Below are 61,223 nucleotides of genomic sequence, written 5' to 3'. Positions count from 1 at the left end.
CCTATTCTTAATAGCTTTTTTTCTGTCCAGAGGTATCTCCATTGCTCTCTCCTTGTCCTGAGGCAATGCTGTAAATCTTTGATGCAAGGCAACATGACAACATGATACCAGCCACATGATACAAATAATGCACAAGCGGTATCAGAGGTTAGATGTTAAGAACCAGAAACACCACCATGCCCCTTTTATCTTTGGTGTATGGCCTTTTGAACCATGATCTTGATAGCAGTTGCTCTCAGCTGGAGAAAGAGTGCAGGGCTTTACTTTACTATCTACGTCTCTGAGCATGACTGTAATCGATTTGAGGTGCGTGATGAATCCCATGTGTGTACTATATATATATAATATTGTGTATTTAACCCGTCCCGGCTCGCGATGGGATGCACATGTGCGGAGAGACGCATAGTTGCTAGTTGGATAACTGCGGTGCCGTGCCCCCTCTCTTCACAGTGGTGGTGGACATTCCTCACGGGGCTGCAAAGCCGGAACAGAGCCAAGGAGAAGAGAGGGGATTTTCAGACAGTCAGTTGACATCCCCAGGAAGCTGTGGGCAAAAACAACACAGCGGGGAGGAAACGAGCCAGAGGATCACTAATGGATGTCGTCTCTCTGTTGTGGTGTTTTTCTGTGGCTTGTTACCATCCCTGAGTTATCTGGCCACAAGAGAGCCAAGAGCTTTTCTAAGGACCGCAACCTCAACCCCACCGCCTGAAGCCAGACTCAAAGCCAGTATGGTGTCTCTGGGGAGCAATATTGTGAAAAATAACTCTATTTCTAGGAGCCCAAATGACAAGGGAGGGAAAAGATGGTGTTAACACGCATCAATCGCACGGTGAGAAAGAAGAGACAGAGTTAAGATTTACTCACCTGGGCATACTCCCTCTCTACAGCTGCCTTCTTTTGGCTAAAGGTCCTAAAAAAAAAAGAGAAAAGAGTGGAATCTGAATGATAGCAGAACTTAAAGTCACAATGAAATGAAAAATGACTGTTTCATCTTGTTAGCTAATTCTCAATAGCATAACGTACACTCGTACACTACTTTTACATCCTGGAAAATGGTGTATATTTTGTAGTTACTTCATGGTGCACCAGTAGGCGGATATAAAAATTCCAACCAATAACACCATCACATTTTTTGAACAATCCCCACTCCGCCCTCCCTATCATTATAAAACCTACAACTTTAACAGTGACAACATGGTACAGTGGTGCATTTTGATTGTCCAAACTCTGTTTCCTTGTTTTCATAATGCAAATTCGTTGTGGTCAAACCCAGCTACAGTCCTACCCAGCAGTATGCCCCCCCCCCCCTTCCCCCCGATATCCTGTTTCAACCGGAAATACGTCCAATTATGGAAGTCACCATCGAAATGCCATTTCCTTGTGTCTTTAAAAGCATGATCCCAGAAGTCGGATATACTACCCACACTGGTGGATAAAAGCCCATTAATGCTGCTTGTGACAGGTTGACTTGATACAAATTAAAAACACAGATTTGTCATAGTACCGAGTTTCCATCCATTCCTTCATTCAGTCAGGTTTATCTGGGTCTGCATCCTTTTCCCCAGGTCATTTACAGTGGTAGAAGGGAGCTTCATAGCACACAGCTTGTTCTCTTTCACGTCTAGCCAGTCCTAAAACCAAACGATCAACGAGCTCTCTATGACTTCTCTTTTTTTCCCTGCCAGCAAGAAAAATCCAGAATTCTTTCTAAACTGTTTTTATTTTTCCCTGCCATTTCTCCCCTCCTCACCCCCGGGCTGCCTGCTTCTTCCTGTGGTGTTCTAAGTGATGGATATTTCTCATGATAAGGTCTGGCAGAAGTCCTTACTGAAACAAAAGTCTTGAGTCATGCAGTTTTTAGAGGAAAAATCCACCCTGAAATACTCCAGCACCATTACATCTCATCAATCCGTGATGTTCAATGTAATCCAGGAGTTACTTTGTGATGAGGAGTTGTAATTCAATTTTTTGGTGTACCCACTTTCCCTCAACCTGCCTCGTCTACTTCTACTTCAGTTAGTGATTTCCTACATTTCCCAGGAGGACTCATACTCTTTACTCAAAACGCAACATGCCTTGTGGCTGCATTACATTCTGGTCTATTGAGGCGACAGTCGGTAGAGAAATCAGCCTCTTCTACGATGGATTTCTCCCTGTATGTAAACCTGACGTTTACCGTTGACATTTTAAATAGCTTTAGACATTGTAGCTGCAATGGAAATATCAACGTGACATCACATCGTCTATGCTTGGACAGTTATCCGCGGGAATAAGAAAATACACCACCGAACAACTAACTGCACCCAGGAATGCACGGTACATCGCCAATAGCTGATTTCCTTTAATTGCTCTCACAATGGTACCATCAAAGATAATGACTCCTGTTAATTTTCTTTCCACTGGCTTAGCAACTCAAAAGACCTGAACTGACCGGTCACCCTGTGTGGGAATTTCACACTGCAAGTTTCATTCATTCACAGATTTAAATATCTAAGAAAAGACAGGTCAGTGCGCTGGGACAAACCTCAATGCGGCATGATGATCCTAAAGTCATTAAAACATGTCAGGACTAGTCTGCCATGCTCCAGCATTCGCTCCACCCTGACTAAAAAGATCTGGCTTACTTCCTGGGAGCTTCCCTCTCTTCCTTTAGCCTGCTCCCTTTTTCTCTCTGCATTTCCAAGGCCTCTTTTCTGCTGTCCCCCCCACTCTCGCTTCCTGTCATTTTCCCAAACTGTCCCAGAGCTTTAACAAACAACCAGATGCAGTTTTCATTTTGCTGAATCATTACTCCACCAAGATCACGGAATAGCCCGTGCAAATTCTCTGCGACTTGGGTTTCACTGTGTTTCTGTCTTTCTGTCATGATACTGAGCCTCCCACGGCGACCGATTCAGGGCAGCCAGAACATCTGGAGGCTCTCCATGACCTTTACTTCCAGCTGTTTGAAGGTTCAGAGCTCTGCCACCAACCACAGACAGGAAGTGGGGAGCCAATAGGCTGTCAACTCAACCCAACACTAAGGCTGAAAACACAACCACAGCCTCTGGCTTTTCTACCTTTAGGTGCCTACACATTTGAAACGTAGTGTTAGGGCTGTCTGTTTTTGCTCCGTGTTCAGAGCTGGGTTCACCCGATATGGGCTGTAGAAAGTTAATACTTAAACTCTACTTAAACTTAAAAAACTCCCCAGAGTTTTATTCTTGGCAGAGTAGAAAAGCCTCTGAAACAGCATTCAGGCCATGGGGCACTAAAACTATCCATTAAGTAAGAAGAAGAAGAAGAAGAAGAAGAAGAAGAAGAACCAGAATCAGAACAAGAAGAAGAAATATTCATGAATACTTGTGCGAAATCCAATTACAATTTATCATTAGAATTAGTTCAGGCTAAGGACCATAGACAACAAGTGTAGTATTGATCAATTCTGCAATAAATATAGACAGATAGGTTGTTTCTAGACCCAGGCCAACATCTCTCAAACATCAGCAACCCTCGTTCTCTACAACTTGACTTCTAGCTTCTCACCTCAGGTCCTCCAGGAGGTCACATTCTGTCTGGTGTTTGATGTGTAATCTGCTCATCTGCTCTGCATGAGTGTGTTTCAGCTCCTGGGTAACCCGGACCTGGTTTTAGGGAGGGGGAAAAAACATCAAGTCAGACAGATGAATCTGAAAGTTACAACCAAGCTATGAATATTTTAACACTTTACAGTGCAGAACACACTTGAGTCGGAAAAATGTTGTTCAGTAAATACCCAGAGATTGAGAGGATTACTAGGAAAGAGTTATTAATGACAACAACTACTCAGCTCCACTCTTTATCAAGCCAGTAGTTCTCTCCAGGTAAAAGTCTGGACTCTGGACTCTTAATTGGTCGTGAGTTAAATAATGAAGCCCAGTGGTCTCAGTTCTGATAACTAGGAGTTGCCAACAGGGAAATCAATTGTCAATATTTAAAATATGGTCAAGATGAAAATGCAATAATCAAAGTTAAAATGAATAAGTAAAAGTGGTCAGTTGTTTTAAACTTCACTAACTCCAGCATTTCAAAATTTTCTAGCCATTTCACAAGTAAGCTTCAATGTGCACTTGTTCATCAAAACTCAATTTGGGCATAGCTAAGTACATAAAATCTATCTCTGTACAATTTTACTATTCCAAAGAAAAACTGTTGTCCATGGAAACTACTCTGGGATGCTGGGGGTGTTGAGCTAGAAGCACTATTATAAGGAGATGCCAAACGGTGTCACAAGAGGGGACGCTTTTGATAGTCAACAACTTAATGTGACCAGTGGAATCATCTGAAATTTCATCTTCCGCTGGACATTCACTGTGCATTCGCACTGTGAGCGACATGATCAACAAGTCACCAGAAGTCCATTAATTTCCTATAGAGGCTGAACTTCTGCAGTCATCGCCCACAACGCCAATCAGTCTCCTGCACTTCCTTGTTTCCCTACAGATGTGATTTAGATTCATGAACAATAGTTCCGCCTGGCAAGTGCAAAATAGACGAGGGGTTGATTCCAGCCATTCAAAGCTTCTCACTTTGAAACACTACAGGAATAAACGTCTCAAAAACGATGCTTGGAGACCGGCTGCATCCATCATTGGGGCTGAGGCTAAGCTCTGAAGCCATTTTGTTAATTTTTCTCAATTTATGAAAGGCAATACCAAAAAAACAAAAAAAAACCCAGATGATTTCCATGTTCAAAACATTAGAGCTGCAGACCGCCACATAGATGCAAACAGAGCCTCTGGCCCCGCCCACAATCAGCCAGAATAGACCAACCCATCAACCAAGTCGCTCGCAGTGTGAACAAGCAGTTACACTAGTTGTTGATTAATCAAATGTCAGGGTGGTGATAAGTGTTTCACAACCACTGCAATTACCTGGATAGTAGTGAGCAAGTTTTTCTACTTGTCAGCCTTGGCAATATAATATTTATTGAGGATGTTAGGATTTTACACAATGTAATTCCCATTTCTGTCTTAATTTGTGGCTCTGTTTCATGTGTCACTTCCAGTCCAACTGTTTCATTCCAATTCTGGTACAGGAAACCTTTTGCATAAATGCAAAGAATATAGGGATAGGTAGCAACAACTCATTGGTTACTACTCTCAAATGTTGAAGGACCAACTTGCTACACAGCATATCCAATCCATCTTTCTGGTGCTGTATAGTTAACAACACTAGCTTGTACCAGAGATCTAGATAATATTATTGGCCAATCAAGATTTTAGTACATAGTGGAACATTAAGGAGCAACAGGTAGATGATAAGGTGATTTATTATCTTCCCTATGAGACCCCATGACTGCCATTCAAAGATGAATCACCAATTCCTCCATGTGCTAGAATTTTCAGAATCAAAGTCAATCCTACATGCTAAAACCCCATTGACATGTATATCAGACACCTCAAATTTAACTATTCCCACAGTAAAATATCGTACAAAACGCTTAACACCAATGTAAACATCAAGCTCTAGTAGGATATGATATGATGTCCTGCCTGTATGCCTTTTTTTTTTGTTACAGCAAATGAAACAAGCCGGTTGATTACATATACAAACTACATATTTACAGTTATTGGAAATTCACAACTTCACACTTTTCCAAAAAAAAAAAATCAGGTTAGAGTTGTCTGTGTTGTGTGCATTTTGGGAAGTGTGTAAGTCAAAGGAGAGTCAATACTTTCTTGGGCGACTACAGCAGTAGTAGGCAAACATAAGTAATCAATTGATTTTACTGTCTTTTACGGCTTTTTTACTTTTGACCAATGCTAACTTTCTCTTCAGTCTAAGTCGTTGTTAGTAATCATGCCTGTTTTGTGGGCTGACACCTCAGGTTAAGCGTTGCTCTTGTAATAATCACCTTTCTATTTTCCACAGCTCTATAGACACGTACAGTAAAGATGGAACAATCATTAAATAAAGAGGATTCCCAAGAAAAGGCACTCAAGAAAGTATAAAATATAATTCAAAAATAATATTGCCTTTTCCTTTACAGCTATCATAATAAGACTACATTTAAAGAAGTAGAGTAGCCTACTATAGCACTCTTCAAAATGGGACATTCAAATTACCAGACAGGTTATTACAATGGCATGAAAATATGATTCATAAAAATGTCAGTATCTTTAACAGTTCACATAGCTTCTGCAAAAAATAAGTTATAACCCTAAATCTACATTTATTTTGACTGTGGCTAACGGCATTTTCTGTGCAAAACTTACTGGGGTACAAATGGTCGATTTTCTGTGGAGATGAGCCATGTTTTTGAAATATGATCCCACGTAAACATTTTTTCGCACAGTACCAGACTTGGCTCAAACTTTCTGTCTTTATTTATCTAAATACTGAAACTATAGCTTGCTCCTTTGCTTGGTAGGTAACGTTAAGTTAAGCTACGGATGACCTTTGGTGACAACGTTTGCTACTTTCTTTTCCCCCAGGCTCGATCATGTTCCGTTCTCTTGTATGGAGAAAACGTTATACCAAACTACTTTGAAAAAGCTAGCGATATAATGCTGCCTTGCTGATCGGCAAATGTATTTCTCGCGGAAAATGACTTAAGACTTTTTACAAATCATTAGGATCCGCTCTTAAATTCGGCATCGATCTAAAACACCAAGCGCCATTAAATTTAATAACGTTTCAACTTTCAGAACTGGTTCGCCAGCAATTCCACTATCTCCTTCCACCAAGATAAGTTACATCGTGTAACGTTATGGCAGTAAGCGAGCAGTGTGAACCAATTCTAAAAGTTAAAATTTTATTGATGTAAAGTGCTGCTTTGTGGGTCACTTGTACGCCGAAGCTAACAAAAGACCCCCGTAATTCGTAGAAGGTGTTAAATCATGTTCCACGAGGCATGAAATGTTGTCGATAAGCAAGACAACGTTAAACTACCACACTTTTTTAATAGAATTTGGCATGACGTTCTCTCCATTCGAGAGGGAACGGCACGTATCGGGGCTATTCTCCCCCAAAAATTGTGTCACACGGGACTTCTTACAAATGTTTCTTCCTTCGGAGCGATTCCATGAAACAGAAGCAGAAAAATAAAACTATAAACACTTCAGAATAGCACACATTTGCCGAGTGAAAAGGGAAAATTAAAGTTTAATCCAGTCGGTCGGCAACAAAGCGTACATTTTCAACCATTAAATATGCACCATTTCGTCGAGACCGTTTGCAGACAAGTAGCCTGGTGGGGCTACAACGGGACAACTCACCTTTCTCGGTGGGGGTTGCATTCTTATTTCTTGACATAAAAACTATACGAAAGACGAAAGTTTATCCGGAAAACTTTGTGCAAAGGTTTCGAAGAAATGATAATTACAGAGGGAAATTTGAGCCTGGGTCAAGCGGCCATGACGAGTCCAGTGAGTAGTAAGTTAGAGTCCCGTTGAAAACACTGTGGCCCCAGGGAACAGAAAAACACCAATGTCAAGCTCGCCACAGTAAAACAAAGCTTTCCCGGTTATCTTCAAAATAAAATCCCAAGGCAGCCTGCATAAAAAAGAACACTTCCGTTCACAATATTCAAAATAAAAGCCTTGTGACGAACAAAAATTGGGAAAATAATCAATCGCCTCACCATCTGTTGCTACTTAATGGGCCACTATGTATTTAAATCTTGATTGGCCAATAATATTACATACACAACATATATTAATATACATTAGATTACATTACATGGCATTCGATTAGATTGCATTACATTAGATCTTTTTACTTTATCATCGTTTTACTGAATAAAATAAGTAAAAATGAGTAAAATAAAAGCAGTAGGAATACTTCCACCTAGAGAAGTCAACTCATCTACAATTTCTCATCCAAGGTAGCTCAGTGTGAGATGACAACAACTAACGCTAATTATGATGGAAATTAATTGATAGGGTGATAACAAAACCTTTTGTTATCACCCTGTCATTTTTTTTATTTAATTGGAAAATGTAATAGAATTACTGAATGTAATAGTAATTAATTATACTAGTCTTTACTAGACAGTAAAATTGTCACTGGTCACATATAAACACTGTCTGTTTATATAAACACTTTCAGAGTCAAATTAAGGAAGTAGTACACACATTACCATCCAACACTGAACAGTATAAGAACTTTTAATGATCCCACATTATCTCAGCAGTGGAGAAAAGATATAGACAGAGATATAAGACAAATATAGAGAACTGAAGACAATACAAGAATTACAGCAAAAGACTATATTGAGAATAACACAGCAAATAAACAAGGAAACATACAGCATCTTTGTTGACAGAGTAACAGGTTTGTAGTGGACAGGCAAGTGTGCATCACTAGCTATTCACAGTAACAAATATGCAGAATTTGGTCTGTGACTAGAATCAGCTCACAATGTATTGGCTTTAAAGGAAAACTCCACCATCAGATACACTTATACTGTTAGATATCATCAATCTATAATGTGCAATGCATTCCATTTTATGATAGTGTTGTAATTTACCTTTTTTGTTGTACCCACTTTCCCTCAACCTCAATTAGTGATTTCCTACATTTCCCAGAATACCTTTTGACAACCCCCAGAGAACTCTGGACTTGTGGCATCCAGCTGGTCGCCATTGTAATGGCATTATGCGTAAATATGTTCATGTGTGAGTGTGAATGCCCACTTTTGTAGATCGGATGGTGGGACATTTTTATTTTTTTCACTAGTCAGTGAATCATCCTCTTAACCATAGACCATCTTTGATAACGATTGGTGACTTGATCCCTCTAGTGGACATGTGGATGATTGGGGGATTAGATGAGGCATCTCTCTGACTTCCTAGATACTGTATCTGTCTATGTGCTTCTCAGTGTTTCTATATTTAGTTATCAGATCATCCACATGCATAATGTCAGTCACACTAACTGAACCGAATGTACTAATGTCCCTCTAGGCCTGTCAAAACAGTGTAGGCCAAACTTTTCTATATCAAGGACGCAGACCAAAGAGCCAGATCTGATATGATTTTTGTCTCTACTGTTGGACAGAGCGAACCCCTGAATCAGAATAGTCATTCTCATGCATTATCTCATTGTGTATACAATTCTGGTGAATAAAATAACCATGAAGTTTAAGGTGCCACCTATATCATTTTAATATCAATAAATTATTACCATGTTCATTTTGACACATTTTACTGTACTGTAAACAAGGACATTGGCAGCCTCTAAGAGATCCTACATTGCATTTTACATTGTGTGCCAAAATGTCAATCTGCTGCATTGCTTTACAGCACAATGAGACACTGTTTTATGGCACAAAACAGGAAGAGGGCGCTGTTGCAACAGGAAGCAAGGGGGTTTATGGGAAATGTGGTCTTAATTTTAAGAAACACTATCACTAACAATACCACTGGTGTGAGATAGAGGCCACCAATCCTCTCCAGCATGGTCTCATTTACAGGGGCGGACTAAGTGATTTGGTGGCCCAAGGCAAAGGCAGGCATGGGGCCCCCTGAATTCCAACCTTCACCTTTTTCATTCATCCTTTTTCATCCATCCTTTCTCATCCATCCTTTTTCATCCGTGCTTTCTATAAGTGATATGCACGTAAACAACCACTGTTGCTATCTGTCACGATAGCATCTGCAAATCTGATGTGAGAGGGCCTGGCAACATAAGACAATAAGTGACAGAAAGTTTAAACAATGACAGGAAAGTATCTGACAGTCAAGTCATTATACTATTCTGGGCATTTTGTGGAAAGATTTAGTTTTTCAATCTTCAACATAGTGCCAAAAATATATTACAATTACAAACTTTCCTGAATTCTGTCATCAGTTCCACTAACTGATCATCATGTACAGCATTAAAACAAATGTACACTTTCATATACACAACTCTAATGTGGTTCTCTGCCTTATTGTAATCCTAACCCAGTGTTACAAATACGTTCCATCATTTGCTGCAGAACACTGTAATAACTCTGGGTTAGGAGGTTCTTCCTGTTACAGGAATACACCAAGTTTTTGGGAGATTGTTGTTGGTAAACTTAGGTGTTAAGTGATGAGAACATAGACACCAAAATCATCCCTGTGCCCTGCTTTATCATTGGCTCTGGTGCTCCCATCTAACAATTTAGCATACACTATGTTGAGTGATAGTAGACTCCATGCTAAAACTTTAGCATACACTATGTTGACCGATAGTAGGCTCCATGCTAACACTTTAGCATACACTATGTTGACCGATAGTAGGCTCCATGCTAGCATACACTATGTTAGTAGGGTCCATGCTAACACTTTAGCATACACTATGTTGAGTGATAGTAGACTCCATGCTAACACTTTAGCATACACTATCTTAGTAGGCTCCATGCTAACACTTTAGCTTACACTGTTAGTAGGCTCCATGCTAACACTTTAGCTTACACTATGTTGAGCGATAGTAGACTCCATGCTAACACTTTAGCATACATTACGTTGAGCGATAGTCCATGCTAACACTTTAGCATACACTGTTAGTAGGCTCCATGCTAACACTTTAGCTTACACTGTTACTAGGCTCCATGCTAACACTTTAACTTACGCTATGTTGAGCGATAGTAGACTCCATGCTAACACTTTAGCATACATTACGTTGAGCGATAGTCCATGCTAACACTTTAGCATACACTGTTAGTAGGCTCCATGCTAACACTTTAGCTTACACTGTTACTAGGCTCCATGCTAACACTTTAGCTTACACTATGTTGAGCGATAGTAGACTCCATGCTAACACTTAAGCATACACTATGTTGAGCGATAGTAGGCTCCATGCTTCATGGGTTTCCTCTCTCCCAGTCCAAAGACATGCAGGTCAGGTGAGTTGACTCTAAATTGCCCATAGGTGTGAGTGTGTTTGTGTGTAGTATGGTATATGATGTATATGTAGTATGTATGATGTAGTATGGTAGTGATGTAGTATGTAGGCTATATGCCATGTATATGAAATGGCTAAGCCCTTTGAGACATGCTTGTGATAAAGGGCTATATAAACATGACATGACTTGACATGGGTCAATTTCATGCTGACAGAGAACCAAAAATAAACAACTTAACACAACTATTACATCTCTTTGAAGTGTTTTACATCACAGAATATTACTTTTAGATGTTTATGCAGTTTTTACTTGTCTGACTGTAATGTGTTCACATGAGAAGAGAGGAGCTTTGCCATAGACTCAATCTCCTCCTCGTCCTCTCACATTGCTTCAACCCAAATCACAAAGCAGTTAATTTCCCCGTCATGCCCTTTAAACAGTCTGTAAACGCTGCTCTGAGCTTTCCGGCTCTAAACAGCGGTGGCATTATAAGTCCAGCCACATTTCATTGTCCGTGTTCCTCTCGTCAAGCCCATTACCAACTTCCTCCCACCCTGCCTGTTATTGTGTTGGCATCCTGGCCTGGTTCACTCTGAAAGACAGATCGGACATCAGATGCAGCGCAGGCAGGTAGTGCTTCAACTTAATACTGTAATCCTCCATCGGTTATAACTACATCGGTCATAAACTACATCATACAACTCTTACTGCTGACCTTTGAATCCCGAACTGACCTCGTTGTCATTCAGTCACCTGGCTGTACTTCTCTGTAAGCATATCTGCAGATCTAATCAGATTTACTGCCTGTGATGCTCATTTCCAGGCTATAAGAGGAATTAACACCTGGTGATAGATAAGTATGCTTGTAATTCATGCCTTTCACTTCTTATATTTATGGGTTAATGGCCCTATTGTCAAGATAAGATAAGGGAAGATTATCTGGCCAGCAACACAACCTGTAACATTCAAATTCATACTCTGGTGCCATCATAAAATCTAGATATTTACTGACAGTGGTGTGTGGTGTATGATGTATATGCACGTCTACACCCCTAGGAGTGTATCTTGTGCAGAAAACAGCTTCTGTTTAATTTAGTTTGCATGTTCAGTGATCTTATGTGTGTACAAAAATATCCTTACACCAACCTGCTCACTAACCCATCAGGATACCTATGTAATATATTCATCTACTGATGATATTTCAATGGCTCACTATGCTATGCGCTAAGTGATGTATTTCATTATTATATGATATATATGATGTATACTCTGGATTATAAATGTTGAACATAAAATGAAACAAATCCAAATCCAATCCAAATGAAAGAAATCTTGGCTGGCAGAAACAAAAGAATATAAAAAGTAACTTTTAGTAGTAGTAGTTGATCTATGCACCTGGATGAAGGCAGCCGTTGTGCATTGCTGCTTGCTTGCCATCTGTCAAGTACCATGCTACTGCCTCAAGTCTCTACCAGTCTGTTAAAAGTTATTTATTCACAAAGTCTGATTATCTACTAGAATATTACATTTACCACAGTGTTAATCTTTGTTTTTTGTTCTGTTTTGGAAGGTATAACCAGTTGTACACAAAGTTTGAAGTTATCCATTTGTCTTAAACCACTAAAATGCTAACTGACTAGCTATGGCTAACAACAGCAGGTCACATATTAAGTATATACTTATGCACACATAAATATAGACCTATATATTATTCATATACTATTCTTTTTGTGTATTTGTATTCGAATACAAGAATTTGTAGCAAAAAGAGCAATAGCAAGAGAATTTGTAACATTTTCAATACCAACTGCATGAATGAGATAAAAGCATACATAATGTTACTGGGTGCTAACACATCATTTTGTCTTCATAATTCCTGGCCTGTTAGGATTTTGTATTATATGTATTATGTACGTTATGCTACACTGGCTTATTTTTTCTTTGTTCTTTAGTGAGGGATGTTTTAATTACTTTCTTACAAGATAATCGACAAGACCTTTAATTTCAATACAAAACAAGCTATAAAAAGTTTGGTGTGAACCACTCTGAACTTCAGAGTATGAAATTTTCCCCAAATGCACAAAACCTTTACTCAATTATCAGTGAAAAAAGCCGCTATTACTAAATAGAAACCATGTCTTCGTTTATGTTCATTAACCTATCTGTCTAAAAATTAGCAATGTTATTTCAGGGAAGTGGGCTTCTAGCTCCTTCACATCACCGGCAATGGTGATGTATAATCCATAACCATAACCTTGTGAAAAACTTCCTTTCCACGCGATTCAGTCTGCTCCACTCTTATTGGTCCTGCTCAGTCACATGACGGGCCATCGCCTCTAACCAGCGTCAAGAGCAACACAGTAAAAAAATAGGACTTCCGTTTACAATTTTCAAAATAAAACCAAACGATTCTGTGTAGCAAAGTTTTTTTTAATGACACAAAGTCCTCCAAAATGAGGAAAAAAGTATGTATGTAAGGGGGAATCTTTAATAAACAAATAAAAATGTTTTCCCTAAAATGCTATTTTCACAGTGCTGGGAAGAATGGAGTAAGATGAGATTTGTTGTTGTTTTTACACTTTGTGCTACTACAGCATTATAAAAGTGTATTTATGTAATATAATAGACATGTATTTATTTCAAACAACAATAGCTATGTACACTTATGGTTATTGCTCATCCATGGGGATTAAAACATAGTAGATTTAGACGTATGACATGTTAAAAAAAAATTGCCTTTTTATTGGTTCAATTTACCCAAGGGTAGGGGTAAATTTAGTATATGGAGGGGGTAAATTGAATCATGTGGGGGGTAAAATGTTACACAACATAAAACCTTTATTTTTTGCCCTTTTCAGTCTTTTCACTGCACTAACCAGCATGCAGGGACACAATCTGTCTCCACTCTGTCTCTTCTGAAAATCACATTCTAACAACATAACTATTAACACAAAGTTTGGACAGTGTGTGTGTGTGTGTGTGTGTGTGTGTGGTCACAGGGTCAACCATAGACTGAAAAAAAGGAAAGGGGTCAAGGAAAGGGCTCAACTTATCCCGTTCTCCCCTATTTTCCTAGCCATATAGCGGCATAAATAAGATGCCAATGTCATATAAAGTATATAGGCCCGCGAAACAGACTCAGTCACATAAACATATACCAGACAAATTGGAAGGACTTCTACTGTCTTGAGAAAAGTCGATTTTAACCCATAGCTGTGTGACACAACTCCATGAACTTCAAGACTTTTAATTTTGAAAGCCACGCCGTCTCACTTCCTGTCTCGCTCTACCTGACTGGCGGGTTTGATTCAGGCTTTGCAGAAGACTCTCGCATGCTTGACCTCGGGGAGGATTTTTGCAATAGCATTCACGCGTCGTTTACACACTGACTTTCACCGCACATATTTTATTTAAGGCGGAGACATGCGAGTTGGTTCACACAGCGCTTGTTTTTGTTTGCATGGCGTCTTGCTAATGTTAGCTAACTAGCTTCCAGCAATGTCAACGTGGCGCAGACTGCATGTGAAGGTGCGGACGGCTCATGGATTATTTACGTCCAGACGAGTGACACAGCATCACACATGGCTTTGTGGACACGGAAGTCAAAGCCTGAGCACCGGCAGACCTCTCCAGAATGACTTCTTCAAAGGTGGGGTGGACAACAACTTCAATGCCCCTAGCCCTGATACGTGCGGTTTGCTCTTGCATATGGAGAATGTCACGTCAAACTCTATTCACAAATGGAAATGTAATGCTGCCTTGCTTATCGTCAAAAATACATATCTGGTAGAACGTGGCTGGGGACCTTTTATTAATTATTAAGAGCAATACAATTCGGCAGGCTTATCATCCTTCAAGCATTACTTATTTAAATAACATTTCAACTTTTGGTTTTGGTTCCCACTGCTCACTACCGCCCACCACGCTTTGTTTTGGTGGAAGAAGAATGCGGGAATAACAGGCGCGCCAATGATAAAAGTTGAATTTTTATCAAAACAACTACTGCCAAGTGGATTGTTGTTTATGCCGAATTGAAGAGCACTTGCTATTTATTCAGAAAAAGTATTGAGTCTTACCTTATGAAGTATGTACCATTGCTGATATGCAAGGCCACATCAAATTACCAGAATTTTGAATGGAGTTTGGCTTAGTTTTCTCTCCATACGAGAGAATGGCATCTATCGGGGCTAGGGCTTCTGCTCTATTCCAGAGAGTAGAGTAATTTGTTTATTACAGTGTCTGTACTAATGCAGGGGGTCCCATGCGATTTCATGTGAAGGACCGACCAGACAAATGCACTTTGTAAAGATTTTTGTCTTCTGTCTGTAATAGGTGGAGAATGTGAAGCTTCTGACCCGTTGAAACCCTCTGAAGGACCCCTTGGGTACCTGGACCCCAGTTTGGCAACCACAGTCTACAGTGGTTCTCAACGTGGGGTCCGGGGACCACCAGGGGTCCGTGAGAGGGTTCCAGGGGGTCCCCAGCCAATTGATGAAGTGTTAAACTTCACCATTATTTGATTTACAAGAAATGAACACATTTAGAGAATGTAGAAGAATGACTGTTTTGATCATAGTTTCTCTGTTCTATCTCAACCTACAATACAGATAGTGATGGAATTCTGGACAAAATCATATCGAACAATAAAAATATTCTCAGATTTGGGTCCAATGAGACAAAATCTCATCAAATGGGGGTCCGTGGCCCTAATGTGGACTAAATTAGGGATCCTTGATATGAAAAAGGTTGAGAATCACCGGTCTAATAGACAGACACATAACTCAACTGTAACAAGCAACCATTTAGCCTCACATCTCACAAACCTTTCACACAACATACATAATGGGAGAATAAACTTTCTGCTTTTGTGCTTTAGACCTGGAGTCCCAGCTGGCAGCCATGAGGAAGAAGGCGGTGGACGCCCTGCCAGGGGGCGACTGGAGCCCCCTGGAGAAGAACCCTAACCTTCCTCCAACGAGGGCGGACATAGTGATCGTAGGAGGGGGTGTGGTGGGCTGGTCCATCGCCTATTGGCTGAAGAAGAAGGAGAGGGTGCGAGGAGGGGTGCGGGTGGTCGTGGTGGAGAAGGACCCGACGGTGAGGGGGGGGGGGGTGCAACTTCAAGCCTCATAGTCTTGAGTCAAGCTTGGGCTGTGTGGTTTTATATTTCACTTATTACAGCTGGGCAGACTGCAGCTTCAGTCCTTGTTTTACCAGACACTTCCAACCATTCCTGTAACCCCTGTTAAAATTCATTACTGATTTGGGGAGAATAGATTTCACAAAGGAAAAGATAATCCATGATCCAAGTGGGGAAATTGGGTTGTTGCACCAGTAATTACAGCAAAGAAAAACAGAATTAGAGAACTAATAATAGAGCAAGTGGGGGTATTTAATTATTAGAGTATGCAAAATAATAGCAGTAGAGCATACTGAGACAGAAAAAGTAGAATATAAAATTAGACCAAAAATATGAAATGTATGCAGAATGAAATAAGTGAAAAAGAAGACATATGTAATAGCCTATATATAACAAATTAGAAGAATGTGAAGAAAAACCAAATATGTGAATTCACAGCAGTATACATGATATGCAAAACATCTGCAAAAGGCCATACATATGTACAGGAACTGTCTAGTTATGTGGATATGCGTTGTGTGATATGACAAGCCGTGAAAGTAAACGCCTTAATGATGAATAATACACAGCCACAGGGAATTATGCATGTTTAATGCTAACCAGTGTGTTCTTCTATCCCAGTGTTAGCTGTGTAAACCTAATGCAAGTCTGATTCAAAACCATAGACTCCTCAGAAATCCTTGCATTCGATTTGATATATAGCTGTATTTATTACACAAGTTTGCTGAATACTGAATTCTGATTGGCTGATGAAGGCATTCTGAGATCAGCTGTTTCTGAATAACAGACCACAGACCTCTGTTTGACTAATCATATCACTGACTAATCATATCAAAGTCAGGTTGATTTTGTTCATGTTTAATAAATTTAATTGGCGCCACCTTGTGCCAAAAAAGACATTACTCCTCGGTTATTGTAGACAGTCCTAGTTTTTTGGTAGAAGCTTGTAAATTACTTTATTTTGTGGTAAAATCTATTTAAATCAATATTTTGTGCCTTTGGTAAGTAGTGGTTTAATAAGTAGACGACCAGCCTGCTGTACTGTACATTACCCCTTACATAACTGTGTATATAACTGCCTCCCGCTGTGTGTTATTTCTCCCCAGTACTCCCGGGCCTCCACAGTTCTGTCCGCGGGGGGGATCCGGCAGCAGTTCTCCCTGCCGGAGAACATCCACCTCTCCCTGGCCTCCGCGGACTTCATGAGGAGCATCAATGTAGGTCACTCGGAAGTAAATCACTCGTGTCGAGCCGCTGCCAGGTCAGCGCACACTGTGAATGAGTGAACAAACCTTTAAATCTAGCAAATGTCACAGTGACCCATCGGGGGTAAGAGCTTATGTCATGGTGATGTGTGAGGAAGAGCAGCTTGTATATACCAACCGGGGTTTCTACTGATATGAGTTTCTGAAGGCCGATACCGATAGTTTTGGACTGAGGCTGCTGATAGCCAATATTCAATATCTTGGAATTTGACTGTTTTCGTGTTGAAAATATCTAAGTAATTCCAAGTATTGAGCGTTTCCCCCAGAATTGTATTCTTGTCAGGGTGGAAAAGCCTCTGAAACAGCATGTAGACCATCATGGGACACTAAAACTCTGTTGAAACCCAGGATAATAATAATTTTACAATAAATATGTAATCAAACAAACTGCATATTATCCATCATATCAGAGGTGGACCACACTGACTGAACTCTATCCGATTTTTATGAATAGGTAAACATTGGCCCCATATATTGGTCTAACCTTAATATCAACTGCATCCATCCCCAACACTAGAGGCTTATCTGTCCTATCCAGGTCTCTATTAAGTCTCAAAAGGTTATAGCTGTGTGTTTGCTCAAACAAATGTGATGCAGCCCTCTCGTAGATGTTTTATGGACTTTCCCCCGTAGCGTAGAAAATGATTATCTGTGGAGGTTTATGAGTCCAAAGTGATGAACACCTTGTCCTCCCAGGAACACCTTGGTGTGCTGGATGAAGACCCGGTGGACCTGCAGTTCAACCACTCAGGATACCTCTTCCTGGCTAGCGAGAAGGTGGCCCACATCATGGAGGAGAACTACAGCACCCAGAGGTATCAGTCCTCTGAACTTTTGATATGATTATGGTGACTGTCGCTGCGGTCCACAGGCGTTGGAAAGTTGGAAATTCCGACTTAGTACTAGGGGAAATGCAGTGGAATGGCCCTTTAAGTCAGAATTCCCAGGGCAAGATTTCTCAACTCCATCTGATGGGGTTGAACTTAGAAATTTGAAATGTAAAGTTGCTCTTACAGTTGCTAAGGGGCAAAATGAAATCTCGTGAGCGTCCGTGTTTCTTCCCCGTTTTTTCCGAACTCGACCTCTGGAATTACAACCTACCAGCCGGGAATTTCCAACTTCCGACTTTGAATGGAATGCAGCACGTGTCTCATACTTCTGCTCAACCTGAAATGATTGTTGTTGCATGACGCTAGGTACGCCGGAGCCAAAGTATCACTTCTATCTCCCACCCAGCTGAAGGAGAAGTTTCCGTGGATCAACACGGACGGTGTGGTGCTTGCTTCATATGGTGAGCGCGAATAATACACAGCTTCATATTTAATAACAGAGAAGTGGGTGCATCCATCAAGCTCTTGAACACTCGAAGATCTCTTTCATATTACAGCACCAATATATGTAAATTAAGCATCAATTTTTGTTTTTACTTGTCTTCCCTTCCTCTGCCGGTCTCACCCAGGGTTGGAGAATGAGGGTTGGTTTGATCCCTGGACTCTGCTGAACGCCTTTAGAAGGAAAGCCATCTCTATGGGCGTCATTCAGTGCTTTGGAGAAGTTACAGGTTCGTTTTGGCCTCCTAACACCAAAACATACTGATGGGCAGTATCAAATCCTGAGCATTGGGGATCTTCCCTATTCTATAAACATTTTTCAGATCACTAGTTTTGATGATCACTCAGAAGTCCCAATCTTCCAAAAACTTGGTGTATTCCCTTTTAAGCCTGTGCCTTTTGTATTGATTATGTGTGTGTGAACAGGGAATGATCTTGTGTTGTTAATCTAGTTGGAACAGCCAGTTGTCTGCTGGCTAGTATTAATGCTGATGTCTCTTCTACAGGTTTTAAGCATACAACAAACTTAATGAGAACTGTTGATGGTGACTCTGTGGATTTCAAGAGGATCAATTATGTCAATGTAAGTGTGACTGTATGTCCTATGTAGCTGTGATGGTTTGCCTACATTTTTGACATCATTTGAAATGATTGTGCATTGATAGTGTTAAACCGTGTCTCTTTATTTTGGTTTTTAAAGGATAACGCTTGTGTTTTTTAATACATTTCTTACCGTCAACAAATCCTATGAAAATAACAAAATCAGCAATGCGTTTGTTTTGCCAACAAGTCTCGTCCATGTAGCCGGTGTCCAATGCAGCCATAGAACTCCATTGTATTAAAAAAAACGATTAAAAACACATTGCTCTGCAGCATATTTCATCATCACGATGCACCGGGCCAGCCGACTTTTTCCTCAGACAACTTAATAAGCCGGCTATAAACACTTTGCGATCTCAGGAAAGTAGTTCCGTAGCACCGAAAATAGTCCCCAGTGAAATTAATTTGTTCCCATTTGAATTTGATTTGGTAATAACTACAACAGCCTGACTTTTTGTGGTAACAGTTAGCGATTTTTTAAATTGAAACTATGTCTTTGTGAGCTGTATTTCAAGGTTTTTAGCTTACAATTGGAGCCAGTGACTTCCGGGGTGACGGCTAAAAAGGGAACGTGGGAAGTCGTAAAGTAATGGGAGTAGAGCAAACGCGTTATTTTCATAGGATTTGTTGACGGTAAGAAATGCATTAAAAAACACCAGCGTTATCCTTTAATTGGCCTTAAATTCAATTCCAGGAAGCATTAAAAGGAATTTGGCTTTCTGAACCTTGCCAATACTCTACACTACTACCATTTTCTTTACACAGTCATCATTTGCCAGCTCACAAGAGCAGCTTGATACTGTCACCTTGAGAAATGTAATATTTTTATGTACTCTGTATGAGTCAAATAGTTGGACGGCAATTTTTAAATGCTGGGATCAGAGAAATTTTCTTGGCTTAATGTTTGGTTTTGTCTGCCAATGACTGTGAACCCCTTTGCTATATTTGCACACCTGAACCCGTACCAGACGAACCGCATCACAGTCTACATGAATGGTGGATGCGTTGTGTTGAGCAGGTTCAGATGCCCAACAGTCTGGAGTACCAGCCGGTGGAGTGTGCCATTGTAGTGAATGCAGCAGGAGCCTTTTCTGGAAAACTGGCAAAGATGTTGGGCATTGGCGTTGGTCCCAAAGACACCTTAGCTGGAATCCCCTTCCCTGTGGAGCCTCGGAAAAGGTACATCGTTGAACCAAGGGGAACATTTCCCCTATCAAGCTTTCAGGTGCTGTCCGTTCAATTTCATGGAAAAGGCTGGCAGGATTTGCCTTTACTAAAACCTTTACTAAAACCTGCCTCCCCCTGCCTTAACAAGCTGCTAACCCATCTAAAAGGACTTAATTAGTCTGGGTTTCAGTGGAGAGTTTTAGTGTCCCATGATGGTCTAAATGCTGCTTCAGAGGCTTTTCCACCCTGACAAGAATAAAAGTCAGTTGTAAACACTGAATAGTTGTAGTGTTTGGATTTTCTTGGCATGAAATTGGTAAAATTTTAAGTTTGAATGTTGACATTAATCAAATGAGTTGAATGTGACTGCTTCGATAACAGGAAAGTGCAATTTACAAGAGATTGTACATAAGAACTTGAAGACTTTGTCACTGAGGCCCATCACAGCCGTTGTAAAACTGATTTCTCCTTAAACCTTCTCCAGGTATGTGTATGTAGTCAACTGTCCTGATGGTCCGGGCCTGGACACCCCCTTCCTCATCGACCACTCTGGGGTTTACTTCAGAAGAGAGGGGTTAGGAGGGAACTACATCGCAGGGGCGTCGCCAGAAGAGGTTAGTAGTAGTACTAAGCGCTGTCCCCGCCTATTTTTATAATGGGAATGAATGATATAATGGAAATGTGTTTCTATCTGCCTGGCCTCAGGAGGAGGAGCCAGATTCCAGTAATCTAGAGGTGGACTACCAGTTTTTTGAGGAGAAGGTTTGGCCCCACTTGGCCCAGCGTGTTCCTGCTTTTGAGAGCCTCAAGGTAGGGTGGGATCCTTTTGGATAAAGCAGAGCTGCCAGCCCATTATGTTGTATCATAAGTCCAGTATATCAGGTTCTCAGTGTTTCTTTGTTTGGTAAATCATTGTAAAGATATGATATCCCTTTTCAATCACTGACTCCCACTCGGGTTCAACCGATATGGGTTTTTGAAAGCTGATACTGATATTTTTTGGAGTGAAACTGCCAAAAGTTAATATTTTGTGCCGATATTCAACATCTTCAACAACCATTTTTATGCAAAAAATCCCTCAGAATTGTTTTCTTGTCAGAATGGAAAAGCCTCTGAAACGGCATTTAGACCATGAAACACTAAAACTCTTCATTGAAACCCATGATGTTGATGATATCAAATATAACAAACATAAAGTAGATACATTCATGCAGGATTCATGTGGACCTCGGTCAAAATATCTCCTAATCAATTCAGGTTTAAAGCTCCCATAGACAACCAGTGTAGTATTGATCAATTCCATTAGAAATATGTAATCAATCAAACTGCATCATATCCATGATTCGTAGTTGGATGACACTGACTGGCTCATGTCTGGTTCTTAATTTAAGGCCAATATTGTCCCCCATATGTGGCTCTAACCCTACTTCAGACCTGAACTCTTTTACGTATCCTCAACCTGAAGGAAATTCCGCCCCCTTCCTCTCGTCCCTCCTCTCAGGTCACCAGCGCCTGGGCGGGCTTCTACGACTACAACACCTTCGACCAGAACGGCATCATGGGTATTCACCCACTGGTCAACAACATGTACTTTGCCACGGGCTTCAGCGGCCACGGCCTGCAGCACTCCCCCGCCGTGGGCCGAGCCATGGCGGAGCTGATCCTGGACGGGAACTTCCAAACGTTGGACCTGAGCGCCTTCAGCTTCAGGCGCATCCTGGCCCAGGAGCCCATGCTGGAGAGGAACATAGTCTAGAAGAAAGGTAGTCTTGATACGTGTCGTTTATGCTCAACTCTATGCAAGATGTCCGTTTAGCGTGACTTTTCTAATCGGCAAATGTTCATACCGTGTAGAACATCCCTTGAGAGATGAGACTAGGGTCAAAATGCCTTAGAATCGTTTTAATATGCAATCAAACAAACTGCATCATATCCGTCATATCGGAGGTGGGCGGAATGAACTGGCAAATAATCGTCCTTTTCCGCATTGTTATGATCCACTGGTGAATTTGGCTTTAAAACGACAATATAGGGACTGTTTGAGGCGGTAGTGAGCATGTTTTCTTTTAGCTGATTCACAAATTCGAAGGGGACAAAGGAGCAACAAGCAAATCTGGTACAAAAGTAGAGATTTTATTTTCAGTTCAAGCCGCTTGGTGGATCACTTGTGTGCCGAATTAAGCGTTGGACCGGAACGATTCAGAAATGGTCTTGAGTGATGTTCTACAATTCAAGTATGTTTCCCAATAAGTAAGGCATCAGTAACTTGACAGGGTCTTGAATGGAGTTTGGCATGACGATGTTCTCTCCATACAAGAGAGAACGGCACGTTATCGGGGCTAGAAGACGAGGAGGAACGGATAGCAGGAGTAGAGACGGCTGTCTGGAGAAATCTGTTGGAGGAAAACTTTAAGAAGTGGGAAGAGCCTGTCCACTTGGGAGTGAAGGACAGTTTGACAAGTGGGACAGGATGGAGAAGGGCTGGTGACCCTTGTCGGGAAACTTTGTGTCAAAACTCCTGGGAAATACCGACTTTGGCTTTAAACTTTCCATTGGACAACTGTGAATGTCTCGTACCATTATGCAATACGTTTGCTGCATAAAGGAAGAGTGTGTATGTATATATATATGTATACAGATACTTTTTATATGAAATAACACATATTTCCTGTGTTAATGCAAGAGGGAAATTCCACTTTTTGTATTAATGGGATTTACGGAATCCATGTGTGATGTAATCCTGAATCCAGATTAGAGATCTTCATGCAGAATCAGCAGTTGATCTTTGTTGTGCATCACATCGATGAAGCTCATCAGATTTTATGATTTATCAACGTTTTTGTGGAAAATTGAACTTGAGTTGTGTCATCATTACCTCTCTCTCTCTGTTTCTCTGTCCCTCTCCCTCTGGGGAAAGGGTGCTGTATATGAGTTGTGCACCAGATGGAGCCATTACAGTGGGGAGCTTTTTGCATCCAGTGACTGCCCCCCACCACCACCACTTGACAGCTTGAAGGCAAGATGAATGAGGTGTAATTTGCTCCTTGGAAACGATGGGAAAATATAAAGAAGGGCAAAACTTTAGAAATCATTCATGTGAATAAATAACACAGCTGACATGTCCTTATTTTGCCCTTAAAGATCATGGTAACCATTTTGCTCTAATATGCATCACAGTCCAGATCAACGGCAGTTATAAAGCGATTTGAAGATTTAGTTTATTAGCTGATTGACGAATACTGTTTTTTGGCCTTTAACATGAATTAAATTTGCATCAAGAAAATTATCTAAAATATTTAAAGAAAAGGCCATGAATGGTTTTGTTCCTTCTAAATCCATAACTCTCTTCATGAGTATATCATTCACAAAGCGATCACAAGTGCTACAATATCTGGCGGGTCTAAACTTTAAAATCATTATCAAATCATTTTTGAAATAAGCCCAAGGAGAGACGGGGTGCTTGATCCTTGAGAAATCATTCAAGTCAAATTGGCATATGGGGAACGAGACCATCTCATTTAAGCCAAAGGTCCACAAAGACCCTGATAGCCTTCCAGTCCTCATGCCTTTCAGGAGTGCAGGATGTGCGCTGGATTAATGAGATCCTCCACGATAAAGCGGTGTGAGGTCTGTTGCTCATGGGCTTATTTGAACAGTTTAGCCATGACACGCACAGGCTTGTTGGATCACTCCTCCCATGTTCCTTTGTTTCTCACTTTCACCACTTCAAGGGCCTTGCTTTCTACAGACTCCTGCCTTTCTATATAGCCCTGTTACTGCGGATGACCTGAACCGCTGATGCTCATTGGTCAGTCAAGGGGCAGGAAACCGCACGGCGGAATGTTTTGCGCTTTCAACGGGCTCCGATCATGGAGAAAAGTTGAGAGCAACTGTAAAGCGTCCAGACCAGCTCAATCTGTTCTTCTCAAATGACAAAATACTTATTTGGGATACTCTTCAATTGAAAACCATTTTCGCATAGTTGGCCACTGTTTAACCAAATCATCATATAAACTGTCTTTGTGTGGTTTCCTATTGCAACTAAAGAAGGGTTTTTGAACACACACACCCCCCCTCCACCTCCTCCCCCTCCCCCTCCTCCTCCTCCTCCTCCTCCTCCTCCTCCTCCTCCTCCTCCTCCTCCAGATCAGGCTTAGTAATATCAGCCACATCCACATCCTGGACTGTTAACTTCCTGCAGCAAAATGCTGCGCTTCACACGCAGCGTGCCTACAAACAGCAAAGACGTGACAGTGACACATGCACAGTCACAGGCCAATACATGCCCAGAGCTTTGTATGACAAGTGGAGGGCCTCCCCGTATCTTACAGATAGTCATTAAAGCAAAGAAAATAGAGATATAAAAGTAAAATAATGCAGTGAATGCAAGACCCGACGTGATACAAATACAAAAATCAAACTATAAAACTTAGGTACTCGACACTAAGGTACATTATGATTCTATTATCTGTAGACAATAAAAAAAAGCAATATCTGGAGTCATCAACCAACACTTTGTGGAGCGACTCATTCAATGCATAGGAGACGGAGTTTGCACCCAGAGTGATTATCTGGGGTAGTTGATGCAGTTCCCCTTTCAGAGATTTAACCACAAAATGAAACTCATTTGGGTATAAAAACTGAAGCAAACCTTCCTTGAATCCACAAAATTAACATATACTACATATACTGCAGTCTCCTGAAATTGGCAGTAGCATCACAGTTTAGATTATAGGTTCTCTGGATTCCTGCTTACATCAGTATATAAAATACATGAGTAAAATATAGTACATAATCACACAATAAGGTACTATGATTACTGCTACTAATACTACTACTACTACTAATGCTATTACTATTATTACGACTACTACTATCACTACTATTAATACTACTAATACTACTAATACTGCTGCTACTGCTACTACTACTACTATTACTACTGCGACTAATAGTACTACTACTGCCACCACTAATAATACAGTGGGTGTGATGTGATGTGAAATGACGACAGCAGAAAGTGAGCAAACCACCGAGTGAACATTTCAAAAGTAATCTACAAAGATCTGCACCAATTGCTGCCAGATGATTATTTATTTTCCCCCAGAACAACATACTGGATATTTGTACGTTTGGATACATTTGACCAAGATAGGCTTTATTGTTCATTGTAAATACCAAAATTGCAGAGTATATGAATATGTTTTATGTTTTTTTGGACAGCGTGAAGTTTTAGATTCTCTTAGATTGCTGCCTCTAGTGAGCAAGGGTGGTATAACAAAGTAAACACACAACACTGGAATGACTTCTAATGATAAAAACAGAAAATAGACTCAGGAACTAAGATGTACATGGACACATTTACTCCTAAAAGTATCCTCCCCCTTGACTTCTGCAGTAAGGTGCGAGTTTGTCTTTACCAACATTACCCAAGGAGTCTGCTGTGTGCTTTGTGCAGCCCTTCACATATCTAGCTATCACAGGCTGTTATCTTCCAGCCTTACAGCTACAGCTCAACAGATACAATCTAGAACTCATATTACACGTATTTACTGATGTAGATTGCAGGTTTCTGATTGGAGGCTACTGATAATGTGCTATGGCAGAAGTTGTCTGCAGGATTCTTTCAGTGCCTCTGTGGCTGAATCAACACAGCAGGCACACTGGCTGCATCTTGAATCATTCCCTGTTCCCATGAGTTACATCCAGCTAATGGCATCTGTATCCGATGCAGAGGGCCATCTTTTCAGGCGCCTGCTCCATTCAAAACCTCCCTTAACGGATATGAAAATATGTTCCACCGATATGAAAAAAGGTCCTTTCACAACCAGTCTTTGCCGGCGGAATATGGCAAAGGCGCTCTGTCCCTGCAGCTCTTCATTTTGATGCAAATGTTAAGCAGCCTTGCAGGTTCGACAGAGGGGGGGAAGGGGGCCGGGGGAAATGCAATTGAAGGATTTCTTTGTGAGGCCCAACGCAAATCCCAAATGTTCTCAGGGCTGAAAACAAAAACAGCATGGGTGCTGCGCTGGCCACGGCGGCCCCCCCCTCCATAGATGCACCTTCTGCCTGCACAATAGTGTTGAGGGCCAAACTGTGCGACCACTGAATCCGGAATATTCCACCCTGAAGAGGGCCCTCCTCATACTGTTCAGGGACCACTCTGCTCTGTAGCTAACATTGGCGAGAACCACAGCCAGCATGAATCTGGTAGTTACGTTGGAGACCAGGAGTTTTTGGTGGGGTGTTGAAGGGTGTCCAACGCTGCTGGAAAACTGACGCCCACTGGGAGCTTTCTGGCTGGCTCCTCTGTCTGTATGAGGCCAGTGTACATGGTGGCATGTGGCTGGGATTAGGAAATTTCACTGTGGATTAAAATCTTTCCAACGCCTTCATGGCCACTTGCAAGAAGAAAGGAGTCTGAAGTTCCAGCAGCGATCCAGTCTGCAGTTTGGGCCCATGGTCTCACTTAGCAGGTAAGATTTTTATTTACTCCTTTCTGCACAACTAGGGGTGTGATGCTTTTCTCATTAGACTCTGTGTTTTGGTGTTTGTGTCTAGCCTTTTGAGATATCTTTGAGGTATACTCATTTTCATTAGGGTGCAGCTGATTGTAATGCACAAATATAAATGCATTTTTGTTTTTACTTATGGACTTGTGTCGAACAGCCGCTTAGGGAGAAGTTGCTAAAGCTATTTAAAGATTTAGAGATTATAAATTGCATGGATGTTACTTTCTCTAGTTTCCCCACTGTGCTTTGTAGTAGTGCATACAGTGGCGGCTTTGCCAATTACATAAGAGAGAAATACAAAGAGCTAAAGAGAGCACAACTCAAAGAGACATTTACTCAAGAGTCCCACTGCAAGACCATTTCTCTAGACCCCTTCCAAGGCAGTATATAGGAAATATTACATATAATAGAAAACAAACATTCATTAAATTTTAATCTTTGATGAACTGAAAAAAAAGAGTACAGTCTCTCCAGAAGTATTGGCGGCCTTTATTAAAATGAGCCAAAAAGGCTGTAAAAAACACAAATAATGAGCTTTATAACAACAATAATACTTTTCTGTGCTCAGAAAATGTTGCTTTTCATAACATGTTAGTCCAAGACAGTTAAAAGAAAAACAGATTATTTCCCATGTGTGATAATATTTACTCCGAAAATATGTCTGTTTCAATTTTTAGTACCCATGGTTACAAAACAAACAAGTTTGTTGTTTCTTAAATTTCACCTCCTTTCCCCCAAAGAGCTCCTGTAGCCAACCTTCAGTCTAATCCAGAGCTGTTATGTAAGGCTGCATGCAAAAATCTGATCAATCTGTGTAACTGAACCTTGTGACGTCATATAGAACATTTGCTAAAGCTTTGGATAACACTTTAAATAGTGTTAATAACAATGCATTGATTCTATACCTAGGCCTATACTAATAAATGTATTTCTAATGTAATGATGAATGAGGAAAAAGTATAGACCAGCAGTCATTCACATGTAAAAACATATTTGAGAAATGGCCGTCACTATAGCTAGAAATACCAATTTCACATGAACGTCCCAATACTTCTGCCAGTTTCTGTACCAAAGTTCTAGTTTCTCTGTAAACAAGCCTACATTTGCAACATTTTAGCACTGCACTGCAGGATGTGGTTTAAATCCAATAATCAAATAGTAATCCAATCTGTTAGTCAAAATGATCAAAATGCATAGCAACTTTTACAGTCAAAGGCTCAGCTACACTAGTATGAGGTGAGATCCTGATCTGAACTAGATGGAAACCACTTCGTAATGATCTTGCACTTGTTTCTTCCGCTCCAGGATGTTCCAGCTGATCCAGAGTCACATCCAGCCAGCTGGGCACCGAAGCCGCAAAACCCGCTTGGTCACCAAAGACGGCCGCTGCAACATCGAATTTGGCAACATAGAGTACAGCAACCAATTTGCCTTCCTGGCGGACGTCTGGACCACCTTTGTGGAGATCCGCTGGCGCTTCGTCCTGCTCCTCTTTGTGGCCTCGTTCACGGGAAGCTGGTTCATTTTCAGCCTGCTGTGGTACTGGATCGCCAAGAGCAATGGGGATCTGACAGGACAGAACCGTACAGACGGACACGTCCAGTGTATCGACAACGTCAACGGACTCACGACGGCATTCCTGTACTCTTTGGAGACCCAGACCACCATCGGGTATGGCGGCAGGGCGCTGACTGGGCACTGTGCTGGCACGGTGGCTCTTATCGTCGTCCAGTCTCTCATTGGTGTCTTCATCAATTGTTTCATGTGTGGGGTCATCTTGGCCAAGATCTCCTTACCCAAGAAAAGGGCAAAGACTGTCACCTTCAGCGATACAGCCGTCATCTGCTTGAAGAAAGGCAGTCTCTGTCTCCTGATCAGAGTGGCCAACCTTCGTAAGACCTTACTGATAGGGAGCCAGATCTATGGCAAGCTGCTTCGGACGACAACCACACCAGACGGAGAGACCATCATTCTGGACCAGGTGGACATTGACTTCATGGTCGACGCTGGCAAGGACAACTTGTTTTTTGTATGCCCACTGACCCTCTACCATGTGATTAACAGGTCAAGCCCGTTCTATGAGCTGTCAGCAGACACCCTTCCCCAGCAGGACTTTGAGCTGGTGGTCTTCTTGGACGGGACGGCTGAGTCCACCAGCTCCTCCTGTCAGGTCCGAACTTCCTACATCCCACAGGAGATCCACTGGGGATACAGCTTCCTGCCCATCATCTCCCGCACCAAGATGGGCAAATACCGCGTGGATTTCTCGAACTTTTCCAGAAGCGTCCGGGTCACCACGCCCCACTGTGTCCACTGCTTTGAGACAGACGTGGACCAGCGAAACCACAACAACCAAAACCGGCAAAACCGCAATTACAACCAGAAGCTGGGGATCGACAACCCTGGGTTCCAGGTGATTGACATTCACGACTCCGTGGATGTCACTAAAATGTGAGAAAGTAGCACAAAGGAGCTCAAAGTGTCCTCTGCTAGAAAAGCAATGCATAGTTAATCAGGATGTGGGAGATAGTTTGACGAGGGATGTGGGTTCGTCTTCCTGTTGTACAGACTGTAACTGTCAGTCAGACTGTCAGTATATATGTTGACATGGTGGTGTAGAACCTCCTCTGAAAATTGGTGAAGAAATTTTTAGTTGGTACTATGTTACTATGGTAAGATATGTATTATTGTGTCAATACTTTGTTTTCCTGCCCAGTGTTTCATGTGAACATTCGCATTGTCATCAACCCTTTTGCCTTGGACAGACAAAAAATTCTGGACAAAACTTGGTATTCTCAGATACCAATGGGAGTTAAGCTGTTGCTCAACAGCTCATTACAATCAAAGCACCTTTGGGTCTTAAGACTTTGGCTAGGTAATGGGTGTGAGAGGGAAGAAGAGGGATTGAAGTTGAGATGCGTCGACAAGTAGAAAATGAAAGGGGGCAAAATATTGGATGGCACAGTGTGTACTCCTTGAGAAGATTAGAGCCTGAGCCCATTATAATGAAAAACTGTGTGTTATAAGGGCTGGGGGGAAAAGTAGGACAGACCATAGAGTTTTCTCACTATTCCTACTGAAAATACTAAATGTATGCTGTTTTGTCATGTTGACAGATCTTTTATGCCTTGAAAATTAGGAAACTGTGAACATAGCTGCTAACTGACTTATTATTATTACCTATTATGACCAGTCTACATTTTGTAGATCATATTGTGTACAGTATTAATTGTTCTCAGGGAAGCAACATCCTTAGTTAGAATAAATCCTTTTTTCACAAAACATTGACTTAACCTTCATTCTTTGTGGGGTTTTGATATATGGAAGTATTTTCCATATTGAATATGCTATCAGTATGTGTTGGCAGTTCTTGAGTAGCATGACATTACACTCCTCAGCTCAGTACGGTCAGCAAGACTTCCACTTCAAATAGTACTGAAGGTTAAAGAATGCATTCATTTGTTGTCCATAATGCATTTTCAGTGTAGTTTGTGTGGTCAAAAGTAATTGCAGGGCCAAATTAAAGAAGAGGTCCATTCCAAAGACATTACCTTAAATTCATCATTCAATATCTCTAAAATATAGATGATCCAGCCTGTTAAAAGGTTATCATTTGTCAACCAATGAGTGCCGCTGTTTATGATCTTTTAACCATCATTTGTTCTCATTCTTTTTCAATCGTTTCGAAAGTGTGTCAAGGTTTTAAACCGGTGTATATCTCATTTTGGTAAGTCGTTGATCTGTAGTGTGATATGAAGTAATGTGGTATTTTCGCACAGTAATGCTTGACAGATAAACAAATACTGTGTTCTCTAAAACAAGAGAATGGAGAATTTAACTCCTAATTCGATTCAAAGTGAATGTATGCTGAGGTAAACGGGCATGAAAAGGTTTTAAAATGAAAGACATTGCATAGTGGATATCACACGTCCGCACACCCTTTCAACTTGTCTATTTTTTATTGCCTTGAGGCCTGAAATGAAACCCTTTGACGGTGTATTAAAAAGTAAGAGACTAAGAAAACTAAAACTACTTTATCAGGCACACCATCCCATTAACAAAAATGGATCAAAAGGCTGCAAGTCACATAGCCTGTAGTTTGCTACAGGCAGACGAGGGTCGAGGGATTAAATTGCTCTTTGAATGTTAAAATGGACCAGAGTGTGTGAACTAAGCAATTTAGTTCCAATATCTTAGAAACTGCCGTCCTCCTGAGCTTTTCACAAGACAGCGCCTGGGGTTTATGTAGCATGGCTCACTGAGCAAAAACACAGTCAGCAGCAGGCCTGTCTGTGGGCTACAGCAACTTATTGAGTTCAGAGGTTGGAGGAGAGTGGGAAAAGCCATGCAAACAAGAAGATAGAAAACAGATTTAGGTAGATACGTCACCAGGAACAAACAGGCTAGGAACAGAGAGCAGCTGAGTCAGCTTGTTGTGGTGTGGCTGTAGATCCATTCAGTAGAAGTTCTCAGTATAAGTGAATAGTGTGATAAGGTGGATTTGTTTCCAAATGTAGGTTGCTGTGACACAGTAAACTGTCTTGTCTTTAGCCCTAGTCTCTACTCCAAAACACTCTGAGTTGTAGCTTGAGAAGAGTCAGCTCAGTTAACCTGAACAGACTGTTAGCTAGCTAACTAGCCAGCAGGCTCATTTAGCAAAACAGCATGTTAACATTAAAATACAGTGGAAGTGAATAAAGTGCTTTGACCACGCTACGAGTTACAGTAACTGACAAAGTGTATTTTCTGAAAACGTGTGTGTTTTCTTATGCATAACGGTATTAGCGTTTAGTGGGGAATATATTACTGACAAGTTGTGAGAACAGGATTAGCACATTCAGTCTGATGTGAAGAAAAAAATCAAGTTGAAAAACTAAAAATTGGAGTATATGAATTCATATCTGATCATAAGTAAATATGAATAAATTGTTATAAAAACAACAGAACTGCATGCAAAGCTCTCAGTAGAAGTCAAATTACAGTATAGGACACTGAATCCCTACTAGCTCCAGAGCTTCTGTTCTGTTGCTGACCCTGACCTCCGACCTCCCTATTATTATTATTATTAGTAGCAGTAGTAGTAGTATTTCCAGCAGTTATAAGAATAAGAATATAAGAAGCAGTGACAGCTGGCCTTTAGAGGGCGTCAGAATGCTGCCCCACCCACACTTGCATTGAAAAACCTTTTTTTCAACGATTATTTTTAAATATTATCAGTTTATTCACTATAAAGATATGAAAATAACGTGTAAAATCAATGACTTCTGCAATAAAACAATGATTTTCAAACTGTTCCAGTTATACCAGCATGACCCCCTTAGAGATGTTTTCAAATGTTCAGACCAAAGACTTCTTGGTGTATACACCTTTTCCCCAGTGCCCCTTAGCTTATTGACAGCAGGCAGCACATAGAGCAATATTTGATACAGCCATGGCTTGTTTTCATTTAGCTGGAGAAAGCTTTCCGGCGTCCAATAATTTTTTTCAGTGAGACAAGACTTCCAGAATGGCTTTTTTTTTTTTCCCCCGTTCCATTTGGATTTACAGAGCAAGTGCAACTGGGTTTCATCTGCATAATAATGACTAGAAATGTTGGGAGGGATCGGCACAGCGAGTCTGAAGCAGCAAACAGAAGGAAGACTGAGATGAGGAGGTTGAGCAGGAGGTGCAGCGGTTTATGTTAATTTACACAGACGCACTGGTTTTGGCACCGATAAGAGTCCCACTTCATCCCCCATCTGATAAGAGATAAGGCAAATGTACAGTAAGCCACACACACACACACACACACACACACAAAAAAACACAATCCCTCACAAGAGTTGGTGGCCAAACAGAAATATTAACTAGACCAGAAAATCCTTTCATCCTGTCAGAATGAAATTTTAAACACTGAATACACAAATACGAGCACTTTTTGTACCATGACATATTTATTTTGTTAACAAATTCAAATGAGCTAATAGTTCATTAAAAATGTGTGAATTAGCAGTCTCAGTGGATGCATTTTCCTGTTTCATTCTGATGAATAACAAAATAGTTGATTTACAGAAGGATTTGTACATATTTTTAGAAGTATTTTCTACTATATTATACTACTTCTTAATATAAAATACCCCATTAAATAGAAATGACAAAAGACATCAATAAATCCTGTGTAAATTATTTTTTTGTTAAGAAGCAGCAGGTCAAATTTGGCGTCATTAATATGTCATTTTGAGAAAATGGGTAATTTTGTGCTTGGTGTACTTGATGCAGCTGGTATAAAACATATTAATGAACAATTTAGAGTTGTTTTTAATTACTGTTTTGTACATTTTGTGAAACTACAGTAGTAACAGAAGCAAAATATTATATCTCAAAACTGATCAGTCCAGCAAAAATCGACATTTTCACCCGTGGTGCCTGTGTGAAAAACTGGAGGACAAACTCAATCAGAGTGGCAAATGTATTTTATTGACAACTCCTGGATTCCTATGGGAAGAAAATGGTAATTATTCCACATGTAAACATGTTTTATAAGGTCACTTGAATGTTGGAGTGTTCGCAGGATACATACTGTAGCAAGAAGAGATGGTATTCCACTGAAATTGTTCTTCAATAATATTTCAACATGACTGTATTAGTACAATGCTTATGAAAAGTTAAGCATGCACAAGAACCTCCCCAGCAGCCTCCCTTGAAACTGGTTCAAGTGGTTAGTCCGGGTCAGAAAATGTTACTTTTCTTTACGGTAACAATAACCACTGACAAACTGTATAGGTTAAGGTTTAGGTCACACTTCTGGTTGTGGAAATCAACTCTCCTGACATGTGGCTTCAACCTGTTTCCCTGGTTGGACAGCAAACCATCCAAGCCAGCCACATTCATTCAAGGTAAAGGCCCTAAAAAAACCCAGACTGCATGACTTCTCTCATTTTGCTCTGGAAATTACCGTCAGATCAGGCTGAATATTTAGACAACGCCTCATATATAAACTCTGTTCATATGCAGAAAGTATGCATATGCCCCTTTCCGGACGATTTGGGATTTATAATAGTCAAACTCGACATGAGAAACGGTTTACGGATAAACTGTAGACGACCGACGCCATTACAGATATATACCAAGATTTCGGGAGATTGTTCCAGTTTGGTCAACTTAGCTGTTAAATAATGAGAACATGGACACCAAAATCATCCATAGGTCCCCGGTAGATCATTGGCTCTGGTGCTCCATGCTAACACTTCAGCATGCACTATGTTGAGTGATAGCAGGTGACTACCATTATCCAAAGTAAGAAGACTTTTTTAGTACTAAAATGTTTTTATTACATGGCCTGTAGATTTATACATTTGAAAAATGAAATATCATGAGCTCGATACAGCTGATATAGCCAGGTTTAATTCTGGAACTATTTCAGGTGAGCAATCACATATTCAAACGCTGCACAGTGACTTTTAGCTGTACAGTCTCCCATCACCCACCTTCACTTCTTATGGAAACAAGGAAAGTAGTCCCTGATAGTTCATAATATTGTTATTTTTATATATTTTATGTAAATTCTAACAATCTCCTACATAAAACTGCCAGACTTGGCCACATATTATTAAAGATGATTTACCATTTAGCATTAGAGCTGCTATAAGTTCTAATTTTCTCACTTTTGGAATAATGCTGGTGGCTTACTATCACTTAATATATGCTGAAGTGTTAGCATGGAGCACCAGAGCGTACTGTGGATAGTACTGTGGAAACATGGATGATTTTGATGTCTACGTTCTCGCCACTTAACAGGAAAGTCGACCAACAGGACAATCTCCCAAAAACCCATTGTTTCCTTTAAGCGACTGAAAGTCAGTGTCTTAAAAGGAGTTTGAGGTTGGCCATTTGACATTTTGATGTTTTGATTTCTCTCGCTTCCCGGTGAAACGTTCCCTCCAAAACAGAGTCTTTGTGAGGAAAATTATGTCTACAATGCTGCACAGCCCTTTTGTTCTTGAAATGATGTGGTGGTTGGTGAAGGGCTGTCAGTGACGCACTGTGCATAGTTGCACAGATCTGTTAAATCCACTTCCGTCTCAACAATACCACATAAACCACCCAGTTGATGCTCATTGTGTTGCAGTGAGCCACATGTTCAGACCAGATTGTATGGCGGCTGGTTAGGGGCCATCAGTGAAGTATGGATGTTACACCATACACACTTTAAAGCAATTTAATGTCATTTTCTTTAATGGCTTACAACTTAAGCAAACTGAAAGAACCAGATTTTAAATATCTTCTTAAGCACATGATTTTTAAGGGCGGCATGATGCATATGCTTTGTTTCCCAATAAGCTCAATTTATTTGATATTAGGCTTGGGCCGATATTCGATAATATCGAATATTGCGATATTTAGGCGGGACAGTATCACGATATTACATTTTTTGAATATTTTAATGCAAAAACTGATTTTTGCTCAGCAGCTTCTACATCATATGACCTATACAGACCACAAAGGACGCATCATTTCCTTTCTAGAATTCAATACATTTATATTAGATCTAAAAAGAATGTTTTTTTTTCCAACAGCCTCAAAGTGACATGAGGTAGAGACCCCAAATCAGCTACAAATTGTGCAGTATCAAGGGCTACATGGTGCTCACCTTGGGTTTTAGCCTGCCAGTGAAGACAGATGGGGCCGCCGTGCTCAGGGTCACCTCAATGACAGTTAACGAGGGGGAGGGGACACAGTGTGATTTACTGTCCCAGCTTGTCCAGAGATATAAACCAGCGGCCTTCCAGGCACAACCCCGCTGCCATTGGGGTAAGTGTTTTTATTCTCTGCACAATCAGACAATAAACTGATCTAATGGGATCATTTTCTTAAATAAGCGAGTCTCTGGCTTTAATTTCGTAGTTAGTCTTCACTAAAAAGAAATGATCGGACAGGTCATGTGGTCTGGTCATGTGGACGTGATTAGTCCTTCTCTGCCAAAATTATAATATCAGATCAACCAAATCAAGCTCGTTCACAGTGTTTATTATTTAGGATGGTGGTGACAGACTGTATTCACACAGCAGTTAATGTAAATAATGTTAAGTGGTCTCTCTTAATCTTTGTATCATTGCACCTATGCACAATGCATGGATTGAAGCCAATGATGTAGCACACAGGATAATAATGACGGGATAAAAAGCATTAGCATTATGTAATGATGTAACATGAAAGGAAGAGGTACAATGCCTGGAAATGCTGCCGGTACATAATGATAATACAGCTTATCTAGACTAGATTTTTATTGTAGGCATTAGTACTGTAACTTCCTTCAATACAGTTAAAACTTTATGGATTATCTGATCTTGCTATGTTAAATCCTGGTGTTTAATCTGTACACCCTACATCCTGATTGGTTTCTGTTTTAAATCTGAAATGAAAGTCAATCAATAAGAAAACTGAAGAACCGATCGATTTAAATGCCTCATCGATTTCTGCCTCGTAAAGCTGTATTGTATTGTATTCTGTCCCTTTTTTGTAAAACCACTTATTCCTTAAACCTAGGGGGAGGAAAATAGAAAAGTTATGTTTTTTGGATAATTTAACAAGTATTTTGGCCCTAATAGTAGTGGAAATACTGAACTCACTGCTGTTGCGCCACATAATGGCCTTTGTTTACGCTTACTGCTATCCGCTTGTGCCATCAAGAATGAATAATTTACATGATACGAGATATCATATGCATGACAGGCGTTTGAACCACCAACTATGGCCCACTGAGGCAGCAGGACATTGTCTTTTATCATGCACATCATTTTTACGACCTTCTTTATTTATGACGGGGGAAATGTGAACTGATTGGCCTATGCAGCGCTGTATAAATCGAAGAAAAAGTGTGTACATATTTTTCGATCCGTGTGGAGATTCACTACTACAAATACTGCATATGCTTGAAGTTTTATGTGTGAGGCCCCTGCAGTTTAGCTCACCATCATTTTAAATTGAGCAGAGAATACCAGCCACTTCTTACATGACCAAAGATGAAAAAACCCAAACCCAAAAACGACTAAATCAGCAACGCTTGGCCAAAAGACAAGGCGTTCAAATGCCAAGGCGTTCATAGCGTTGGACTCATAGCATGCTGTTGTTTCGTGGTGAGTTTGGTCATTTCCCCCCCCCCCCTCCCCATGCAATCAGGCCAGAGTCTAGAAACTCTTACAAGTTGACATTTCTTCACCGAGGTTTTATTCCGAGGGGTTCGCACACGTTTTAGCCGCTAAACGCACGAGCCGATGCCGTTAACGTACAGTGGCGAGCAGAAGCGTGGGTGGTGGTGGTGGGGGGGGGGCGGACGTGACTTTGACTGGGATATTATTAGCTCGCCTTCACTCACAGCAGCACTGATGGGCTTTGACGTCGCTCATAATCGTCTCGTACAAACGCCCGCAGCCACAGCTCCATCATCCGAAACGCTGGGGATCCGTTCCGAGTAAAAAAGGAGCGTTGTGTTTGGCTGAGTGGCCGCACTGTATTTCAATTATGCAGTGCTATTAATTTATCTATTTTATGACTGCTCTTTCCCTCCCACCCCCCCACCCCCCATCAGGAAGGCTGCTGGGATAAGTCCTTGATAGAAAAAGAGATACACAATATAGACTGGACAAACAAAACCACAGTCGCAGAAACAAGCACTTCACATTTTGAGAATATTCTATTCCAAAACACATTACTGTCCAATCTTAACATTAATCAATGTTGATCATCTGGCCCAAAATAAACTCCCACTAAATTTGGTAATGGTTGATGCTGCTTTTTTTTTTTTTTGCCCTCAGCTCGAGTGTGACGAGCTGACAGCACTGTCAAAATGGATTAAGACCTTATTTCCACATCGCTCAAATGACTCAAGCAATAAACGTGGGCTCGAAGGCCAATTCTCACTGCAACGACGAAATGTTTTGAGGCGAAAATGGGGGGGGGAGACGATGCTGTGTGACTGCGGTTATGGTTAGAGTCTCTCTGGCATGCACTTGCAAGGAACATGAGATCCATGGGTATGAGTTCACCTACACCCTGGGTCTATCTGTGCTACAGGGCTGATGAGTGGCACTGCATTTTTTGTTTTGTTTTCTATGACCCTGAGTGGACACAAAATGGCATGTTTGGCTAGAGTTCTGGCCCGCAAAAGGCATTTTCATGTTGTACTTTTGCCCAGCTGTAGTAAACATGCACTTATATAAGTTATTTATGAGCAAAATGTATGTCATGATAGTAAATGTCAAGAGCAGAACTATTAAAACTACAATCCGAAAGCTTTTCCCTTAAAACTCAAGGGGTGGGTAATGGGACAAAGAAAAAGAGAAAGAACGAGAAAGAAGCCACCTTAATAATATGAAATCACAAACAGTGCGCTTGCAAAATGCTGGCATTCTCACAGAGATTAAATTCCCTCACTCTGCAACTCCGTTCGGGGGGAAGAAATAAAAACAGTGGCTGCCTTGAAAGGGAAAAGCAGCTCTTCATTTACCAGGGTAAACAAGACGCTTTGAAGTCAGGCATTTAAAATAGGATTTACATGAATAAATAAATCACTCACTGATGTGAGCTCCAACACTGTTCATGAAAATCGCAAAAGGCAGAATGTTTTGGGTGTTCATCTGTGATAGTAATCTACGTCGGGCGAGAAACCGGTTGAGAAAAAGACATGAAATTCTCTTTGGAAGGCAGCCCAAAAGATAGCAGTCATGTGCATACATGACCTCGCAAATAAGGTTGTCAGCCTGTAGACTGTGGATCCGGTTTTTAATTAATACCATCTGTTCTAAATAATATTTTTGTTCCAACTTTGCTCTGCAATTTTCTAATATTGGCATTCATCGTCTTAGGAATGGTTCCAAGTACGAATGCCAATGCCTTATTTGCTGTATGAAAAAACAATGAGAGTTCATAGTAAACACTATGATTTGGACTTTATTGATGTCATCATTCATTTTGATGACGTCTGGCATTTCATAAAGCCCCTCTCAGTTCTAAGTTGTATGAATGGACAATGAGGTCCTTTTTGCTCTGCGTTGTCGATGTGCTTCACAACCCTGTGTCGTCCTGACCGTGTAACATGATTCAAATAAAAACTAGAAAAATAAAACCTTCCACGCCCCTGATCCTCCCTGTCTGTCATCCGCTGCCTCGCTATCTCTGTTCCGCTCTCATGTTGTATGGATTTCCCTTGTATCTCATGTTTACATTTGTGTGTCATGGATGAAGAACAGAAGTTGAAGGTTGCAGTGCTGTCTCTGGGTCTGTCTTTGCTTACATGAGTCTGACAGCCACTGGTTTGGTTCCGTGTCTTGGAAGACCTCTCGGGCCCGGCTCTTCGTCTTCTCCCCCCCCTGTCCCCCCCGTCGAGTTATCGGTACGGCGGCTCGGGCTGTTGAGGGTTCGGCCTGTAAAGCTGCTGCACCCGCACCGGCCTCCCGTTGGCCGGCCAGCCGCCCGATAGCTGTCCGATGACCCTGAGGCCGACCGGCTGGCCGTGTCCGGGGAGCGGCGTGCTGGGGCTGAGGATGTGGGTTTGTCCTAACTGGGATTCGGGCGGAGGCGTGCTACTTTGGTGGCCCGGGGCCGAGGCGGGGGGGGAGACGGGGTAGTGGGGCAGCAGGATGGCCGGCGTGAGGCCGTAGCGCAGCTGGAAGACTCGGAGCGGGCCCTGGGCGACGAAGCCGTTGGGCCGCTGGTGAGGCTCCTGGGGATGCTCGGAGTCTTTCTTCAGCTCTTGCACCTTGTTCTCGTGCTCCTCTGCTTTTTTCGTTTTGCCCGGCTGCCGCTTGGCTTGGGCGACCTCCTGGATCTTCTCCACTTGAGCCCGGCGGACGTGATACGCCTTTCTGGAGCTTTGGAAGGAGTCCAAGAACTCATCCAGGGTTACATTCCCTTCCATGAACTTCTCCAGCAGCTCCTGTGAAGCAGAGCACACAAATAAACAGGTATCAGCAGACAGGATAACACAAAGGTCCAACCCCTGGGAATCCTTCCAACAAACACTTGTAAGTATAAAGGGGATTTAACAAGGGCTGGGAATGTTTACCCATGAACTTTGGCATAGACTGTCAGCTACAACTTTTCATTGTCAGTACATTTTACATGGCCCACAAAGGTCCTTATGCTGCAACAGTTATATTTGGCAAAGCTTGAAAGGCCTGTGATGTGTCTCTGACTGTGGCCCCTGGATGTGGAGAGCTGGTTTTGGGCTCCGTCTAGCTAGGCAATATACTGATGACAGCAGTCATATTTGTGAAACTAACCTCCTATCGTGTACCAACTTCTTAAAAATAGACAGTTGACTCGTGGAGCAGACTCACCTACTCAAACAGCTTCAGGTATTTTCACTGTTGCTTGTATGTCTAAGTGGCATAAACTGTCTCCAAAGAGCAACGATGAATGTTTTATGTTCCTGACAACGTAAGGCCCCAAAGGGTTGTGATCCGACAGCTTTAACACATAACCAGCAGAGCCTTGAGAAACTGAAGGCGTAAATTAGGGTCATCAAACAGAAAATAAGTCAGTTAAGTATGCCACCCTCAGTTCCAGACTTACCTGGACATGTGAAGCAAGTCATGCTTAATATGGAGGACAATGACTCAAATCACTACAGTAAACCCCCTTGTGGGTTGTGTGGTCTACTTTTCATAACTGGTGACACTGTGAAGCAGCATGGGCGTTTCTAACCGTTTCTACTATTGCACAGCAGTTTGAATAACATATAGTTAAGGTTTTGTCTCGTTCGTCCATCTTCCTTCCTTCCTTCCTTCCTCCTTCAAGGAACCTTCCTAATAATGCAGCTTGTTTGACTGCAGGCAACAGAAGAAGAAGTTGTTGGCAAGAGTCTTTGTAGGCAGTGTCATGTGGCTGCAGCTGAGTTCCATACACTAGCTCGGGATGCCAGCTACCAAGAAAACACATATTTTAATAGGAGATGGGGGCGGCTGGGCTGCAGTCTCTCTCACGGAGCTTCATGGTCACAGTAACACTACTGTGAAAACATCACATTTTTAAATTCAATGCTGCTGTGGACCTATGACTAAAATGCTGATGATTTTCCCCTCAATCAAGGACGTTCTCTGAAGGTTTAGAAAACAATGAATGCAGATTTTTTTTTATTTTTATTTTTTACTGATGGTTGAAGTTTTCAACATGAGCTGAAATGATGTGACACCCAGAATTTGTGAATGTTTTTTGCCCATTGGTGCTCCACAGCATAATTTGAAGCTATGTTATTTTATATATTTATATATATATTTATTTGAGTGGTGAAAATGCCGCAATGGTTATTTCACAAGTTTACTTAATTATAAGTTTACTAATTCTGAATGAATGTCACACACAGCTGCCCACATTTACTGACCCGCCAATCTGAATCTATAAACAAATGGGTTGAGGTGTTGTCTCAGCATTCATTCATGGCAGCTACTCGTTATGATGGGTGTTGCCTAATCAATCAGTGGACAGAAACTCTAATGACTTGAAGTCATAGCGGCATCGATTGGAGCCATGCGAGGTGGGGGAAGTGTTATTTAATGCATGGATCAATCCACGCCTGGAGCAGCAGTGGGGGTTTCATCTGTGGGAATAAGCCTCCCTCATTTTCTCCATTTGAGCCAAAGGAACGTGCAGAAAAAACTGCACCGAGGATTTACAATTACCACCTGGCTAATGCATCACGTTCAAAAAGATGAATGTTATGAAGCGTTGTTATGATGAGATTGCAGCTTAAGCCGCGAGTTCAAGTAAATGTATTTTGTACACAGTGCGTACCAGAAATATGCAAAACTCTGATCGTAAATACGAAAAGTCCAAATATTGTTGCATCTTTAAAGGTATATCCTATCAACAAATGCATCCAGCCATGTGAGCGTGTGAACACGGCCTGTGAAAATTACCCTATGCACCCTATGCTGAATGCAGCGTGTAATTAATGACTTGTGTAGGTGGTTACATGAGCAGGCAGCGGCTGAAGGAGAGAAACCGAGGGCCGGCTCCCACTTCTGCTCGTATCCCGTCTGCATGTAGTGATTGATTTGGAGCATTGATTATTCTATTCCTCGGCCTTGGTGAAAACAGGTTGCGCCCGCACCGTATGGATTTATTTCACGACTGATTTTCTTTTCACAGCTTAACAAACTAAGCCAATATTTTCTCAATAGCCACCGAGATTTCTGCGGAACACGCGATGAGGAGATGCTGCACTCTTGTGTTGTCTCAGTCCATCGTGCTTTACATCACCCATAGCATAAGGCCCCATTTCTATTTTGCAGAAATCATACAGAATCACAAAACTTGTTGGTTTAAAAATGGAGACAAACAATGAATACAACAGTATTGTAACATTTTGTGAAAATTGTCAAATTTGCAACAAAATGTGTTATTTTGAGTAATTTCTATAAGATGTACAGACAAATGTAAACGTCATAGCAATGTGTATGCACAGCATAGCTGAGTTTGTAATCCATGTTGTGCGCACATACTTGTCTGTACATGCATGTCAGAAAATCCATGTAGGTTTGTTATGGGAGTGTCAGTGAGTACATGCAGGTGACTGTGAACATAGAGTTCTGTATTAATCTACATAAGGAATTAAGTTAGGAAATCAGGTAGCCCCAGACAAAATCGGAACAGGATGATACAGTAATGATGTGGGGCACTTCACCACTGTATCATCCTTTCATAGTTTTGTTTATTGATCACAAATGCAACTCAGTGACCAGATATCTTATTTTCTATGACTTGGTTCCTTTGACTTGGAAAGAACTTGCTTCTTTGCTGCCAGTTCACATCAAAGAGACAAAGGGTGCGTTCACAGCAAGCGTGTTTGGAGTGGTTTATTTTGAGCGTTTACTCCTTTAGTCCAGTTTGTTTGGCCAGGTGAGAACAATGCCATTTGAACTTGGGTGGCACCAAACAACCGCACCAAGACGCCTGAAAATGTGAGTCTGTTCTCTTCCAAGCGAAATGCAACGTGGTTCATTAGGAGTGAGAATCATCCGTAATCCGAACCGACTACAGGAGGCACCCTCAAAACGCAAGGTTTTATGGGTATAAGGAGATGGATGTTGACATCTGATAGCCTGCAGTTCCTCATGCTTGGAAAGCCTAGCAGAACAAAATGGAGGGGGCAAACCGCAATCTGGACTGATGCTTATTCTCAGCTATTTCTTCATGTGTTCTAAACTGGTTTGAACACCAGAGAAGGTCAATTACAGCAAAGAGCGCAGACAAGTCCATCGTGCTTAGCTAAAGTTACAATGACTGGAATCAGATTTGTTTTGACTTGCCCCGCTGCCAAAATCTCTAACCTGGCGGGATGACAGGTCACCAAAACTCTGTCCAATAAACAAGCTACTTGTGAGTCCATGTGACTTTTGTTTACAAGCCCTGGTTCGCTTGTTATTGGGGCAACGTGATCCTGAACGAACCAAATACAAAAATGCAACAAAGTAAACTTTTCCGCTCTGGTTCGGACCAAAGGAAACAAACTGTGTGATCGCACCCTTAATCATAAGGCTGCATAGATCTATTTCAAATGCAACCTACTAAACAAAATTAATTTACTATGTGATTGGCCCTTTCTCAACATATACACTATGTATGACTAGTCTCGTGCATGTGTCGACATTGTAGAAGTCCTACGTTTTACTGCACACCTGCTGAACTGCTGCTGCACATTTGCTCCATCCTCAAGAGGAATCGCTTGGAAAAATCTAATTTTGCTTTCTTTGTAGCAGTCACAAGGTGCAACGAATGGTCTGGTAGCTAGTAGGATGATAAAAAAAATTGTGTTCCAATATTCTAAATCAGTTCTAATGTAAAATGTTCAAGAAAGACTTGTTTCCGGTATTAATGCACAATCGACGTACAATATACTGTATATATCAAGGGGGTTTCTGTTGTCCTTGGGCCAAAACTTCTGCGCATTGCACCTTTCATGCGGTGTAAACCAACTGCAAAGTCTGTTTATGGGAGAACCTATGTGAAAAGTAACTTCGATTGCTATAGACATTGGTGGACCACTCACTATATGTGTCTCATTTCTCTAGAGATCAGATTGCGCAAAAGGGGGTGGGCCGTCAACTGGAATGCAGGCTTTTTGGGTCCTCAATGGGACCTCCACAACAGCACTGACAAAGGAGCAAAAGAATGTGTTGGATTTACAGCAAGAGTGAGCCACGGCAACTCCAGTGTCGAAGCTTTTGTGTTTACCTCTGAACGCTCCTCGGCACGTGCCACCTCTTCCTGTAGGAGGTTCTGCGCTGTCTGCAGGCTGTGCTTCTGGACATGTGCCTCTGCAACGACAAAGAAACATCACTGATTCACACGGAGGGAGGGGTGGGGTGGGTGGTTGGGTTGGGGTGGGGGGGGGTGAGGTATGACTTCACTCCAGTCGGGAAGGGAAATTCAGTAACCGAGAAACCGCGGCGGAGAAAATTATTTTCCGAATCGCAAAGACCCTTCGGGGCATGTGCTGATGAGGAGATGGTGGTGATGTGGTGGAAGTTTTTTTGGGCTAGATAAAAGGCAAAGGGGAACTGTAAATGTTAAGCTTCGAGCCGACTTAGCAAGCTTGTCATGTTAGGTTGGTCTGCTGATGGAAATCTACTTTGGAATTGCTCATTTTTTTACTTCCGTTCATTCATTCATTTGTTTCTCGGATGCAAAGTGTTGCTTCTTTTATTTGTTTCATCCACGTACTGTATGTCAGCCGGTTAGCAATAAACAAATCTATCTTACGATCAATAGATAGTTCAGCATAAATGTACATAATGTAATAAATGTACACATCCATTTATTTCCAACCTCGCCTTTGCATCACTTGATAGGAGAAACGAATATACCCAGGAGATGAACGTGCATGTGCATGCACATACACATACATTTGAATTATTTATGCCCATGTCAACGCAAGAAAAAATGCAGGGGGCATTAACAATACAGATACACAGCGGCATCAGTTCACAAAAGTGGTCCTGAATGCTCTCTGATGCGAATGTATTTCAAGATATGGCTCCCAGATAGACTTCTAGCAATTTTTGCTTGATGTTTGCTCTCCATTATAATGCTAATAACTGGAACTAGAAGATCAAATTGCAGTCAATTAGGTCCAAGACAAGGAGAGTGCTGCACTTGCCATACCCAACTGACACCCATGAAGACACAAGCAGACAGTTTCAAGACCTGCCTGATACATATGTGACAAGCACACGCACCGCATGTTTTCACCTTCTAGGGAGCACGGACATCATTATATATAGGCTTGACCCAGCTGACTTAAAAGTGTGTCCTGTCCCTTCAAGTGTAGCTGTGGCAGCCACACACCCCCCCACCCCCCACCCCACCCCCACCTCACCCCCAACCCACCCGCGAGCCAGACCGAGTTCAGTCGAGAGTGAGGGGCAAATAAAGGTCACGGTGGTGACACTAATAATGCCGATCCCCCGGGGGAAAGTCTATGCCCTCCCATCTAGACAGATGAAGATAAATGGACAATGTGTGCCCGGCGCTTTTTGGCTTGGCATTTCCAGCCAAGATGTTTACTTTAAAACGCTCCCCGCATGTCGCTGGGGTATGGTAAAACAGTTTAGTCATTGGTCATGGGTTTGAATAAGCCTAATCTTCAATGCTGCACAACATGTTCCACTTCATATCTCGCCATCACCTCGGCATTAATAATCTAACGCTCCATGCTAAGGCTTTGGGGCGCTGGCCGCCGTTGCGCGAAACACGTACTTTGGATGCCGTCGAAAAATCAAGCATGCGTGAAGGAATGGCCTTGTTCATGACCTCGCACTGCAGATGTTGGAGATGGGGGGTGTAATGAGAGGTGACAGCCAGGCAAACAAATACTTCTAGAGCAGCTGCATGTGACCTACATTTTAGGAGGTGGAGGGGAGAGAGTAATTCAGCAGGACCTGGAGGGTAATGCGGCGTAGTGCCGTGGCGGTGACGGGCGAATGGTGTTGGGGATGGAGCGACGCGGCGGTCTCATCCGAGAGTGAATCTGAGACGATGTGGAGTCAGAGCCTACGCATGTCTTGCTGCTGCCACATGCGGGAGGCACTGGAGGGGTCATGTTGTGGGGAAGCGCCATTGACGGGACAGCTGACGTGAAGACAGCAACAAGAACCGATAAATGTAAATGTGATTACAAAATAGGTGTTCTATAATTTTTATCATCCATGGTAGAAAAGGTAGTTTCCATTTACATGACAAATGCATTTTGAGGAGACACTATTAAAAGGATGACATGAATGAAGAATTTCGTTTGAGACTTCTTTCACTTAATTTGTAATTGCATACTTATGCGGACTGTTCCAGGCACGTTGTCATTTTATACCACTTATATATATATGACAATTACTCTACTCTCTACTGGTGTAAACTATCTGCATGAGTGAGAGTTACTGCTGTTGAAAGCGACTTCTCTGCCGGTTCATTCTGTTTTTCTTCCTCCTTGAGTTAAACTCCCACTGACTGTTGCCAGGGTCCCTGTCAGATTTCAGCCTTGATGAGTCTTGGACCGCTTCACACTGCATGAGCCTGACCAGACTGGACCGACCAAATCAAACACGTCTGAAAAACAAAAAAGGGGTTCTGACTGGTCTGAGTCATTTGCAGTCTTGAGCCTGTTCACACTACAGGATAATCTGACCGACTGTCAGAACTCATTTTGCCTTTAGAAAATACCACCACTACCAAAATACTGGAACTTGAACTGAAACTAAATACAAACTAAACATTTATAAAAAACAAAAACTGAATCAAAACTACCAAACCCACACTGAAAACAAACTAAAAATAAATTGATATATTTAAAACTATATAAAAATACAAAGCTATAATAGCCTGAACACAATCATCTCATCCGGGAATGGATCTGAGTCAATGTGGAGTCAACCCCGTCTTGCTGTTGCCACATAAGACACGGGAGGGGTCATGTTGTGGGAAACCTTCACGGATGCGACGGCCAACATGAAAGCGCCATGTGGGCTAAGCTGCCGACCTCTTGGCCAACAGCTGATCTCAACATGTCACTGGATCAAAAGCCAAAAGGCACCAGAAACCTGCGGCGCACATTGGGCTACAGGATAAGAGAGATCCATTCTAAAAAGGCTGGGTTACAGACAAAACCTTACCAATTCACTTTACTAGCTCTGCTACCTCTGACGAAGTAAGACATTTGTCTTACTATCAAAGGTAGGGCTTAGGTTTATGATCATAACAGGGTTATGTCTAGAAGTTGGCATGGTAGACTCATTTATACTTTCATTAATACAGTAGAGTTAGATGTGTCAAAGCATATGCTCCCTGCGCCTGCTGATGACTGTAACAGAAGAAGAAAATAAAAGGAAAAATAGCTTCTGATGTCTTTAATTATAAGAAATGTGCAACATCCCAATCTCAGTTGCGTCTTGACCATATTGGACTTTCATACTTTTACACACGCTTGGAAGTAAAATCTTACTTTCCCATTTATTCTTTTCAATCTAGAACTTGCAAAGGTTGAGAACTTGCAAAGGTTTTCTAAAATGCTCATTTACTCTATATGCAACTGTTCTCTTGATTTTGTCTTGAGTTCTCGATAAAGCGTGAAACGTGGTGGCTCTGTGTCCCTAAAAAAGAAGACAGACACAGGTAGACGGACAAATAAATACATAAAATTAAAATAGATAAAAAAAAGATCGATAAATGATTAGATTGACAGCCTGATCAGTAAATAATACAGCGAAACAGAGGAGTCAGGAGAGAAAGTTCTGGCACAATATTGATTAAATTTACTACATTTGCACTGATGAACAAAAATGTCAGTAAAATTGTCTCTATGCAACATGGCTGACCTGCCAATGACTTTACCTCTTGCCAAAGGCTCCTAGATGATGGAGCACCAGCTGGAAACAAACCAAACATGTCATCTATCTAAAGGAATATAATTTTTTTTCCCCCCCAAAAGGCACTGACTCCACCTCACTGAACGGCGATGAGAATTCGAGTGAAGAAAAGCCGTTTAACATGCTGGGCAAGCTATCTGCCGCTGATTATACACAAATAGGTCATGGCATTACAGATGGGGCCTTGCAGGGCATGGATGTATTTTTGAGCCCTGAAAATTAGCCACCAAGCCAGCAGTGCATTATAAAGCCGGCGGCATTCCGGCCCTGAACCCTCACGTTTGTCTTCTCTCGCGCAGAAACGAGAGAACGAAAAAAGCGGTTTGATGTTTAATTAAAGCGCACGCGTCAGACGTCACATCACACGTGGACTTGGGAGATGCCATCTTCTACTATTATGCATAATTTCATGTCTCTAATATATAGCGGCTCATGGAAAATTGAGAAATAATTTAGGAAATACAGCACATAAGCAAACCTGCTTCAGTCCCATCACCTGTACTTTTTGAGGGTACCATTTTATAACATGCTAAGTACCATTAGACTGATATCGGCCTTTTATTAAAAATCACATATCAGCCAGTCAGTGTGGTCCACCTCTGATATGATGCAGGTTGACTGATTACATATTTATTGTAAAATTGATCAATACTACACTGGTTGTCTCTGGAAAGCCTTGAACTGATTCTAATGGGACATTTTGATGAGATTCCACAGAAGTAGCCTAAATGCTTTATTAGTATTGGTTTCAATGGAGCGTTATAGTGTACCATGATCTAAATGGTGTTTCAGAGGTTTTTCCACCCTGACAAGAATACAGTTCTGGGGGATTTTGTTTTTGTTGGCAGGAACTGAGTCAGATTTTATGACTATATGAATATCACACAAAATATCTGCTATCAGCAGCTTAAATATAAAAAAAAACATCTGTATCTGCCTTCAAAAACCCATATCAGTCGAATCCCAATATAAAGCAAGTAGATTTACATGATAACACTGCATACTTGGGTTTTTTTTTATCCTTGTTTTTTTCTATTTAGTCTCCATCTTTGTTGCTCAGCGTTCATTGTTGTGGTGTTTCTGCACTACTCTTCCCACAGATCAGCTGTCAATCAAACAGTGTGTCCAGCACTGGGACGTCTTTGTCCTTGGATTTTCTGTTGATGCAGTTTGAGTTTCTCTTTTCTCTGTCTGTTCAGCCATGGCTGCTATCACTGCACATACTAACTACCCAGTTCTTCTTCTTCTGTTTATTCCAAACAAACCAGAAACATAAAACGCATCACTTCCTGTGCACCAGAGGATTTTTCCCAGGAAAGCTCTGCCAGACACCAGGTGTTCAGAACTGCAAATGTAAAAGCTTTCAAGAACTGGCTAGAGGTTGAATCACTCTTGCGTTACATAAATTGTCAGGAGAGACTAGCAAAATGGAAATGTGTTTATATGAACATGTCACAAATTATTACTTTAACAGATGTTGGGGTAGTTTGCATTGATGTTTATGAATCCATGGATCCTGCAGGCAGAGACAATTGCACTTTAGACCTCGCTCAGAGCAGCTCATGGGATTAATGCTGGCTTAAACACATAGCTGTACGATGCCAGAGCCCATGCTTCTACAACTGGAAGATCTCCTGTGACAGCCTGGACGTCTTCAACACACACACACACACTACCGACACACTTTATTTCTGACCTATGTGCAGTCTGATGGATATTCCCCTCCTTGGGCTGTGTATTCTTGCCATAAAATATGTATTAAGAGATTGAACTCGACCACGAATCCAAAATGTTAACAGCAAAACACCTCATAAGTGTCTAATTCTACAACGCGAAAATGGTATCACACGCTGAGAAGTGTCGAGATCTTTTAAAATACACCCATAAAACCCATTAAAGTGAAGGGTATGAAGCCTGTTACTTAGGTCTGAATATGCAACATTGTGAAAAAAACCCACTGTCGGTCACTGAACGACCCCGTATGCCCTTTGTTCTCCAGCTACAGAGGTGGAGGCTGTCTTTTGTCTGGCTGGAGACTCCCGGTTGGATTCCCAGGGGAAGTGAACATAAAAGCCTCGTCTAACAGATCCCATTCACTTCAATCTAGTGCGAGGGCAGCACAGCGGCTGTAATCCCACTGTGATAGCCACACCCAAACAGCACAAATAAAAGAATGAAAATGAGACAAGTACAGCCTTGTGCTAGTACATTAAGAGGCTGACCTCTGCTTGGCCCGAACATGTCGGTGGGTGTGTACAGTACAGCTCTTCCCTCTGTGGTCAGAGAGTATGTACGAGGGATTCCTTTCAGGTGAGGGATGCCTTTCATGTTGACATGCAATGGCCTAAGGGCTAGACTCTCTCTCTCCCCCCCCTCCCCCTCCTTGACTGTGTTATCACGATTAGTGCTGTCAGGATAACCCAAATTTCAATGCTACTTCCATGTTGTTGTGAAAAGACTGAATTCAATATTGAATTATATAAATGTTTGATGCCTTCACCAAAGCTGAAATTGGTCTCTCTGCCTCTTCTATGATGGATTTCTCTCTGTGTGATTGTATGATTCTTTCATTCTGAGGGACTGACACCAAAATGTGATATTTACAGTTGATGTTTAAGATAACTGAGACATTGTCTTCTATTAAACTCCATTGTAGCCGCACTAGAATAATAAGAAAAATACACCACCAAACAACAACATGGACCCAGGAATGCAACAAACATCACCAATAGCTGGGTTTTAACAGTGTTATGGTGTTTCAGGGGGGATTTTCCCTTTAAAGAATAGGGGCACATAAGATTGCATATGTATTCAGAGAGTTGTCTATTATCAAAAATGCTCAAAAGTTTGAAAGTCCGTGCCATGAATTAGTAACGGCGGTACAAGAAAGAGGCTGAGAACAATGGATGCCAATGCTGGCAGTGAAAAACTGATTGGGATATAGAGATGTTCACACACTCCCAAGGTTGCAATTCCACTTGGGGGGTGAGGGGAGGGGGTGGGGCGGGGGACAACACACATATATCCATCCCATCCCACAACAGCAGCCCGCATGAGACAACACAGCTGTCTGCCTCTGCCCGCTACACAGTTCGCCTCTGCTGCGATTTACCCGCCTCGAGAAAATCCTCCTCATTCATCCCTTCTTCCTCCCTCGTTGCGCCAAAATGAGAATCAGATGTTTTGGGGGAGAGGAAGGAAGGAAGGACGGACCCCCACCCATCCTGCTTTGCTGGGGAGGTGGGGACGGCATCTGTGTGGCGTGTGCGCGCGTGTGTGTATGTGTGTGTGCGCGCGCATTGACAGGAAGTTAAACATTCCACCCACCTTCCATCACCGGACAGCAGCTGAGGCCTTGCGAGAAGCTTTGGCAAAGTCTCCCCGACAACACGCCCGCGTCTGATCCGTACAAGCTCACACCTGGCGTAACGAGCGAGCAGCGCGGGTCGCCCTTACCTCCCGGAAAAAAATGAACCCGGCGGGATTTATTCCATCACCTGCTTCTGGCGTGACCGTCCCAAAAACTATTTCAGGAATTTCTGCAATTCGCCCATGAGGCTTAGAATCGAGGAGCGAGGCTTATGGGGACTTCCTCTGGTGCGGGCCCTATAGTGCGCCCCTGTCAAAAGCATGACTTGGCCCTAAACAAAGACAAGGCCCCCCCCCCCTTCCGCCCCGCGAATTCCTTGACAACTGCTGCAAGCTTCCTGCTGGCATTTGATACGCTCCGTTTTGTTCCCATGACCGAACTCCCCGGGCCGGGCCGACGCCTCTCCGCACCGTCATGTGAAACTCCTCGCCCTCTTCGTCTTTGAACTGGCGAGGAGCCCCGAAAACAGAAAGGCTTTTTCAAATGTTTGATTGCAGCGGCCATTTGAACTAGGCCGTACAGTGTCGGGGAGAGGGGAGAGGGAGAGGGAGAGGGAGAGCGTGAGAGGAGAGAGTGGTAAAGAGTCAACAAATAATTCATCTGTTGTCTTGGTTTTGAATGCTAGAATATTGGCCTTGACTGGGTCCCTGTGAGCGTCTGTAGGAAGAGGAATGAATTGAAAGAAGGACGGGCAGACAGCGAGAGAGAGGGATATTGCAATCTCATTCCTTTCCTCGCCTTCATGTCTGTGACAGAAATTGATGCAACTGGGACATAAAAAGCTAATCTCGTCTGTTTTTTGTTTTTTTGATCCCGATGCGCCATTTCAGTCACCATGTACAGAGGCACGGGTACTAAAAATAATTCAAAAGGAGTGTTAAAATTATACCGTTTTCTTTCTATCCAGCTATCCAGTAAAGCCTGTTTGTCTTTGCAATTACAAGGTAAGACAATGGCGAGCCGCTGTGGAATATTACGTATAATTACTTCTAACCTTTGAGGTTAGGGCGCAACCTTTCCCTGGGGTTTCTGCGTTTTTATGCTTTTGGTTTGTTTTCATTGAAGTACTGTATGTGGCGATAGGGCACGTTTTATTGCTCGCACGAACGAATGAGAGAGAAAGTAGTCCCATCATCACAACCACACTCCTCTTGACTTACTATACGCCTTGACAATGATCTTCCATCGCCATCCGACACGAAACTAAGAAACACCACTCATCAGATTTTCCCCTTTTGTACAACTCACCGAGCTGACTCTGTTTTTCCCAGCAGGCGGCGGTCAGGTCGGACAGCTCCCGGTACTTCTCCGCCAGCTGGAGTTTGCCGTTATTGAGGCGGGGCCGCCGGGCGAGGCTCTCCTCGGCCAGGCTCCGGTTGGTGGTCAGCAGCGTCTCCCTGTCCACCTGCAGCTCCTGAAACTGAAACACAGAGTACAGAGTCAGAAAACGGTTAGTGCACGGCTCGGGGCGCGCAGAGCAAAAAGGTCGAGGGATTGTTTCAGAAGTCAGAAGTCCGGAGCGTTTTTTTTTTTTTTGCTGATTAACTGCATGACTTCCCCATGACACGCGGGGGAAAGTTGTCATGGCCAATATTTCTCCGGGTCTTCTTAACCTTTATTTATCCGGGGGAAAAGTGGACCGAGCGCCGTGCTCTTTTCCGCTGCACATTCACAGTTACATACACTCACAGCTGGGAGCTGCCCAGGACAATCACGGTCTTCTACTGCTGGGCACTGGGAGCCGCCCAGTATGCTGGAGCAGTGGCACCATGACAGTAGTTGCTGGAGGAGGGGAGAGTTACTCATTCATTAGATTTACTTTTTACACATTTACTATTTAGTCGTTTTTTTGACTATCAACTTTTTTTTAGCTTTTGTCTTTGGTCCTTCTGACAACCGCAGCAAAAGAGTCTCTAGATCAACACAAGACTGTTTCCAGTCTTACTGTGTTCCTTATTCACATCATCAACATGTACTTTAATGTCATGTACTTCAGTGATTCTCAACCTTTTTCATATCAAGGACCCTAATTTAGTCCACATTAGGGCCACAGACCCCCATTTGATGATATTTTGTCTCTCGGACCCAAATCTGTATATTTTTTTTATTATTTTTATTGTTAGATATGATTTTGTCCAGAACTCCATGACTAAGTGTATTGTAGGTAGAGAGATAACAGTGAAACTACGATCAAAACAGTCATTCTTCTACATTCTCTAATTGGGTTAACTTATTGTAAATGAAGTAATTGTGAAGTTTAACAATTCATCAGTTTGCTGGGGACCCCCTGGAACCCCCTCAAGGACCCCTGGTGGTCCCTGGACCCCAGGTTGAGAACCACTGATGTACTTTATCTAAATCAGGTGAAGGTGCATTTAGTCACTAAGGTGCTGTTCTCTGGAACAAACTACCTGCTGACCTGAGATCTGCTACAACTGTATCCTCTTTTAAAAGCAGTCTTAAAACATTGCTTTTTTTCTCAGGCTTTTGGTAGTTAGTGTGTGTATGCCTTTGTGTGCGTTTGCTGTAGTCTATGTGTGAGTGCTGTTGTATGAATAGGACAGGGGTTATAAAAAGCTGTATTTTATGTATGTGTGTGTGCGTTGTATGTGTGGCTGAAAGGTTATTTTATATATGTGTGTATTCTATCTCCTTATCTGTTTATTGTTACTATTTTGCCTTTTTATGTGAAGCACATTGAACTTACCTGTGTATGAAATGTGCTATACAAATAAAATTGACTTGACTTGGACTTATTACTATGATTTGGATCCTGTAGCTGTGGACAGGGAAAAGCACTGTACAATTTCCCCAATATAGATTGAGGAGCACGGATACAAACATGACTACTTTACTAAGTAGATCAGCCAACACAAGTACTGATCCAAGCAGTGGAACAATAAACAGTAAAACCATTTAAAGAACAAGTGCATCAGTTGCATGTATTTACTCATTTGATGATCAGATCAGCCAATGTATCACAATCCTCAAACAAATAAAAAAAATGTATGCTAAATGATAATGTGGATATGTAGGGAGATGATGACAACCTGCTCCCTGCACACTCTGCAGCTGTGATTGGTCACGGCGCTCATTGCTCACAGCCATGAAACGTAAATGGGAGCGCTTGATTTGATACAGCCACAGGGAGCGCTTGGCACATGCTCGCAATGAAATGAAATGAAATTCTTTTTGCCAAATTCCGGCTTTGGCAGAAATCTGTTCATATTCACAGATCACATTATCATTTATGCAATCTGAAAACATATATTTCTACCATACAGTTGTATTATCATGTTTTTAATCTTCAAGATAAATGCCCTTTTCTTGAGAAATGGCATATTTTCAGGCCTTGAGGCTTATTCCAATCATTAAAATCAGTCATACAGCCTGAAAATGGAAAGTAAAATTCGACATTTGGGGGGTCAAAGGTCACCCGTTCAGTACGTTTACGGCTGTGAAATGAGTTTTTGCGAGCAGGAATCACCCGTCGAAACGGCTCAGAATCACTGTCCCAGACTACAGGAAAACAATAAATTATTTAACAGAACGCCACACCCTTTCAAGCCTTGCCAACATGGTGGCGTCACGGCTGGAAAGAAAGTCCCTGGTGTCCCAGACACCAACATGACACCACTTTGTGAGGTTCACAGCGCATTTCAGCGAGCGCGCAAATCCGAATCCTCTCTGCATATTCCATCGGCCTCAGCATTCCTGTGATCCTGCCCAGTCGGATCCTTTTCTTGCCCCGATTGTTTTCTTTCAACAGCCACTCTTTTCTAGACCTGGGGGCTATTTCTTTGCGCCCAGTGTTGCGCTGCGCATCTGTCTCACATTTATGGGTCATCAAAAGGATGTTTGTGGGGCAATCGCAGTCCCCGAGTTCAGAGGAATTTGCAGAGTGTGGCCCGTTAGTCAAAAGAAGCTCTGTTTGCGTGCGGGGAAAGAGACACTACAGATCTGCTGTTCTCTCTCAAGTTCCGTGGGACAATAAAGATGACAACACCAGCTTCTTTGAGTCCTTACGTCCCCCATCATCCGTCCCGTTTTCCCTAAACAGGGAATCGAGAAAAAAAAGACCTTCCGTTTCCTGCTATGGCTGGTCTAGCCCGTTTATCAAGCAGACACTTTTTTTTTTTTTTTTTTACAGCCTTTGGGGACCGAGCGTTTGGGTTTTGATGCACCGGCTGTAAAGCGGAGCTGACAGTGTTTACCATCGCTGACGGATGACACTCGGAGAGCAACTTTCAGAGCTGGGGAGGACTGTGCCAAGAAGATCTCTCTGGGAAAGGCTCGGAGCAGGCGCCGTTGTTTTCTGCGGTTTTGACGCGTCCGACCGCAGGAGATGCAGCAAATAGGTGTTTGTCTTCCACCTTTGACGATTTGAAGACAGACTCTCTTGAATGAGGCTGAGGCCTAATTACGCTCCTGCAGTCCCAAGCTCCCAATTTAACATTCAGTCTCCAGTGAAATTGACGGGGTGCGAAACCAATTCCGTGAAAGAGGAGTCTGCAGTCGGGCCGAGAGAAACGAGACGCTGTGTTACTCTCGAGCGGGAGGCCGGTAAACTTTAGAACTTCCCTCCAATACCATTAGGGATGAGTTTAAAGGATATTCAGAGTCAACGTTCAGTGCATTCAAGGAGTTATCTAGTGATGGAGTGTTGTGATTTACTTTTTTGGTGAACCTACTTTCCCTCAACCGGCCTCCTCTACTTCTACTTCAGTTAGTGATTTCCTACGTTACCCAGAATGGCTCATGACCCTTACTCAAAACGCAACATGTCCGCTGCCTGCATTGCATTCTGGTCTATTGAGGCTACTTTCGGTGGAGACATTGGTCTCTCTGCCTCTTCTACAATGGATTTCCTCCCTGTATGATTATTCAATCGCTCTTTGATTCTGAAGGACTGACACCAAAAGCGTTGATTTTTTTTATACAGCTGAAAAATGTTCTGCAATCAAACTCACATTTGGCCCTGTTATCCACCGGAATAAGAAAAATACACCGCCAAACAACAACATGGGGCCCAGAAATGAAGGGTACATTGCCAATTAGCTGTGTCTAATAGTGTTAAAGTGTTTAGGATGGAGTTTTCCTTAGAGCGCATGCAAAGCTATGTCTTCCCATGCACTCTAACGTCTTCCTATAGAGCGCCCGGATGACTAGAATATACTTCATCCAGTCCTATGGGTTTGCAAGCATGCTTTTTGTCCAGTCCCATGATGCCAGCAGAGGGTGGCATTTCAGCAGGGCAGGTAGCAGAGAACCTCCTGGCCCAGGCTTGTTTTGTTGTCCGGGGGCTATTCAGCAACTGTAGGCATTCATCCACCCACCCCCCCCCCAGAGACCCCGGGACGTTAATGAAGCGCACGGCTCCAAAAGGCTCATAAGGCTGGGGGGGGAGGGGTGGTGGGGGGGTTCAACCACGAGCTCAACCATCACTACTGTGCTTTTCTGAGAATGACACTGATTCTTGCTCGTCTTGTTGCACATTTGCTTTCATGGTGATCACCATCTGGAGGTCACAGTGTTTACCCTCCATTTCATTTACCGCCGCATCCCTGGGGGACAGGCTATATAAAAAGGACAAACGCCTCCTGCAAACACAAGTATTGTTAATGAGGGATACGCCTGCAACCTGGGTGAATGCGCACTAAAGCATTCCCGAGATTTGGAGATTTGCCGTTCCGAGTAACTCTGCTCTCTTCCCAGGGGGAGAGTTGTTTGACCTCTTGGTGAGATTCAACTTTCCACTTTGGCTCCATCTTTCTTAATTCATTCACACAGGCAGGTTTCAAATGTCACGTCCCTTAGCCAAGAGCTGGGCAGAGGATTATCCAGCCCAAATAAGTAACCTTTTTCTTTCAAAGTAGAATCAGCTGACAATCGGCTTCTGCCTTCTTGGTAAGGCAAATGAGAGGAGTGTAGGTATTGGTAGAGACAGGAATGCAGTGGTTATCCAAGCGGGGTCCGGGAGGTCCCCAGCAACATGAAATAGTTGAATTTCACAATTATTTCACTGGAAGTGGAGGATGACCGCTGTGATCAGGTTTCACTGTACCCACTGTTGTTATCACCCCACCCATGGCAATGACAGCTGTGCAATTATATACTAAATCACGACTAACAAAGGACCTTTTCACATGGGGTTCCTCAGGGAAAAACTTATCAAATTGGGTCCATGACAAAGTTTGGGAACACCTAGTACAGTTTGTGCGTGTGTGTGTGTGGGAGAGATGTTGTATATCTTGACGACAGGAAGGATATCATGCAGCCCCGATACGTGCCTCTTATATGGAGAGAACATAACCAAAGTCGATTAAAAATCTGGCAATGTAATTTTACCTCGCTTTGCCGCAAAGGTACAAACCTCATAAAACACGACTTGAGAGGTTTTCTGGATGTTTCGAAACCACTCTTCAATTCGGCATGCATGTAGTTCACCGAGCCATATTTTAATTCAAGTAAATTGCTCTTTTTAAAATGTGTTCACTCTGCTCGCTACCGCTATCCACGATGTGTTTTGGCGGAGGAAGATAACAGGAATAGCAGGCGGACCAATTGTAAAAGTTGAAATGTTACTGGAGTAAGTGCTGCTTGACATATTAAATGCATGCCGAATTGAAGAATGCATGCTAAAAACTCAGAAAAAGACGCAAGTGATGTTCTACCAGGTGTGTAGGATTGCCGACATGCAAAGCATCATTAAATAGCCAGATTTGCGAGTGTAGTTTGGCGTGGCTCTCTCTGTACTAGAGAACTGCACGTATCGGGGCTTGAAGGATATCATGATGCTTCCTGCATGAGGAGAACGTTTGTTAAATAAAAGAATACATATGCGCAAACCGCAAAACATGGATTCTTCTTTGCCTCATCGTAGTTGCATTAGCATTAAACACATATATTATTAAAGTGTGGTTTATGGAAACCAATTGGAAAATCTAACCGCTCGCCACGCAGACAATCGATGAGCCATGTAAAGCTGATTTACGTTACACACATTGCACTGCATATGCCAAGACAAAAGACACCTACATGTTCATTTTGAGGACTGGAGAAAGGCACAGTGAGGACATTATGAAACGCCTCCGTTAAAATAAAAGAACAGATGATACACAGCGTTATTACAGAGCAATTTGCTCCTGACAGTTTGCTCCTTTAGGGACCAACAAATAGGTTACCTACCTTCTCATTGAGTCGAATGATTTGGTCCATTTTGTCGTCGTTTTGTAAAAGCTCCCGCAGCTCACTTGTACTTAAAGCCCTGTAGCCGTCAGGACAAGAGTTCGACTCCTTCAAGTTGGACATTTTATTCCTTCAAATTGCGGTTGAAAACGACTTGGAAACATAAAGCCCGCTCGGTTACATGTCGTTCACATTGGAATGCGAAGCGACCAGCCAGCGGTGTCAAGGTAGCCAGCATAAACAACATGACTTCCGGTCATACGTTTCAAAATAAAACCCTTATTGAAGGCTATTCTGGAGCGACGTTTTTGAGCAATACTAAGTGCATAAGTGAAAATAATAAGGGGGATCTGTAGAAACTGAAAATACGCCATCCCCACCCCTAAAGCCTTTTTACAGCATATTACCATAGTTATAGGCCTATGCAAGATGCCATATAGATAGGGATGCCAAAAATACACAGACTCAAACACAAAAACGTATAATAGACCAATAATATTGAAGGATGTCTGCTGAAACAAAACACTTGCTGTTCCTTGATCTATGGTTTGTCTTCGTTTTTTGTTCGTATTTCAGTTATTCTGTGCACTTGCCCTTTTGTAGGCTAGTTTGTTTCTTCTTTTTTTCTTCTTTATGTATTGTTCACATTTTTATTTGTTGCATACATTGTTATTAGTTAACCATGCAAAGCACTTTAACTCCGTTTTGATAACTATTCCTAAGGAAAGATGGTTGTTCCATTACTCTGTGTCGAGTCAGCAAGAATATGGATGTTTTTAGGGAATCAAATATTATTTGTATGTAGCCTTATTGACCTGTGCATATTAGGCACATTTTCATCACAAAATAGTACTATGCACTATGATACAATATCATATTTTTAGTAGCTATATATTGTACAGCTATTCATAGTATTCCCATGATGTCACATGCATTTCCTACCAATATGCCTTACAATGCCAATATAGACAGTTCATTGGCTGTATTTGTCATGATTGTAATCACCTGTTAATTTATTACAATCACCTGTTATTTTCCTACCGAGATGGCCGTGTGATGATGTAACAGAATGCTATGAATAGTTTCACTCCATATTCCTCATCAGATTCAATCAGATTCCTCTGATTATTTTGATACGCCGTTTGTTGTTCTATAGCCTACACCTCACTTTTGTCCCCCAAAAGCGACACATTTTACGCTATTATTTTGAAGGCATACTTCCTGTTTTTGCCTGGCTAACTTTGGTGAGCTTGATGCAAGCGCCGCTTTCCACCAGTGTGAAGCTGACATCCGGTTCTGGTCGGCGTTCCTTTTTAGATTTTTCAAAATTAAAGCGCTAAATCAAGATCAGTCTAGAGGCTTTTTAGGGAAATAGAAAGTACCAAAATGAAACAATAAGCCACGAAAGGCCGTGTTTTACAATGCTTTTAGAAACTAAGAAGCTATAAATCTTTTATTTTAAATCAATAATGAAATAGTAGCCTATAGGCTAATTAAATGTTATCCGCCAAGCAATATAGTTCTTAATCAGTAGTTAAAGTGGCTGTTAGCAGTAAGCAAATTAATATTTAAATGAACTGAGTTCAAGCTCAGTTATGAGGAAGGAAGGAAGTTGGTGGCGAAGCTATGCCAGCTCAACAGGAGTGGAGCATCCAAGGGTTGATTACAATAAAGGACAAAGACATTTTATCACCATTTGATCACCACACTTCTCGAATATGACTATGGATGAGCTGAGTGCAGGTTGAGTAAGATGACCTTCAGTGAGGGTTTGCAGGGAGAATGAAGTATAATGCTTCTCTGCTTGTTTTGGGCCCAAATTTCTCAAAGGCATCGGCTACTTTCTGTGCATTTTGTTTTTGGCCTGCATCATCTCTTTCTATACCAATCTGTACCAATCACAAAGGAGGAGATGCAGATAAACAGAAGTAGACGAGTTAGAGGAGGATTTTTAAAGGGACTGCAACTCAATATCAGGAAGACGTCCTTAATATTTTGTATATTCAGTGTATGTTTTGTTTTTGTCTGAGGTACCAAGTGTGAATGTCTCTTTCCCACACTGCTGGTTATTTGCACTCCTTCCTCATTAGGATGTGTTGCCAAACCAGCCAGTGGCCGGAAACTGTGGGAGCCTGCAGTTTCACCTATTATTCATGTGTACAGAACATGTACACAAGGGACCAGAAACATGAAAAATGCCACATGAAAGTTTGACTATAGGACCAAGAATAGCCCCGGCTCAGAGCTGGATGTGACATGTTGATGAGTAAGTTTACACACTGACAGTATAAAGGAGGATGGATACAAGAGGCTGATAGCTAAGGTCAAACAAGAGAGGACCATATGAACCAAAGTAAAAAAGAGCAGTGGTGGAAGAAGTACTGAGATCTTTTACTTAAGTAAAAGTACTCCAGTACAAGTAAAAGTCCTGCATTCAAAATCTTACTTAAGTAAAAGTACATAAGTATTGGCAGCAAAATGTACTTAGAGTATGAAAGTAAACGTACTCATTATACAAACTGTCCCCATTTAGAGAGTTATATTTTTCATAAATTATTGGAATATTAATACTGATTTATTGACATACATGTACAGGTAAGCAGCATTTTAAAGTTGTCAACGTGAAGCTAATCTTAACAATTTAGCTATACTTTTGGGTAGTCTAATCTATAACGATGCTATTTTATAGTTATTTTATAAAGATGATCACATGTTTTAAATATAAAATATTGATGTGAAAAGTAACTAGTAACTATAGCTGTGAAATAAATGTAAGAGTAAAAAGTACAATATTTCCCTCTAAAATGTATTGGAGTAAGTACAAAGTAGCATCAAATGGAAATACTCAAGTAAAGTACAAGTACCTCAAAATTGTACTTAAGTACAGTACTTGAGTAAATGTACTTAGTTACTTTCCAC

General features: G+C 41.8%; 3 protein-coding genes across 4 annotated transcripts; 2 read left to right on the top strand and 1 right to left on the bottom strand.

Annotated features, from left to right (window-relative positions):
• The first annotated feature begins 14,177 nt into the window (after nucleotides 1–14,177).
• foxred1 (FAD-dependent oxidoreductase domain containing 1) lies at nucleotides 14,178–23,194 on the top strand. 2 transcript variants are annotated; one of them, XM_071542039.1, is made up of 11 exons: nucleotides 14,178–14,486; nucleotides 15,714–15,934; nucleotides 17,084–17,194; nucleotides 17,939–18,057; nucleotides 18,439–18,533; nucleotides 18,702–18,803; nucleotides 19,080–19,156; nucleotides 20,192–20,352; nucleotides 20,825–20,954; nucleotides 21,049–21,150; nucleotides 21,842–23,194. In XM_071542039.1, the coding sequence occupies exons 1-11, from the start codon at nucleotides 14,336–14,338 to the stop codon at nucleotides 22,094–22,096; spliced, it is 1,524 nt and encodes a 507-aa protein (XP_071398140.1). In that variant the 5' UTR covers nucleotides 14,178–14,335; the 3' UTR covers nucleotides 22,097–23,194. The 2 variants fall into 2 exon arrangements, with proteins under 2 accessions (XP_071398140.1, XP_071398139.1); XM_071542038.1 differs by having other exon boundaries at nucleotides 21,046–21,150.
• A 3,590-nt stretch (nucleotides 23,195–26,784) lies between these two features.
• On the top strand, nucleotides 26,785–29,328 carry LOC139663390 (ATP-sensitive inward rectifier potassium channel 1-like). Its single transcript, XM_071542040.1, has 2 exons — nucleotides 26,785–26,815; nucleotides 28,151–29,328. Exons 1-2 carry the CDS (start codon nucleotides 26,800–26,802, stop codon nucleotides 29,305–29,307), a joined length of 1,173 nt encoding a protein of 390 aa, XP_071398141.1. The 5' UTR covers nucleotides 26,785–26,799; the 3' UTR covers nucleotides 29,308–29,328.
• A 7,826-nt stretch (nucleotides 29,329–37,154) lies between these two features.
• vps37d (VPS37D subunit of ESCRT-I) lies at nucleotides 37,155–58,486 on the bottom strand. Its single transcript, XM_071542041.1, has 4 exons — nucleotides 58,305–58,486; nucleotides 52,365–52,536; nucleotides 44,064–44,146; nucleotides 37,155–39,765 (listed from the first exon to the last, which is right to left on the bottom strand). The coding sequence occupies exons 1-4, from the start codon at nucleotides 58,425–58,427 to the stop codon at nucleotides 39,217–39,219; spliced, it is 927 nt and encodes a 308-aa protein (XP_071398142.1). The 5' UTR covers nucleotides 58,428–58,486; the 3' UTR covers nucleotides 37,155–39,216.
• Between the last annotated feature and the right edge of the window lie 2,737 nt (nucleotides 58,487–61,223).

The sequence above is a fragment of the Centroberyx affinis genome, unplaced genomic scaffold (assembly GCF_046629955.1).
Source record: "Centroberyx affinis isolate AG114_WGS23_722 - 3 ecotype Tasmania unplaced genomic scaffold, CSIRO-AGI_Caff_v1 ptg004000l_1, whole genome shotgun sequence".
Classification (NCBI taxonomy): domain Eukaryota; kingdom Metazoa; phylum Chordata; class Actinopteri; order Beryciformes; family Berycidae; genus Centroberyx; species Centroberyx affinis.
Note: the sequence above shows the minus strand (reverse complement) of the source record. Positions and strands in the feature narration are given on the sequence as shown.

Excerpts from the sequence above, each read along its gene's own strand:
- foxred1 (XM_071542038.1), top strand. The coding sequence starts at position 14,336 with ATGTCAACGTGGCGCAGACTGCATGTGAAGGTGCGGACGGCTCATGGA. Across the intron at positions 18,804-19,079 it reads GTGCTTTGGAGAAGTTACAG|GTTTTAAGCATACAACAAAC; the intron begins GTTCGTTTTGGC and ends TCTCTTCTACAG. Across the intron at positions 19,157-20,191 it reads AGAGGATCAATTATGTCAAT|GTTCAGATGCCCAACAGTCT; the intron begins GTAAGTGTGACT and ends TGTGTTGAGCAG.
- vps37d (XM_071542041.1), bottom strand. The coding sequence starts at position 58,427 with ATGTCCAACTTGAAGGAGTCGAACTCTTGTCCTGACGGCTACAGGGCT. Across the intron at positions 44,147-52,364 it reads GGAAAAACAGAGTCAGCTCG|AGGCACATGTCCAGAAGCAC; the intron begins GTGAGTTGTACA and ends TTGTCGTTGCAG. Across the intron at positions 39,766-44,063 it reads GTGCCGAGGAGCGTTCAGAG|GAGCTGCTGGAGAAGTTCAT; the intron begins GTAAACACAAAA and ends TCTGCTTCACAG.